We start from the raw sequence: 59097 nt of genomic DNA on the forward strand, positions 1-59097 counted from the left end.
GAAAAATGAGAGAGGGTGGAGTCAGTTTTTGGTTTTCTTTTATTTTGAAGGACACACACTTTTTCATGTGACAAACAAAGATACAAGTACATTACAGTGTGACTGAAACTAATGAAAAAGTAACTCCTCAGACAAACAAATCCACTTTTCTATGAAAAAGTGAAACGAATACTAGCACGTTAATAAACAAGTCATAAAATGTATGGTAGTCAACAGCGCAGTTTTGAATAGAAGCATGGAAACTGCAAGTGAAATTTGCAAAAAAGAAACCTTTCTTTGTGGTTGCGTCCTTTGGCACTGCTACAGTAGATGACACAGAATACTGCTCAGTATACATGACTGCCAACAGCAACCAAAGAAAAATCTAATGTTCCACTTTACAAAAGAGTCACTGCTAGGGATCCTTTTCTTGTCTCCAGCACCATAGTAAAAAGTGCAATTTTGTCATATAATATAGATAGATATTAGATATTATTTTGTCACATATATAGATATTATAGCCTGTATTATAACTTAATTATTGTGCATCATTTCAACGTTGAGAATTACTGCTTCTTCTTTGAGCCTAACAATTATGCTAACAGTTATTTTATTAACAGCAGTGTTTTATTTTTATTATTCAATCCAAACACGTCAATTAACAGTCCATTCTAGCAAAAGAATCTCTTTGAGTTCTATTTCAGTTCATATTTTTTCTCAATAAAGGCTCTGAATTTTGTGTGAGTTTTGTGAAAATAATACAAAATAAAAAAAAATCATATCTTGGGCCAAGTACTAATGCTGCCGGGCCAATTGTGATCCACAGGCCACCAGTTGCTGACCACTGATGTAGAGTTGTTATTGACTGGTATTGCTAACAATGTTTAACAATAGCTCGCCTGAAATGTGTTTGGGTTTCTGCTAGATCACTAGTAAAGTAGTGAACTCTAAGGATTATGCATCAGTCTATGTGGGTGGAGGCATCCTCTTGTGTACCCACCCCCACAATCCTTTTTTTATTCTTCTTCCATCAAGACGCAGATACAGGGCTATGGGGTGGAAGCGAGTATGCTTTGGGAAAAGCTTTGTGCCCTCTGCAATAGCAGTACTGAACAACAGGTCACAGCGATGATGGACCACTGGGCCGTCCTCATTCCCCTGTAATGCCAACTGGTGATGGGTTTCCCGTTCCTGTGTAATGTGTAATGTGATGTATGTGCTGTTAACATCCATGTGGATGGGGTAGGTGGGCACATGCGGGTGGGTGAAGAACCGTAACTGTGTGTATCTATGTATTTCATGTTTTTGAGGCTTGTATGGTATGGTCAGTGAAAACAAATTTCCTATTTAAGGACAAATAAAGTAACTAACTATGTGAAGTAAGGTCCCTGTTTAAATCATGAAACACGTGCTTTGGCTGGTATGAGGGCCCATGTAAAACTATGATGGCACTTTTCAATTACACATTACCGTTCTTTTACTTTTACTTTTTTAGTACCTGCTCTGCCGAGGTTCCAAGAGAGCTGAGCCGATACTAAAATGTGACGTCAACAGACTGCTGGTCACTGATTGGTCAGAGAGTTTCCTCACTAGAAGAGTCATGAGTTCAGCACGACGTCTGACAGGAATCAAAGCAAACAATGCTGAACTGTAGATCAGTTAAAAAAGACTTAAAAATCCTGAAGACATTCAAAATTGCTAAAATCTCAAAAAGAGGAGTCTGGTGTAGTTAGCGGCAGCACTGCTGAAAGCAACGATTGTGAATGGAGGGCCGCATCACAACCCCTTCCGCCGTATTTCAGTTCAGTGACTGTGTCAGATTGAGTCTGTGCACTGGTCATGCAGGAAGTACAGAATGATTCAAAAGTAGTTAGTCTGTGTCCATGTAAAACAAAGTCACGGCAGTTTCACGCAGCCATGCTACGATGACACCGTCACATTGTTTCTCTTTGGCTTATAATTCAGTTTGAGATGCTGGCTTTTACTATTTTAATTGTTTTATAGTCTTTTATTGTTTTTACTTTTGTATTTGCTTCACAAATAAAGTTGGATTGGATTGGATCCGTTAAGTGAAATAGTGCCATAAGGCTACAAAAACAAATAATTTTAAAGCCATCTTACACAAATATACTTGCATTGTGTATTAAAGCAGAACCATTTCTCTGTGGAGCTCCCCCTACAGTACATATTTTTATGACACCATTGTAAACATCCATCTCTCCCGCTGATGCTCCCCCCTCCCTTCCCCTCTCGTGGCCAAGTGCATTTGATTTCAACGGAGCCAATTAACACAATGCATGGAGCCATGTGATGATATCGCTGCCTTATAGTCAGTACCTGGCTTGGGGTGTGTGTGTGTAGTGAAGTGAAACAATCCACCTGATTTCTCCAGGTAAGGGGCCCTGAACTTGCAAGGCTGATTTTCTACTAACAGACAGTAAGGGGAGTGGAGACAACCCCCAATCTTCCCACAAGACATTACCATTACAATGACTCTGAAGCTGTTAATTAGGGTAAAAATCCTGCACAGTTCTGCTTTAATGGACTACTTCTGGTTCTGCATCAGTGACAATGAATCCTCGTAAGCACTCACTTTGGACCAATCAGTCAAAGGACACTGAAATTATTTTCTCTTCATGTTTAATTCATCTTTCCATCACTTACACAAGCAGCCACCCACAAGCACAATTGAGAAGCATATTTTAGTGTGAAGTCAAGCCATTAAGTTTAAGGGCCAATATGTAAACAGAAAAGACTGCACATGAAACACAAGCAGCTTCCCTAACGGACTCCGATACATCCAAAAACTCAATCGCTCACATAAATGTCTGTTGATATTACAATAGGTGAAGCAAAAAAAAACAAAAAACAAAAAACAAGAAATAAATGAGATATGATACGCAGGCAGTAATAATTTGATGAAAAACATTTGATAACTCAAAAGAGCATGTACAAAAAAAGGACATAAGGCATCACAACAGAGTAAATAAAGCTATGGACATATAAATGGAAACTTCATGAAACCCAGAATCCAAAATGAATTGTTATTTGTTTGTCAGGGCATTTCTTTGTGAGACATGTTTGGGCACAGTCTCACATTTCCCAGATAAATCCAGTTCCAGGAGCCTCATTCGGTTATTATATTCTTCCATAGAGGTTTTTTCACCTCTTATAAGCGTGTATAATCCACGATCTAAGGTAAACAAAGCAGTTTGAGTTTAGACTCATGAGAACTGCAGGGAGAACACACAGTCACACAAAACAAACATTTATAAATGAAGGTTTCAAAAACATGCAGTAACTAATGCCTTTGATAAGGAAAAAGATTTATGCACCTTTTTTTGAAACATTATTATTTATATAATTCCTTTAGATGTTATGTCATGGATGCACAGTTTTAGGAGCCAAAAAGATGGTGGGAACAGATATTTATAAGGAACAGAAGCAGGACTTTATCTCTCTTGAACAATTTCTGACAGTATCATAACAAACACCAAATACTTCATGATGACTTTATCTATTACAGTGGTCACCAACCCTGGCCATGCACAGATAGTTAATGCAGCTCTTAGCTCTTGATAATTGAGTGTATCCATCATTCAAGGTCTTGTGTGGCTGGAAACAGGGTCCATGACCACTGTGGTAGTGTAAGCCCGTAAAATGGTCAATCAGTTCTCGGCAGGTTTATCTAGCATGGATGTAAGGTGAGCGTGCAGGGGTTCACACACAGCATCGTAGCCCTTGGGGGTCAGATGAAGGTAGTCGTACATGTCCTGATGGGATATGTTGCCGTTGGAGTGGACGAAGCCAGGGTTCAAGTCAAGGAAAGAGGCGTGGGGGAGGGAGGACACGGCTTCCTGCACCAGCAGGTTCACCTTCTCATTTCGCTCTCGCAGAGGGTTTGGTGTTTTACCTCTCGGCAGTAATCCCTGGAATAAGAAAGAAAGAATGAAATTGAACAAAAAACTGAATATAACCTGGCCTTATTTTTTTTTTTTACAATAAAAATTGTTGATATAAAAGGAGTTTCCCGCTGCATCTAAGTGATGTTGACACAGATGTTTACTCTTGCAATAATCATACCACTTGTTAGCTGCTTACTACAGCTCAATAAACTTGGGCGACCAGAACAAGTATGGCGGGAACAACTTGAGTGTCTCTATGAATTTTTACTTCACACACTACTTAACAGGTTGTAAACCAACAAAGCGTATAGGTTCTGATGATCAATTACAGCTAAAATAGAGGAATGGTGACAAAGCTAGTATATAAGTATAAGTATATAATACATTTAAGCATACTGTATAATAATATTCGATTATATACAATTTGTTTATAGAACCAACTTAATATTAGTTTGATCATTTATATTTCAAATTCCTTAAAGGGTTCATTGTTTTAAGTGTGCTTGTATGAAGTACAGACACAAAACCAGCCTGAGACAAGGACACTCACAAAACATGACTGCTGGTAGGCACACAAGAAAAAGAGATATTTCCCACTTAAGGCTCACCTAATAAAATATGCCTGCCAAATTCTAAGCTTCTAAATATATTTGCAGCTCTATCTCACAGTTACACAGTTTTTCCCAACTGGAAACCAACGTTTGTGTCTCTCTGAAAAGCACAGGAGTTATTGACCCACAGCCACAGTGTGTTTAAAAAGTGTTAATTTGGTGTTTGAATCCTGTCAGATTGATCTCAGTGCACAAACATATCAGACGCCCTTGTAATCTGCTTAGTCGACTAATGGTTTCAATAATCGATGACTAGTCGACGATCAAAATAGTAGTTAGCTGCAGCCCTAGTCAAGATAAAGTGGTAAACACATTCCAAAGCAGGTGTAGATTTAATTAGATGAGTCTTTTTTTCATGGCTAAAATCTGTTTAAGACAGACATGAATAAAATTGAGTGATGTCATGTGAATGATCATCTGTCAGTTTTCACCAGACATGCAGATGTCTGTTCCCATTTTTTCTATTCACACCGTTGCAGATGCTGCACACCTTTAAGTCTGTGAGCTGTTGGGTTTTCTCTCCTCTCTCTAATATCGTAAGGTTTCTGCCTCAAGGATAATGCATGTTGGGCTTCGGTGCTATACAAATAAAATTTGATTTGATGTAGAGTGACACTTCCATGAAGGAATGTAGGGGAGAACCTACGAGTACAAGCGTGCGAGCATGTGGGAGCTTGTTCTTGACGACTTGTACAATGGCCATGATGCCTCCACAGATCTGCTCAGGTGTGTGCCCATGATTGTTGGTGCCAACCCACAGCACGACGACCTGTAACAACAACAGCAGATCATGGACTTGTATTGGGGTCAGCGTACCTGAAATTAGAATCTCAAGCACAAAGCTGAGCACAACAAGTCTTTTGTGTGAATGAACATGCATGATCATGTTTGCCATTTTGGGCGGTGTTTGGACCTTTGGGCTGATGTTATCCAGTTCACCGTTGGTCAGTCGCCAGAGCACGTGTTGTGTTGCATCACCTCCCACCCCAAAGTTAAGGGCATGAAGGGGAGAGAACAGCTGCCTCCATATCTGCAGACAAACCACAACAATATGTCGACTTATCGAGATCACACAATTTGGGATTGACAGTAACGGCGCTTTTCCATTATACAGTTCGAGCACTATTCGGCTCTACTCGACTTGACTCTTTGGTGCCGTGACGTAATTTTATACGAGACAAAAACACACAAACAATGGAGGACATTAAGGCAATGGTGCTCAGTCTGTGGATGCACCACAGTGCATTTTTACAGCAGCCATTGCTTGGAATCTCACCAGAGAAGGTACCAAAAAAAGCACCAGGTGCCATTCCGAATGGAAAGCAAAACAAACCAGTAGAGTTGAGTCGAGCTGAGTAGTGCTAGAACTGTATAATGGAAAAGGTGTCAAAACAAACACAAGAGACATGTTTAGGAAAGTGATGTTTTACCCCAAACTCGTGCATGAGCTGAACAAGAGAATCGCCGACAAACAGTACATCCGGTTCTTTGTCTTTGCTGTCAGACACAAAGCGGTCGTGCTGCAAACAGAAACAATAAAATAAAAATATCAAACAATTTACTGGATTAAAGAAAGGCTGGTTAACCAAAGGCTACTGTCAAAGGTAAAGCATGTCAGCTAAGCAGAGGCAAATGTTACAACATCACAGGTCAAATAATCAACTAACCAAATGACAACTATTCTGATAATAAAATAAAGAGTGTGTCAGGCCATGATACAAAACAAAGGGTTTACAATGCTGAAAGAATCTGTTATCTGTTAACAAAGGTTATATCTATTTGAATACTAGACACACATTTAATCACTGGAATAATAATGTCAATCTGGCGACAAAATAAAAAGATATTTTACAGATTAAGGCCCAGTCCCATTTCTCCCCCTTAAAATTTCCACTTGTTTTTGAGTGCCCTCAACCCTAAATTCCCCTCGTTGAGGGAAGTGGCTTCCCTATGGAATTGGGACACCACTATATGCATATAATATATATATATATATTATAATATAATATATATATATGCACACAATTAGCATAGTGATCGTAACGAAAATTGTTCCTTGACAGATGTGACCGCCATCTTTGATGAAAATATAAGCCGGCTCGCTGAATTCGCAAAGCATCATCATCAGTAATTTAATCTTCCACTTCGTTTTAAGCCTGCATCAGAGCTCACTACATTTTGAGGGTTGATAAGGGCAAAATTGCAAATGTTGAAAGAGAGTAGGTTAAGGAATTAACCCCAGTTCTCTAAAACATGGGTGAGGTAGTGAGATACTGAGACAAATGTTTAAAGATAACAGTTGGAATATGGACCAAGAGTCGTGGGTAGTGACACTAGAAGTGTTTTTGCTGACAGAAGTTACACAATGGAGCTTTAATTTATTAATTACAAAATTGTTAAAAATGAATTAAATTGCCTGCTGTTGAACTCAAAGCTCCCATGTTTTGCATTGCATTTACTTTTAAATAGTTGCTGTTTGTGTTTGTAATTGCATTTTTAAGTCTGAAGTGAGTGGGTAGGCAGGTGTGGAAAGAAATCCTGTACTGCTTTCACAAAACCCAATTATGATTGTTTTGATATGTTTTAAAGGCAGAGTGAGCCAAAAGAAGAAAAATCCAAATCACATCAATATTTGGTGTGACCACTCTTCAAATCAGCATCAATTCTTAAAAGGTACAGGGTGTAGGGTTATCGTCAGGTGTATAATTATACCAAACAGGTGGTAATTATCATAATTTTCAAATACAGGTTGAAAGGGTGTCGTTAACTAAAACAGAACAGCCAGACTCAGCTACCGAGATGAGGCTGTGGAAGACAGTTTCATGTCACAGGTCATACACCAAGACAAAACTGAGCAACAGCACAGCAACAAGACACAAGGTAGTTCAACTACAACAGCAAGGTCCCTCCCAGTTTAAAGTTTCAAATTAGACTGAGGTTTCAAGATGTGCTGTTCAAGCTCTTCACAGAGAAACAGACACCATTGAGACGCAGTGGTCAGCCAAGGAAACTTAATTTGGCAGATGAAAGGCACACCCATCATCAGAAAAAGTAGGAGGAAGATGGCATGAACTGATGCTGTTTTGGTCGCACATGTTGATTTGCTCACAAAAACAAACAATGATGACTTACACTTGCGAATGCAGTGTTACTTTCAACACATGCCTAAAACTTCTTGACAGTATTGTAAATATAATGAAAGACAAATGAAAACTATTGACTATTAAATCTGCATGGTTTTAAAGCAATAAAACATGATTGCTGTTGCTGTCACATTTGTAATATGCGTCAGGCGTACAATATGGACCATTTTCAACGGTGACACCGCCTAAGACACGCCATAAATTCATATTAGCGTCAGTGCATAGTTAAATGGCTTTTGTGCTGTAAATGTGTAGAAACTCATGGAACATGTGACACAATTAAACGGGTTATATTATAACACACCAGAGAAATCCATCGTCCATCTCCCTGGATGTCCGTACAGGGAGTGGGTGTGGCGGCAGGATTCGGCTCCTCAGCACTCATGACTCCACTTCTTTGGTGAACAGTCACGTTTAGGTTACGCTAATTTGTGAGACGGAAACAAACCGAAAAGTCAGTATTGCGTAGCAGTAATTCCGGGCTAAATCAATGGAGGGTGGTAGCTACGGTAGCTAGCCTAGTCGCAGAAACACAGGATGATGTTTAAGAGAAATGAGGGTTGAACCCTGGTCATCAATGACGTTAATTATGTCAGATTGTTTTGTGTAAGAACGAGGAAGGAAAACCTTTATACAGCGGTTACTGTTATTTAGCGATATTAATGAAAAAAATGCTACCGTAAAACCAAAATCGTCAACCCCATCAGTTTCAGGAAGTATTTTTTTACTACAGTGGCTTGTACCATTACCTCCGTGGGTAACAACATATGTGCTTTCATGTATCTTTGAATGACATGACACTGTTTGTTGTTACTGTACATTTTAAATGAATTTATACTCAATTATACACCAGTGAATGATACGTAAACGAATTACACGAGTGTAAAGAAACATAAAACCCAGTCCGGATTTTGTTCCTCGCCTGCGTCAGTGGGTTTGCCCTGCTCCTTGGTGTTCATGGGAAATGGTGTTGCGCAAGAAATATGCGCCCATTGTTTCCAGACAGAGAGGTGTAATGTGTAATTCTCAATGGCATGTCATATGCTTCTTTTTAGTACTTTTTTTTAATCCTTAATTTTCAAAAATAACATTTACACAAAGCTGTGGGCACTCGTCTTAAACTCACTCAAGGAGGAAGTCATTGAACTTACCATGACATTAAACTTCCTGTTTGGTATAAAAATAAGGTAAGGAAAATAACCAGTCAACCAACTATGTCCATGTTTATGCAGGTTTTCCGTTGTGTTTTCCACGGTTTGACGGGCGGTATGTGATTATGCTATCTAACGGAAAAGTAACTTAACAGCTAAGTTACAGCTAATGCGGACTATTTCGGTAAGCGGTGATATTAATTAATAATGTTAAGTTTACGTCATGCTTATTAATGAGTGTAACGTGTGTGAAGTATCATCATTAACACGAATAAGCTCGTCTGCTGTTTTCCTCCATACACGGTGCACCTGGTGCTGGACATTAACGCCACCTGTTGACTAACTAGTCACATGAATATAATATCAGTTATATGGACGTTAGCTGGAATTGGCTTAACGTTAACAGATTTATTCCTCAAAAACGGTAAGAAAAAGCATGTTCGCATGCTGTGCTTTTGTTTATTGGTATTTTAGTTCTCCTCAACGTTTTGTAAGTGTTCAGTGTATAGTTTTAATTCATGAAACAGTTGAACAGGTTTCAGCACGATTTATTTGTGATATTAGACACTGTACAATCAAAATTGCTAGACATGTTCTAGATCACTGAGAAATGTGATCCCAATATTCAGAAGAGTCGTATGTTTTCTAAGACTTGTTCCATATGTTGGTAGTTAACAGGTCTTGTTTGCAGTTAAATTGACTTGACAGTTAAATGTGCATTTAGTAGCTGTTTCTTGTAGAGCACCAGCAGCAACATGTGCAAATAATTTAACAGTTTGAGCTTCACAACAATTTTCAATTGTCTTTGTACCTTTTATAACAAGGACACAATAATGAAGATGAAGCTGAGAAGTAAAACTGGTGATTTTCTGTATGGACTGGTGCAGCAGAGTGAGCAGGTTACACACTGACACAAACTGCACATTTTAGTTGGAAATAGTCTGTCTCTTGGTGAGCTAAAGCTGCATTATCATAAAATTGGGCACAGATTTTATTAGATGAGCCTTTTGCAAAGTGGCTTGAATCAGTGTTTCCTTGTGTCCTCTCTGGCAGCCATATTTTTTAAAAATGACTGTGTCTCAAGCACACGGGACGCAGTCAGCACCATCAACACTGACTTTGTTTGTACCTTAAACTAGCACAAATAACCCAAACTTTCCCTTTAGCTGTGTGTGATTACAGAGGTATAGAGGTATGGAAGAGGTTTAAAGGTTTTTGCTGCAACATGATCTTGTAAACATGGCTTGCTATCTGTTTCCTACCTGCATTATATTTTTCTTACACTTTACTAATTGCAGTTATGGTTGTTGTTTTTTTGGGCAGAATCAAGTAAACATGAGCCACACATTCGGCAAGGATCCATCTACTAATGGAAAACAGCCTTCAGAAACAACAGATCAAACCTGCTGCAAATGTTTAAATCATCCTAAGACAGATGGGCAGCACAGAATGAAGCGACTGAAAGAGAGACGGATAAGAAGTGGAGGGAAAAAGACAGAAAAGACAACATTACATCACCATCGCTGCTGTCGCCAAACCAGTAAAGACACAGCACATTTCTATAACTGCTGCCACAGTAGCTGCAATACAAGAAGAGATCCACTATTTGCAAAGGTGGTTCCTGCTACTCAGGAACCCAGCATCATCACAGACCACCGTCTGATAGGACACCATGGCCTGTTCAACCATGAGGTGAAGTCTATTGACATTAAGCGCTTGTTAGGTGAGCAGAGGAAGCTGGACAAGGCTGAAGAGAAAACACACAAAGAGAATCATAATCTTTCACATCCGTTTCCAGCATCTTGCATTAATGATTTGGTGGGCGATGAAACTGTAGAGAATTTGCCATCTGAGGAAAAAAAAGAACCTTTTACTGACACTAGTGCTAACTGTCAGGAAAAAGAGGAGAAAATCAGCCATGGATCAGATCTCACACCCGGACAGAGACCCAATCAGCAACATTATCTTTCACCTGAAAGCTACAAAAGCATCTTCTCATCCAAACACAGCTTTCTTGATGTAGTTATCAGCACGGAGAAGAAGGTCAACTCAGTCACACATGAAAAGGACAAAGAGTCTCATTTGACTCTCCCTCTCGACAATGTGGAGACACAAGTAACTCCAAAGAACAAGGCTCCAGCTGCTCAACAAACACACACTTGTGGTGTCAGCCCAAGCTCACCTCCACTCTTGAACTTTAGCACGCAGCACAGAGGAGAAGATCCTGTGTGTGTGTCTTTCATCACAGCGATGGCATCATGTCTGTGCGACAGTCTCCAGTTCCCACGTCTGAGGAGGAGAGACCTGCTGGCAGAGAGCAGAGAGAGGCTGTTGATGGTTCTGAGGGCGAGGCAAGGACCCCTGCTTCAGGAGAACCGCCTCAGGGAGCAGCAACCCTTCGGTTTTGGTGCTGATCTCACAATGGCAGTGCAGGATCATAGTCTGGAGTCAACCATGACAGATGGAGATAAAGTCTTGTCTGCAGGTAGGACGTGATTTGGGATTCTTCTGCTGATGAAATGCCAACTGAATCTCCCAAGAGATTGTTCTACATTTTATGAAGTTTGGTTGTATGAGGTACCAGCATGTCATCACCTAACTGTAGACATGGGACCATATAAACATTTTCCATCAGAATCCTGACCAAAATAATAGTATTGAAATGACTGCCAAAAATATGTTTCAGATTCTTAAACTTCTGTCTGCACCTACAGTGGTCGCAGATAGGATGAACATTTTTTTTGTGAAAAATAATTTAACCTTGGGCTGACTGTAGCCTAGTGGTAGAGCGAGCCGTCTTACATGCCAATGTGTCCTGGGAAGACACTTAAAGTGGAAATAAGTAGTTTATAGTGCCATCTAGAGGAGAGGCTGAAATTTACAACAAAGACCTGCTGCTCTGCTCACCCCCTCCCTTCCCTGAGCGCTACGGTATCCGCAGCTGGTCAAATGTCGTCCTCGTCGTCTTTCTCCGTGTCAGCAGATGAGGTTCGTGAGGTGAGGGAGAGGGCGAGCTACCGCGGCCGTAGGAGACAAAGCGGAGAGAGAGGAGGCGGGACTTCCGCTACAAGTAAAGAGAAGCTTGCTTTGTTCTCTCGCGTTTGTCCTTACAGGTTCCGGTATAAACATGGCGTCTTGCTGCTAACAGTGGCTATGCAACCGCGGTCCGCGACCATGTTATTTTACATGACTTTTTGAAACACTACGAAACTGAAACAAAAACTATTATACAGCGACTAGACAATGCAGGAGCACATAATAGGTATAAAAAAGTGGATTTTGGGTTATATAAACCCATAAATACTACATATTGTACCTTTAACAAAATGTTGCTCCTGTGTGTGAATGAATTTAAACCAAATAAAAGATGTGTCATAGAAAATGTGCTGCACACAGATGTGTTGTATGAATGGGTGAATGGCAAAACCGCTATTAAAATAAAAGTGCTACATAAATACTGACCATTTACTTTCACATTGCAGAATTTACTCTTGCAGGTAGTGGCTGTCTTAGTCATATCGTAAAAACATATTTGTTACTTTATCTCACGGTTTGTCGTAGATTAAAATTAGCTAAGCCTACTGTGTTGGTTCATGTCAGGGTTAGGGTTATGCTGGTTCTTGGTGTGAGGGGCCAGCAGGGGGCGCACATAGCTGCCATAGCAGGCACTACCTCATACAACTGCACTTAAACGGACACTGTGTAGTATTTATGGGTTTATATGACCCAAAATCCACTTTTGTATATATATTATGTGCTCCTGCATTGTCTAGTCGCTGTATAATATTCTTTGTTTCATTTTCGTAGTGTTTCAAAAAGTTTTCAACAATGGCCATTTTTTGTGTGCATCTCCTCAATTATAGATGCTTTTGTAGATTTTCCTAATGTGGGACTAATAAAGAACTTGTCTTGTTTTGTCTTCAGCATGCCATGTCGACACTGTGGATCAGCCTGGTTTTGACACCCAGAAAACCACAAAAAGCAACCCGAAGCCACAACAGAGCCTGAAATGGGTAAGTTATTGACTATAAAGCTCCCATAGAGTGGTCCTATCACACATATATGTTAGTTATGGAGGTCTACTTACATACATTAACTTGTTTTTATGGTCAAAAACCTCCTAGTTGCTGTAAATGAGCCAATGCTCCTCACTGAAGCTCTTGTCAGTCGCGCTGTTTCAGACTGAAATCTCACCCCCAGAAGACAGACTAGACTGTGTTGTGATTGGCCAGCCAGCGATTGGCCTGGAAGTAACGAAATTAGCACACCTACTCTCAGAAGCACAGCTGCCCCTCTGGAACGGTGGCTGCACTGCTACTCATTATCAAAACATTGTTTTAACAATGTTTAAAAATAGCTTTGTCACAACTTCCCCGCCGCAGTCCCTTTTACGCCTTCGGAGTCGGACACAGAGTCAGAAGACACTGTCGCTCATGAAACACCTCCACAACAGGCCTTCTTCTTCTTCTTCTGCGGTTCAATGTACGCAACTGGATCTGCCCAGACTAGTGCCCGGAGCATGAGGATCTGCTGTTTACGTAAGCGGACCACGTTTTTTCAGAGATCTCGCTGAGCCCAAGATTACAATACAACACAGCGTTCTCAGCAGTGGCTGAACTGTTTGTTTCGAACCTTCAGGGCTTCATAAACGAGGTAATGGCGCAGATACACACTTAGCTTTAAACTGGAACTCTCTTATTTAAAGTTTAAAGTTATCTGTTTTTTTCCCCAGTGTGGTTGTATGAAGTACTGATTATTGTATGATCTTCCTCCCTACAATTACTTTTTTTTTTCAACAACATTCAGGATAAAACTCTTTATACTGTTCATACTGCACATACACGTGTTTTTCCTACTCTTAAAATGTTACTGTTACTACACTGCACATATCTGATCCATATTTATTCTGCTATTATAATGTTACTGTTAATGTCACTGCACATAACCTTACTGTACACCATACCACTTAATTAACTGTATACTCCTGTCTACACTACTGCGCTAGTAAATGTAATTGGGTGTATATTTTGTTATGTGGACCACCTTAAACACATTAGGTGAGTCATTTGTGGCTTGTGTAGGCACTGGCAGCCATGTTTTCAGTGAGATCAAGCATCCGTGTCCTTTTCTGGTTTCAGGGGCTGTGGTTAGTCAACAGCTCATAGAATCACAACATACTCTTAGTAAATTTCACATCTATCCTAGCTGTTATCACTCCTTTGATACTGATGAGTTCATTTTTGGTGTTTCTTTTGCAGACTGCTGATTGGTCGACAAGCCCTATGGATACTTCCACCAGTTTTTTGGATGATGTCCTCAGGCCCAGGTCCTCTCCTCAGTTCTACATGGACGTTGAACCCAGTGGAGCTTCAGCATGTGAGCATGTGTCGACTCCATCTCTCACATCATGCAGGGCCAGAAAAGCCTCAGCATCTCAGCACTGGGACAAAAGTCTGTTCAAGCCAAAGTGCAGAGAGCAGCCTGGTTTTGATTTCTTTGAAAACAGCTTCATGAACCACAGCAGAACAGTTAGAGAGAGATGTGAGCCTTGGTTAAAAGACAGCAACACTCAGCCCTCTTTTTCTTATCAAACACAGCCAGTGCATTTTTCCCTGGACTCAGACCCGTTCAGAACTGATAGACATTATTTTCCTCCTCCATTCTCCACCCAAATGCCCAATCCTAATCCAAGCAGCCAACTCCAGACTCACAGACGATCCAGTCACACTTCCGCCGGACCATTCCTCAGCTCGCACCACTCAGACATGATTCATTACCCTCCGTCTCACATGCTTGACAGAGGCCCAGCACCTTCCCTTTTTTCTTTAACAAGCCCTGAGCACTGGTCCTTTCCTCCAATGAAACTGTACTAGCTAAAAATGTAGCCTTAATTCACAACATTTAGCCTGTTTTTGTTCATAGTAATGCTGTTTCTTTTCTAGTCTGAACTCAGCCACCCATTTTCACCCCCACTCTGGACCTCAGATTTTTGACTTGGAAACTTGGAGCAGCCTCAAATACCCTGACTCAGGATTCCAAAATGGCTGCCACAATGCAAACACTGCTACTTCTACCTTTCATAGCACTTCTCTTGTATTTGTTTCACAGTTAATCAACCGTACACATAATACTGTTTCATTTTTAACTACAGACACATTCCTTTGCTATTTGTGTGTTTTAAATAGAGTGTTGTTATCACCTGGTATTGCTATCAATGGCGACCCAGGATATGTTTCCGACTTCTCAATTGGTACGTGGCTCACTCCTAATTTCTGATGTAAATGGAACGCAGCATAGGAGAATATGTGTCATATGCTCATATTTTATCAAAGCAAATACTTAATTTTAATAGCTAATATGTGTGATCTTTTATTCCTTTTTGTCATTTATTAGTAAAATTATTTCACAATTATTTATTGTTTGCACATTTGTAACACTTTTAGATGCTGTGATTTGAGGAACAGTTTTTGCTAAGGATGGGCTAATGTGGAATTTATACATTAAATATCATCATATTTATAAAATTCATAAATCATAAAATTGTAACATGGAGTAATGCCATCAGTAAAAATAAAGCTTATGTGATCACAAGAAAACTGACATGTAAATGTATTCACACCAGACTGTCCGTCACTCTCTTCTCAAAGCAGGATTGGATTTTATCATTTAACATACTGAAGACAAAGTTCTCAATCGTGTTCAAGGCAGTAAGTTTTATCCAATCTCTTATCTCCTTTCAGCAGAATCACAATCATCAAATGTGTAATTTTCTTCTGTTTGGAGTCTGCTCCCCACTCTCATGGCCCGACGGAGCTGTTCCCAGAACAGCTCCTGGGCCTGCACCGGGTTAATGCAGTCTGAGCTTGGCCACTGCAGATAAGTCTTTTTTAGCATGACTTTCCTCATTCGGTGATACGATGACAGATGTCGCTCAGAGATCGGCTCCAGAAACACGAGCAGAAGAACATCTCGGTGCTCATCAAAGAGTCTGTAGCTGGCAAGCTGGATCTCCAAAGAGCACCACTCGCTTTGTAGAAAGTTCCTGCTAACCACACAAATGGTTTTACGGCTGTTGTATACAGCAGAGACGATGTTGTCCACAATGAAGCGTCCCAGTTCAAAGTCCCTGTGATGGAGGCAAAGTTTAAAACCACATTCATTTCCCTCCAGGTTTGGCACCAGATGGTCCATGACCCACTTCTCATCACAGGAATTATAGGAAATGAATGCATCAAATTTGCAGTTTTCCTCCTCCTCTCTCATTCTGCGCCACTGCTCACTAAACCATGAGCGGAACACATAGTAGCTGTACTTAAACTTCCAATAGAGTTTGACATAAAGTATGGGGGAAACTGTGAACAGGAAGATAACAGCAGCCGTGCTAATAAACAAATATTCTCCCAAATCTATAAAACAAACTTTGGTATCAAAATTGTAGAATTTGACTTTAGCATTGTGTGGACACAGCTGATTGTAGAGATAAACTATCTGGACGTTTGGGTTATATCTTGTCCAGTTTTGCAGCAAGCTGTTCTGGCAGGTGCAGCTTAAAGGAATATTACGTATGTCAAGGTAGTGCAGTTGTTTTAGGCTTAGCAGTACGTTTACATCGATGCTCTGCATCACGTTGTGGTTCAGCTGCAGCATACGCAACTGTGTCAGATTCCCAAAAACCTCTGCTGAGAAGTCCTCAATGCCCATATTTTCTGCAATGAGTTTGGTCAATTTTTGTAGCTTTTTAAAGACTCCTGCTTCAAGTTTGGCTACCCCTACACAGCAGCTATCCAATGAGAGGAAACGCAATTCTGTCAGGTCATTGAATGCATCAGGGGCAAGTTGTGATAGGTAATTGTTGGTGAGATACAGATTTTTCAAAGAATGAAGGCCACTGAAAAAAGCGGGGGGTAAAACCCCGAGGCCATGAGGCCTCTGTCCATCCAGTTTCAGATCGGTGAGTTTGCGTAGTTTCGTAAATGGTGGCTTGACCTTTTCATTAAGGAAGGAAATCTGATTACTTTTTAGATCCAACACTGTGAGTGCATCATGAAACACATGATGTAAGGAAGTGTCGATCTGCTGGAGGTTGTTTCCATCTAGATAGAGTTTGGACAGACTTTTGAGTCCTTTAAGACCTGATGGCTGAAAATGAGTGATCTTGTTACCTCCCAGGTCCAGTGTGGTCAGATTCCTGAGCTTGAGGAACGTCCCATTGAAAATGACAGCAATCCGATTGTTTCGTAGGTTAAGATATTGCAAATAAGAATTATCTTGAAAGGTGTCGTTGAACAAATCAGTTAAGAGGTTGTTGTCCAAGCGGAGTGTGTGGAGCATCTGTAGCCCACTGAAAGCTTGGTGGTGGAGAAATGCAATAATGTTTATGTTGAGCTGGAGCAACTTGACATTTGGTGTATTGAAGAAAGCCATGGAATCCACTGAGAGGATGTGGTTGTAGCGAAAGGTCAGCTCTTCCAGGAAATTATTCTTGTTTTGAGTATGACAGGATTGAAGGGTGGTGAGGTGGTTATGCTCTGCATTGAAGCTTTTTATATGCATGTGTGGACTGAGGAAGAGAAGACAACGTGTACTTTTCAGTTCATTGTGGGACAGATCCAGAGTCTCTATATTTTTAGGACAAACGGAAAATGTGTCATTTGTTATATTCTCAATCCCATTGTTACTGAGATGCAAGTTTTTAATAAATGTTGCCTTTCTTTTTAGCAAACTACACAGTTCATTGAGCTGGCTGTAATTTTTCAGACCGGTGCCTGAAAAATCGACCACGTCTGTTCTGATGTTACTGATTTTAAAAAGCTCCATTACCTCAACTTTTGTTGAACGCAAGCGCAAATAGTTCACATGTTTCAAATCCACTCCGTGAAAGGCTGCCGTAGGGAGCCGGGAGTTGTAGGACAAATCTAGCACCTCAATTAAGCCCAGAAATGACTGTTTACATCCTAACGTGGACAGATTATTTCTACATAAATATAAAGCAGTGAGCGATGTGGGCAGTGACACATTGTGGCTGAGTGAGGTCAAATGGTTAAAGCAGAGGTCCAGTTTCATCAGATTTGCAAGACATGACACAGACTTGACAATCCCAGAGAAATCCATCAGAAGGTTTTGCCTCATGATCAAAGTCTTCAGAGAGAGAGTGGTCAAGAAAATCTCCCCAGGAAGCTGCTTCAGTTTATTATTTGTCAGTGAGAGAAACGTGAGGTTGTGGAGGTCCTTAAACACATAAGGGCTGAGCTTGGAAATGTTGTTACAAGACAAATTTAAAAACTGAAGTTGGTGCAAGTTTTGGAAAGCAAATGCTCTAATTATCCTCAAGTGGTTGTGATCTATTCGGAGGAACTTTAGATTTGGTAGGTGAGCAAAGTTGTCGTTGGGAATGAGCCACACTGGATTAATGACAATGGTCAGATTGGTGACAGATGACGGCAGGTCGTCGACAATGGCAGATATGTTCTTCTCCTTTCGACGGATGCAGCTGAAATGTGTTGCATTCGAGTACGGCTCTGCGATGCAGTTGTTAAAGCTATAACCAGTGATGAGTTGAACAGCGCCAAGAACAAGAGCGGCCGACAAATACTTTTGAGAAAGGGCAGACATTTTTCCCATTGCAGTCCAGACGAAGCAATTTTCATCAGCGTCTTTGTTGGTTTTGTTTTATTTGAATATGTTTGAAAACTCTTTGGATTCATTCGCTGAACGTGGTACAGGAATCTGAGGATAGAGAGAAGGAAATGATGTCACATATCACAACATATTGTTAAGTTTGTAACAGAAGAGGACACAAGGGGTAGGGCCAGCTGGAGGCACAGGAGCCGCAGTGGCGACCCTGATGGGAGAAGCCGTAAGATGAAGAAGAATATTTTCTAAACTGGGTAACAAGGGGGCGCTATGCCCTCTTACCAAAATGCATATTTAGCTATTCATCACGCTGCTTTACACAGCATGCAGTCTTGCTTAAAACTATCCCTTTCCCATAAAAATATTAATATTAAATGTATGCCAGTGAACAATATTCCTGTTTGCTTGATATTGCACAATGATTTAAAAAATACCAACAATTGCGGTAAATAGAAGGACAGATGGCTACACAGGTTTCCTCCAGGAGTTCTCATGCACAATACATTCTCTTGCAAAATTTCATTTAAAAAGTGTCTTGATTAAACAAGTAAGCCAACGGCTTTGATTTTTAAAACTTGTGAAAATGGGAAAAACAGATGTGAAAATGTGCACTAAAAGAGCAAATCGTGATTATTCATTGATTACTAATTAAAACAAGTTTTCTGATTCAGCTTCTTAATTGGGAATATTTTCTGATTTGTTTGTGCCATATAACAAAGAAATCATTAAAACTGAATCATTTTGACATTTGAGAACATCATTTCCATGCTTGGTAAACACAGACCAAACAAGGACTTGTCAAGAAAACAGAAGACTGAAGAGATTAAATGATTATGAAAATAACCGTTAGTTGCAGCCCTATATTTGATATTCTTATGTATCTATAGATTTCTTTAATGTAAAAATGTTTTTTTCTACACACACTAAACAGCCGCTCTGCATATCTGCTACTGTTTACAACTGAGTTGTTTTTTTCCCATTTGTGTTGTCTGGAGCGGCTCCCGCTTGACCAGAGTAGACGCTCATTGGCCCCCAGGTCATTTGAGTTTGACACCCCTGCTTTACTCCAAGTTAGTTACACTTTAAACAAGGAACCTATTTTATTGTCTAAGAAATTTGAACCCTGATAACAGGGAGTACTCAGTTCCCTTTCATGCTTTCACATCCTGTTTCACTCTGCTCTTGTGGCATGTGTGACACTTTAAGAGAATTAAGTTAGAAAGTGTAATTCTATTAAAACATGCAATTAAAAGGTTGATAGTTAAATAAGTATATACATGTAGTGTTAACTTCTACAGGCATTTAATTTGTATTTGTGATGGTGGTATTAACACATTCATGTATAATACTACATGAATCCTTGTAAATCCCCCGTCAAAGACACTCCTCCATTCTTTTAACTTATTATCAGAAAACAATATTTCCAAACAAAATCTGGCTTTAGGCGCTGTTGTTGCAGTTAAACATTAGTGTCATCATGAAAGTCAAGAACAAAACAAGTTTATGGCAGTCATTTCTAAATGTAAAGTACATATTTCAAAATGTTCTCCAATTTCTAAGTTAAACTTGAAAATGTATGTTGCTCTGACAACCTTACCTGTTCACTATGAACGTTGCTCAACTGACCTGCCTTCATCAGAGAGTCCAGCTCTTATCATCTGAAAGAGGAAGGTGGGTACAACCCAGGCTTCTCTTTCCTTATTCAGTCAAAGCTCATCGCATGCAAAAAACAAGAAAAAAAAAAGCATGACGTCAAGGGCTAGAAGTAAGTGTTTTTAGTCTGTGGCAGAGGATGTGGAGGCTTGTTGCTGTCCATATGTGGATGGGGAGCTCGTTCCACCATTTGGGAGCCAGGACAGCGAACAGTTGTGGGTTGAACTAGGAGACACCTGATTCAAATGGTCAGCTCGTCATCAAGCTCAAGCTCTGCAGAAGCCTGATAACGAGCTGTTCTTCTGAATCATGTGTGTTGGAGCAGGGCAACATCTACAACATGCAGGGCAGTGTTCCCTGAGGACCAGGGTTTGGAAACACTGCCCTAGCGGGCAGTACCAGGTTGCAGGCATCAACAAACATGCCGACCATGGCTGCACATCTTTGAGTCTCTGCCAGAGATTTCTTTTTCTGTTAAAAGGGAGGGTTTTTATCTCTCCACTGATGCCAAGTGTTTGCTCATTGTATGAATTGTTGGATTTCTATGCTCTGCATGATGTTGTCTATGTACAATGCCTTGAGATAACGTGTGTTATGATTTGGCGCTTGAATTGAATTGAATTAAATTGAATTAAATTGAATTAAATTAAAACACAGACTGTTTGTGGTCTGACGTTCGGTCACTCACGTCAGATAGTCAAACCAAATATGGTGAAGCTGCACATGAGTGGAACAACAATGGAACTGAAATCAGTACCAAATGTGATTTTTTTAAATCCAGGTTAAAAACATTTATTTTCTCATATGCTTATCAGTGGCCTCTTTTTTTATAAGTACTTTAATATATTTCTGCACTGTATATTGGTTTGATAACTTTAAAGTAAATTGGTTTTTTTAGGCTGCACTGTCATACTTTATGCTCCATTTTAGTCTAACTTTTTGTTTTCTCTCTTTTTATTAGTTTGTACTCCATTTTATTCATGTTATAATTGGGTTTGTGTTCAAATTGTTAATTTAAATGTTTCAGAATGTTAAAGGCGCCATCTGTAACAATTTGGCCAAAAACAGTTACTACACTCAAAATCCAAACACTGCGGTGAGTCGTATCCGCCTCCCACTCCCCCCCTCCCTTCCAGAGTCAAGGTTGCCAGAGCGGTTGACATGTAACTCCGTCAGCAACGAGCGAGGAGTGAGCGTTTTATTATAAATGAGTGGCTCTAAGACACACAATTCTGTTCTCTCAGTAAAGATCAAGATGTATAGTAAATTATGGTAACATTAGCTGTTGACTAGGGATGGATATATCAGATGGAATAACTTTATGCATGATATTTGACAGAACTGTCCTTCATTTTTGCCTCCCCTTTTACAATATATAGCAGGGCTGTCAACTTCTGACAAAACCTTAGAGTGAGTGAGACATCGTGGCAAATTACCACCACACACCGAATATATTTATTTATGGTAATATTTAATGCATCGCAAGCTTATTAATGCGTTATACAATAATAAGGTAAATAATGTTGACACTGTCCGGAATCAATCCTACAACCTTCCCAACACAAGCCCACCTATTTAATCACTCAGCTACCACTATTATTCTCTTTACATGTCAGAAGAAGACTATTAGGTAAGATTAGAAAGAGACTAAAAGACACATCTCTGTGTCATCTGAACTGCCACTGCAGCCTGCGCCGAGCAGAACAAGCCACAGCCGCTGACAGAACAGAACTGCCGGTGGTCGGTGCGGCATGTTGTGTCTCAGGTTCTGCCCGGAGCCACAACCCCTGCCATACGCCGCCCGCTTCGGTATGGCAGCCCCAAAGCCGAGCGAGCAATTCAAAACACAGAACTCGACAGTCGAGCTATGATGCTAACTTAACTTAGTTAGCCAAGCTGAACTTACCTGTTTAGGAGAAGAGTAGCCCATTCTGCAGCCGTTTTGAAATTCCTCTCAGCTTTTTTGGCGTTTTTGACATTCATACCGAGGTCTTTTAGGTTTCCTTTCGTTTCATTTCAATTGTAGCTACTTAAGCCTTAAACGCGCCTTTAAAAAAATCACGTTAACACACCCAGAGCACCAAATGGTGCACATGAAAGTACACAGCTATAAAAATAGTATACATCTGTATTTTTGCCTTTTTCTTTTTTTTAGGTTTTAGACCAACATCTCCTCTTTCCATCCATATCAAATATTAATATATATTTTTTTAGGTTTTAGACCAACATCTCCTCTTTCCATCCATATCAAATATTAATATATATTTCTTATTTTTAACCCTTAAATTTCCAGGTTTATTCGTGATGCACCTTGATTTTATGATCTAAAAAACACAAAAAATTAATTATTTTCAATATACTTCATGGAAACTGGAATTTTTTTGTTTGGATTATTGCAGCCTGGTATATGTGAAAGATTAGCAGAAACAATTTTTTTTTTGCATTATTATTTTTTTTGTAATGTCAGATGGCCTAAAACACTCACGTTAACACACCTAGCACACCAAAAGGTGCTCATAAAGTACACAGCTATATAAATAGTATACATCTGTATTTTTGCCTTTTTTTTTTTTTTTAGATTTTAGACCAACATCTCTTCTTTCCATTCATATCAAATATTAAGATATATTTTTTATTTTTAACCCTCAAATTGCCAGGTTTAGTCATGATGCACCTTATTTTAAGATCTAAAAAACACAAAAAATTAATTATTTTCAATAAAATTCATGCAAACTGGATTTTTTTTGTTTGGATAATTGCAGCCTGGTATATGTGAAAGATTAGCAGAAAAAAAAAATGTTGCATTATTATTTTCTTTGTAATGTCAGATTGTCTCATAAAATCACGTTAACACACCCAGAGCACCAAATGGTGCTCATAAAGTACACAGCTTTAAAAAAATTATACATTTATATATTTTTTTTTTTAGGTTTTAGACCAACATCTGTTCTTTCCATACATATCAAATATTAATATATTTCTTATACTTTTAACCCTTAAATTGCCAGGTTTAGTCATGATGCACCTCATTTTATGATCTAAAAAAGACAAAAAATGAAATATTTTCAATATAATTCATGCAAACTGGATTTTTTTTCTTTGGGATTATTGCAGCCTAGTATATGTGAAAGATTAGCAGAAAAAATTGCATTATTATTATTTTATAATGTTAGATTTCATAAAATATTCAGTTAACACACCTATAGCACCAACGTGTGCTCATATAAATACAAGCTATACAAATTGTGTACATATGTATTTTTGTTTTTTTATTTTCTTATTTCTTAGACCAACATTAGACCTCATTATAGATACCAAATAAAATAAAAAAATAAAAAAATGTTGTGCTGTAATGAAGAACTTCCACTCTTGGTATCCTCTCCTTTGCAGAGGTTATAATCAGAATGATTTTGGGCTTCTGGGCCTCTTTTTTTTTCCCGTTGCTGATCTCCGGCTCCCGGTGTTTGTTGCTGAGCAGGAGGACATTTTTGTCCTGCTTTGGAGTGTAGGACAGCAGGGTGTGAGTAAATGAAGAAATGGAGAAGCCTCGGGAGCTGAGGGGGAAGCTCTGGTCAGTTTTTACGCATTGTGCCAAAGATGGTGATCTTTCATCACAGCAGCTCCTCTGCCAGCCCAAATGAGGAAAATAAATGATCAATAGTCACAGTCACCCTCCCAGCCCCTCCGTCATGTCCAACACGACCCTCTCTGTCCTTGGTTTTGTTTCTGCAGCGCACCAGCTGCCCAATAGACGCCAACAGAAGGAGTCCAAACTAAGCCAGCACGGTGGTGACATCGAGGTCCTTCCACTCGGGCACTGTCCTTCTCCCATGCAGTTTGGTTCATTCCATAATAAGTTTTGTGATCTCCGTGGTGAAAAATAAATAAAAAGTGTCAATCAGCTCACTAACAATGGCCACGGCATAGCGGGGACGTTCTGGAGTTAGTCCTGAGTCTGGAGGCTTGAACTGGAGCATCAGGGTGTTTGTGGGTGCCCAGATCGCTCCGTTTTTGGATTTCCATAAAAGGTCCGCTAGTGTCACCTCTTCCCCAAAGTCAGAAGAGTCAGTGGAGTTGGTGGGACACGGGAAAGCCCCCGGGAAGTACTCTTCATCGGCTGTGTCGGTGTCCAAAGCTGATGGAATGCATTGCGCTGCGTGCGCTCGTCTTCAATGACCATGTTTAGCGCCTCCGTGGTGCCGCTGTGATGCTTCATTGTGTGTGGTTTGACATGCAAAGTCCTTAGCTCTGCACAGACACCTCATCACCTGTATACCTGTGATCATTGCAGCGCGGCGCACAGGTGCACAGATCGGGGTTTGTTTTGGCTCTAATTTTTGCTGTACATTTCATGTGCTGGAAAATCGCCTGCATTATGGATATTTCAAAAGCTGTGGGGACCCCACAATTTAGATGTCGGGGTGCTTTGGAGACTGTACTTTGAAGTTTTGGTGCTTTGAAAGTTTGAAAAAAATGTTTTACATGAAAGGAGGGCATGGAAAAGGTGCCACTTGAAAGCCACCTGCGCTTTTACGCGTTGTGTCACACTGTAAATGCACTGTGCACGTTAAAGGCACGTGCACGCGCGCACGTGCATGTGTACACGCGCACACTCACATGCCCACACACATGTACTCACACACCCACACAAAATTTCTACCTCAGACCTTATGTGGAGAGAGGGGGGGCGGGGTTTAGTGGGAGTGCCCTCGATTAGAAAAAGCAGTTTTTTTTCTCCATGTGCCAAAAAAAGAAAAATGACGTAATCTTGATGGAAATGTGTCAGAGCACACATTTAAAGCCTTTTGCTTCAAATGATGTGAAAAAATTAGATGATTCATGTTTTTTACTTTACATTTGAGCAGGATCAAAAATAGTGATTTGAATGGGTTTCAATGAGCACACTTTGGTGCAAAGGTGTGTTAACGTGAGTAAATTTGTCACAGTTGTTTAGAATGGACTAAAAAAAAAATTCACATGACATTTTTTTAAAGCACCCAAAAATACACAACTGAGCAAATTTTGAACAATATGCATGAAAAAATGAAAAAGATATGCTAAAAAGAAAAAGTCAAAAACACAAAAAGGTGTCTAGGTGTGTTTAAGGGTTAAATGGCAACCCATGGTTGCTTAGCAGCGGAGACCCTACTGACTGCTATGATTGGTAGACAGCGATAGATGGTGCACCATGCCAAAACATCATTTTGAAACATAAACAAACTTTGAGGTGCGAAAAATATTTTTTTTCAATGCAAATATTTTTGTTGTACTATTTTTGTTGGTGAGTTCAGTTTGTTATATGAACATTATTCCTGGTCCTCTGTGACATATTAGGAGGATTTTATGGCCAGTTGCTTCAAATTTATTACATAATGCACCTTTAAACTTTGTTTTATGTAAAGCACATTGAGTTGCCCTTGTGTGTGAAGTAAGCTGTACAAATAAAGCGGCCATGCCTTCTTACGACATTCTTATAAACTCTTATCTGCACGTCTTTCTAAAGTGTGTGCCAAGAGATTTGTGTTAAAAAAAATATTTTAAAAAAGAGTAAAATTCTGCAACACATACAGACACATTATTCTTGTATGTATTTATTATCTCTTTAGGACATTTTCTGGCATAAACACTAGACCAGTAATCGTCATGGAGACAGAAAAAAACTGTCCGTAATGAGACTGAACCTCAGTTCTGAGGGACTGATTAAATTTAGGTCTAAGATTTGAATTGTTGTCAAGCTGTGTTTAGGTTTATACATAGTTAATGTTAGGGATAATGCTAAGATAGATATGAGTAAGATATGAATATGAATGTAGTTTATGTAGAGATTCTCTGTTTTTTCTAACATAGAGAATCTCTACATACAGTACATTCATATTTGTTTTCATGTCCTCTCTATTACTGTTTTTTGTAAAGTACAAGCGGCTCATTTATTTGTTGCACTTCTCAGTATTTCTATGGTGGTATTATAGTCAGTTACTGTTCCTACAATATATGTTTTTCTCAATTGTTATTACTAGTGTGCAGTGCCCATAGGAAGTATGTGCACACCGCAAATCAAATACGCCTTGTAAAGAGATTCCAGCGGGGCTGAGTCACAAAACAGCCAGCTACGCTAATGCTAATTGTAGCCTCAACATTTGTTGAACGCAAGCGCAAATAATTCACATGTTTCAAATCCACTCCGTGAAAGGCTGCCGTAGGGAGCCGGGAGTTGTAGGACAAATCTAGCACCTCAATTAAGCCCAGAAATGACTGTTTACATCCTAACGTGGACAGATTATTTCTGCATAAATATAAAGCAGTGAGCGATGTGGGCAGTGACACATTGTGGCTGAGTGAGGTCAAATGGTTAAAGCAGAGGTCCAGTTTCATCAGATTTGCAAGACATGACACAGACTTGACAATCCCAGAGAAATCCATCAGAAGGTTTTGCCTCATGATCAAAGTCTTCAGAGAGAGAGTGGTCAAGAAAATCTCCCCAGGAAGCTGCTTCAGTTTATTATTTGTCAGTGAGAGAAACGTGAGGTTGTGGAGGTCCTTAAACACATAAGGGCTGAGCTTGGAAATGTTGTTACAAGACAAATTTAAAAACTGAAGTTGGTGCAAGTTTTGGAAAACAAATGCTCTAATTATCCTCAAGTGGTTGTGATCTATTCGGAGGAACTTTAGATTTGGTAGGTGAGCAAAGTTGTAGTTGGGAATGAGCCACACTGGATTAATGACAATGGTCAGATTGGTGACAGGTGACGGTTTACCTTACCTTACCTTTGGAAAAAAGTTTGCCAATTTAGCTGCAAAATAGTAGCATGCTAATGCTAAATAAATATGTGCTTGCATATTGGTGAATGGACACCGACCTCGTCGTTTCAGTATAACACCATATTCTACGTTGAAGGATGCACATCGGGCCATGCTCAACCCATATACAAAATCTTAGGTCGATCTGACTAACGGTCAGCGAGATATTCCCATCACAGACACACAGACACAACTTGCTAGATAGATAGATAGATAGATAGATAGATAGATAGATAGATAGATAGATAGATAGATAGATAGATAGATAGATAGATAGATAGATAGATAGATAGATAGATAGATAGATAGATGTTTGGATCAAACCTGCTACCTGCTGAATTTACAGAATTAACAGATTGTCGATCTGACTAACGGTCAGCGAGATATTCCCATCACAGACACACAGACACAACTTGCTAGATAGATAGATAGATAGATAGATAGATAGATAGATAGATAGATAGATAGATAGATAGATAGATAGATAGATAGATAGATAGATAGATAGATAGATAGATAGATAGATAGATAGATAGATAGATAGATAGATAGATAGATAGATAGATAGATAGATAGATAGATAGATGTTTGGATCAAACCTGCTACCTGCTGAATTTATTGTTTGCCTACATTCTCAAAATGATCTTTTTTAAGTTTTAAAATGGAGTCTGTTAATCATGTCATTCTTTAATTGTACATTTTGTTCTAAGGTACAAACACCAATCCTATTTGAACTGAAAAACAGACAAACGTTAGTTATTCAGTCCAGGAAATAAAATAAATACATTTCCTCCAAGTGTTCTGGGGCTTGTTATATATACTGTATTTTTTTTATCTTCTTATCTTATTGTCTTATCTTCTGTTCCCGGGCCATTTGACACAGTCCACAGAGAGGCAGGCAGGCCATGACAACCCAGTCATCACACACTGAGCCCTGTGAGAAAAGCAAAGAAAAGGCAGCGTAAAGAGTATTGTATTTAAGTGAGGGACTTTTTTCAGTAAAGAATCAATTTCATTAGTTCATAACGCACTTACCTCAATTTGGTATCTGCTCCGGATGCTTGTCCTCAGAGCAATCATAGCACCGGGGAGGCATGGCACGCAGCAGCTGTCCCCATTGTCCTGAGCAACCTTACATCCCAGGATACATGGAACGAATGTTGCACAAAGACCTGGAGGTGAACGCCATAATGGTCACAATGGGAATCAAAGCACTAGGTTTCATTTAATGGCATAGTTCCAGTTTGTTTTAAAATGTGGTTGACATAATAGTCAGTGCTGACTGCACTCTATGAGCAGGGAAAAAAAAAACTCTACCAGCGACCTTAAGAAACAAACATATCCAGACTGAAGCAGGTTTAGACTTTATCAGGTGACCCTTATGTGTTAAGTGGTTAAAATCTGTTTTCCCTTTTGTTCTCAGTGAAACTGCGTCCATGTTTTGGCCTCGTTTTGCGATAAAAGGGGCACACCCAGCACAATCAGTGTTGACAATGTGTCAACAGCTCTTACAACCACACTTCAGAAAAAACCTGAATTGTCACTACTTCAATTTCTGAAAATCACGTACATATTCCACAGTCGTCACAACAGTCGCACACGTTTGAGGTCCACTCTGATGATCCTGGAGACACGGTGTACTGTGTGACCGCAACCTGAGGCTGCGAGCTGATCACATTTGACTGGAATGCCATCGCTGTATGTGGAAGAGAAACAATATCAGGAAGTCACAAATTCAAAAAGGTCAAAAAATATCCCCTTAGTAAGACGACAGTAAGCTTACAGTAAATGACTGTGTCCTAGTTACAGTAATAATAATAATAATAGTAGTCGTAAAACCTTCATTCATATAGCACTTTTCAAAGCAAATTTACAGTACTTAAGTGCTTCACAAACATGTGTAAAAACACTAAACTAAAGGAATATGGAAAAAAATGATCAAAGCCATAAAAGTGAAACAGCAATTTCAAAATTAGGTAAAATCAGAAAAGCAGTAAAGTCAATTTCAAGCGTTGATTTAAAGGAAGTTACTGACTTCCTTGACTGACTGCTGAATTTCCTTGGACAAGGAGTTCCAGATTCTCTGTGCTCTAATTTTAAAAGCTTGGTCACCTTTAGTAAATGACTGTGACTTCATCAATTCATAGTAAATGACCTTAACCTGAACCTTATGTTGACAGCTATGTAAATAAATGTCACCGCTCTGAATGACATTTTTCCTCTGAAAATCTCACCTGATCTCTCCTGGTAATGTTAAAATGGTCCAACTGAGTAGACAGTCCAGGGGTAAATCCACAAACAGGTGGACATGAGCTAGACCACAGCTTTTATATCCATGTGACACATCAGTTATGTTTTCTGAGCCCAGTTTCTATGCTGATATGGCAAAACAAACAGTGACCATTGAGGCTGCTACAAACACCCTGGGAAAACAAAACTACACTGTTTAGTTTTGGGGTGTATAAGATTTCAAAAGATGCAGGTTTTTTCTTTTCTTATCAGCATACAGTAATGGGAGAACAAAAGCATGTTTGTATTGTAGTCACTTATAGGGTTTGCCTTTAGTGCAGGTGTGGAGCTGTGACTTCACTGTGAATAAGTTTGCAACACAATACGTCTTTATGTCAGTGGCTTTGTTTGCGTGTGCAAAAACATGTGCAGCGTTGTCTAATTCTGTGGAAGTAGAAGCAGAAGAAGAAGAAGCTTCACTTCCACTTCCGTAGTGAACAAACGCTGTACTTGTCTGCTCGACCCCTCACTGTTCAATATCCGTCTCATTTTCCTCCTCTTCCGCACCTGTCACTTTCATGTCTGTTCATTATTCTTTTTTGGAATGGAAATAAACGTGGACTTGTTTGGACAACTTGGTGTTCCTGGCCGTTCGACCATCAAGAAGTCCTCCAAACAGAATTTCGCCTCCTGACCACTTTTTTGCTCCCGCCATTTTTTGCCCCATCCTTTCAGTAACAAAACCGAAAAATGTCACGTTTACATCAGTCACGTGACAGTACCAAACCAGGAAGTGATGACTGTTAATATGATCGGCATGTACCATCCCTCTCATTCAAAATGAAATTGGTTTCCAAATGGGCTGTATCGCATCAGAGTTGTCTGATTGTCATGTTTATGTCAATAGACAGAGTAATCGGAATAAAACATGCCAATCCGATTAATCCAAACCAATTAAGACATCCTGGTTTGGTCTGATCCATGTAAACATGATATATTTCTGGTTTGTTACTGCTGGATTTCTATTCCAAAAAAAAATAATGAACACACATGGAAGAGGGGGAAAATGAGACGGATAGTGATGAGTGCTATTAACGGTAAAATAATCTAGGAATGCTAACTTGGGTTGCGTGAGTTTTCTCCAACTTCTGAGTTCTTGTTGAAGGAAAACCCCAAGACTTTAGAAATTCTGAGTTCAGTTCAATTCAGCTTTATTTGTATAGCATGAAATCACAACATAAAGGATCACAGGAAAGAGAGCCACACATTTGGGAGAGAAAGAACAAGGTCAATGGCATGTATTAAATTCATATTCATACCCTATAGTGTGAGAGGTGAGTGTGAGGGAGTGAGTGTGACTAACTTATGTTAACACTTTAATAGAGTGAGAGTGTAGTTCTGATTTCAAATGAAACACTGCCTTAACAAAAGACTCAGACCAGTCCTGTTCACGCTTCTCACTGCTGGTTTTTATTTGACCTTTATTTTGAGATCAAGATCTCTTTCAAGGGTGACCTGGCCAAGAAAGGCAGCAGCACACGTCATAGTTAATTAAGAGACAGGGAGATAACACTTACAAAACAAACATTGAAATATAATGTGCAACTAGATAGACAAATATAGGTCAGGAGTTGTGGTCGCAGTAACAATTTAAGAACACAGGCAGACTTTTCAAGATGGAGCAGAAAGCTCAGTGAAATAAAAGTTGGCAATTTAAGTTCAGTTTGGAGAGTATTCCAAGCAGAGGGGGCAGAGAAACTGAAAGCTTCAAAATGGAAGCTTCAAAGTGCAAATTGTCATTAGAACGTAAGGAATAATGGCTTTTGGTTCTCTGGAGAAAAGTGCTTAAATAAGGAGGAACCAAGCCAAGAAGAGCCTTATAGACCAAAGTCATCCAGTGTGTGGCGTCTTACAGTCAGGAAGGGCATGGAAGATTAAGTAAACAGTTCGCAGTGGTGGGTGAGGCAGCTACAACCAGTGATAGACCTCAGTACACACTCAGAGCACAGTAGAGCAGAATTAAAGACTGTAGGCAGCTGTTAGAAGCACACATACTGTATATACACAACATCACCACAATCAAGTAGAGGTAAGAAGCTGATATTCGAAGCTTCCTAGCTCTGAGGGAGAAACATGACTTGTTACTGTAAAAGAAAACAAGCTTCACCCTTCACTTAGAAACCAAAATGTCTAACATGCACTTTGAATGACAGCTCCCCATCCATAATGAATCCCAGGTACTTATAGCTGGTAACCAGATCAAGAGCTCTGCCATGGGTAGTTCTAATTGAGGGGATTTCATTTGAATTTGAGAGATGAATTTGAAAAAAAGCGTTACTTTGGATTTCAATTTCTCCATATGAGTCTGCACTGCATTAAAGGCAGACTGCAAAAATGTGAATGCTTGCGAAATCTAATGTGCTTCATATGCTGGGGGCCCAGGTCCAGAACAGGGTCAGCACGCGTCCCACTGGGTCAGAACAACATCACCTCAGTTTTTACTGTCATTAAAATTGAAGATGTTAAAAGCAATACATGTTTCAATGCACCATAGAATAAATTACCAGAAGAAATGCTAATGTGTTCGTCCGATAAACCCTGACACCTGAGATGATGTCAGTGTTTGCCCCCTAAATATAACCACATGGATTTCCTGTCATGTTCTCTCTGAGTATATCAACATAAATGTGTCCTGCACAACCAGTACCTTACTTTGCTCCCTGTCATCTTTACAAGATTTCTCAGGGTGTCCTTTCCACTATACAATATATCTTTTGTGTGTAGATTCTGCCTTGAAATGTTTCTTTTTTTTGAAGGTGTAAAATTGGGAAACAAATCTTGACAAAAACACAAAGCGTGGGTTTATGATGCATCTACTATATGAAAAACAAAGTTGATGTACAAAAGAACAAAGTGTGAAATTCTTGCTAGTCAAGCACTTTCACTTCTCCTCTGTCATGGTAGAATGTTTGTTTTTTAAGAAATCCTGCTTCTTCCTGGGTTTAATTCCCACCAACCTTGTTCCCTTTACATGTTTTGACTCTTCGTGTTACATGGGATCTGCACGTAGCTCTACACGCTAGATAATAGATTTTTTCTTCTTTTTTTTTTTACCACATTGAGCACACCAGTCGTGCTCCGTCTGTCTGAAGCACACACGCACATGTTTTTAAAATATGTCCTAATTTTCCTGAGACAGTCATCCATTCCTACTATGAATACACATCTGTCTCAAGTGTGCGAGGATTCAGTTCCTAAAACTGTGACTTCTCCTTTCTGAGACAAACGTATTGAAAGACTGGAGAAAAAATATGTTTTTTTGCAAAGGTGTTTGACTCTTGTACCGTCTTCCATGGTTTCAGAGGTTCTGCTGCAAATATGGATCCGATCACACCAAACACCACAGACTATCTGGTGAGTGACCTTTTTCTGTCAAATAGTATGTGCATCACATGATCTGGATATAATGTAACCTGCACACATACACATATATGCATATCATGTTTGTTCCATTCTTATTTTTATATACAATATTTAAGCATTATGTTATATTTAATAACAATATTAAATATATTGTTATTAATATACAATATTTGATTTGTTTCCTAATTGAATCTGCTTTAATATTTATTGATCTACAGTACCATTTAAATGTCTTTAGTTTAAGCGTCTGTTGTTTTAGCAATGCTATACGAACTATAAAGTGTGATTATTTCTCTATAACTTTAATGGAATGCATCCAGAAATGGAGGAAACATGTATGCAGTTTTTAAATATTAAAATTTTAGGGGAAAAAAAGCTTCTATAGGTTAAAACGTGAAGTATTTTGTGTGACAATTTGACTTTTCTCAGTTAACCAGAAAAATAAATAATAAATAAATCTACTATATAAATCTTGCAAAAATGTACTTATGTTGCTGTGCTTGTTCTACATTAAAACACCACAGCAACTTCTTAAATGTCAACTTCTACTCTGCAATTAAACTGCTTTTTATTGTCATTCTGAATCATTTCCATGGATCCTGCTCATAATTCCAATTCCTCTAGTGTACACATGGCAGTGAGCATATGCTTTATCAGTAAGAATCCATTATGTTTTGAAACCCAAAAAACATATGCATGGGACAAATAGGTACAATTACTGTATATATATATATTTATATATTTGTAACACTTCCTTGTATTTGTAATTTTGTAAACATACTTTTCTAGTACTTTTTGTATTTGTGAATTTCCCCAGTGTGGGATCAATAGTCTCACACTCACACTTAATTTAAGATAAGTTGTGGATGAAAAGGCAGAATGTAGGACAACTGAACACTCAACACACTCTATTATAAATATACATAAGTATATATATATATATATATATATACATATATATATATATATATATACATATATACAACAATGTAGATCAGTTCAATTCAATCCATGAATACAATATTTACCATAATGGAGACTATTAATGAAACAATTTGACTTTTCTCAGTTAACCAGAAAAATAAATAATAAATAAATAATAAATAAATCTACTATATAAATCTTGCAAAAATATACCTTGTTTCTAAACACAGACATTTAAAATCACCACTTTAAATCTTGCTTTAGGTTAGTGATTCAGCTTTTGGGGGGGGGGGGGGGGCTCCACTGTTTCTGCCTGCCACTGCTGTTCAGCTGCACAGTCTCCAACAGACATGAAGGCATTTAGAGGTCTGAATATTTATTAAGTGTCATTTTATAATTGATTGAATCTTTTATTTTTATTTTTTTCTCTGACCCCCAAGGTTCCCCCCGAACTTTGTTGTAGTGAGCATTTTCTTCCACCATATTCTGAAATGATAAGTAATAGAAAGCAACCATGCATCCAGCATAGATAACATTCTGTTCAGCTTCCTAAATAAAGGGAACCAATTACAACCCCCTGGCTTGTCCAACACCAATTTGGCTGTCCTTTTTAAGCAACATGCTCCACGGAGTTTCCCCGGAAAAAAAGTTGTTAGACTCCGACGAATCATAACTCTAAGAAAATACAACAAGCATGTTGTTGATGTGTTTTCCGTCACTCTGCATATGACATCCTGATCATTGGTCAGACTGGTTTTAGGTCTATCCGTCTGTGTATAGAGGCATTTCATCTATGTCCATTGGTCATGCCTCTTGGAAGTGGGAGGTGACTGCGCGCTTTCCAGACTCAATCATTTTGTCATACGCCCATTTTGACTGTAAATGCCAGCTGTGCATGCTGCCTATAGTGCAATGTTTTCCATTCCAGTCCAGTGGTGCACTCTTGTTCTGGTTTATAGAGACAATGAAGAAGAGCTTGCAGTAGACTGTCAGTGCTCACATACAGACTGTACCAGTCAGCACTTATAGCACCACACTAGCACTCTTACCATTTGCAGCAAGAACTAGAGCAGAACAAGGGCCTTTGTGCATGGAGTTTGCATGTTGTCCCAGTGTGTGCATGGGTTTTCTCCGGGTTCTCTGGTTTACTTCCGCAGTCCAAAAACATGTAGATGTGGGGATTCGGTAAATTGGAAACTCTAAATTGACTGTAGGTGTCAAGTGGATGGTTGTTTGTTTCTATATGTTCCTGTGATGGACTGGCCAGACCAAAGCAGAAATGTACTGAGCCCCGGACATGACATGGTGAACAAAAAAAAAAAAGTTAATTTTGTTGAGCAAATTCAGCGCACCTTACCGGACACAGTTATGGGACATCTCCGTGTGGCTGCTAAAGGGAAAGCAGCTTGAATTGTAAACCGTGTCTGGTTTAGCCTTTTCCCCACTCGTAATGGTCACAGCTGTGTGGACAGCGATCAAAATGCAGAAATGTTTTAGTTTTGGCCTGATTGACAGTGAGTGATGCGTTGTCACTTTTTAGCACCTGTGTGGTGAACTTTACGCACGGGAGAAGCTCTCTTCTGCTTTCCAACCAGGCTTGTTTTCTTGGCTTGTGATGTTTTTGCCAACTCAAAAGAAGTAGTAGTAAAAAGAAGTAAAAAAGTTATGTTAAGTACTAAGTTTAAATACTATTTTGTTTTGTAAAATATTATTTTTACAGTTTTATGTCCGGTGCTCCGTACCTGTGTAAGTATCCACCATGTAATACCAACACCACACTGTCTTTAAGCCTCCGAAGTTGTACGTAATATGTCTTCAGGCGATACAGAGTGGAAAATGTTCTCTCTGATGATTACCGGGAACGAGTCGCTGAAGATGGTTTCAGTTAACTTTTAGCATTTTCTTTTTTTTACCACTTTATTGTTTTCATTTTATTTCATGTATTTGTTTTGGGGTAAATACATTTTGGGGTCATCAGCAGGGGGTGCATCAGAACCGATGGGGTCCATTAAAGAGAGGAGGATCCCCACGTCTTCTTTCCTGATAGAAATGCCGTGTTATTTACACTTTGTATACATCCACCGGTAACTGTGTTCCCTTCCAGGGCCTTGCAGTTGGTCAACAATGAAATCTATCCCGGCGTCTAAGTCGTACCTCTGCCTGTAAAGCAACCTGGCTCTGTTTAAATGTATCTCGGTAAAAATGCAATGCTTGCAATGCCAGGTTTTTCAGAATATCTCTGTCGCTCATTCTCAGACTAAAATAAAATTCAATCATTTTAATGTTTTCCCTTTCCATCGCGAAGCTGTCTCTGCCTCTACCTGAGACCTTCGAGAAGGTGCGCTCAATTTGCTTACCCAGCTGTCCAGGAATTATATTATTATTACTATGTTCGCACCTTATACCTACTTCGTGGCCACAAAATATTATTTCATGGCCTCAAAATAGTAAATTGTGGCCACAATTTAAAAAAAATTTCAACCATGTCATGTCCGGGGCTCCGTAGAATGCGATGCGCTATGGCTCTGGAAGGATGGCCCTGATTGTGAGACAGCCCTTTTTTAAACAAACAGAGGTTTCCTTCACTCGTCCCTCCCTTTCCCAAGTGTGTCAGGGAACTACGGTGGCCTTCGCACACCAGAAAGAATTTGGTATTTCTTCATTTGTGTAGTGAACCTCAGCTTTAAAATGTGAAAAACACACTCTTGCTGCTGGCTTGTCTGTTCCTGTTGAAGACAACATGAAGATGACATGATGAAAGTCCAACTAAACCCTTAAACCACTTTTTTCAGGAATAAATCTAGTAATGTTATTTACTGATCCAGGTGCAAATCTTCAGAGTTTAGTGTAAAGTATTGAAATTATTGTGATGAATCAGTGTATCTACTGCCAAACACCAGCTACTATTTTCAAAATTTGTCATTGGCTACATTCACTTTTCTGTCACTCTCTCAAATCAGCGTGACATTCGTTGTCCCAGACTCCTCCCCCTTTTTTAAAACACTGCAACTCACTACCAGACCACGCCCGCTCAGTGACCCCATCCATACTCACACTCTCACCCACTTCTTGGTATTTTATGAAGTGAGTCTTTGGGGGAAGTTAGCTGCAGAAGGGATTCAGTTACACTTTATCCAAAAACTATTTTATTTTTATTTTTTTTATTTTAAGCTTCTTTATATAAAGGGAGAATTTATTGAAGTACTGCACTGACTGCTTGTCCTCCTTGTTTGCAGGACACTGACTATGAGTATGATTACACCGAATCATCCAAGTCCCTGGCAGCACCGTGCATACAGGAGGATATCTATGTGTTTGCACAGAGATATTCCCCTGTTGTTTACACCTTAGTGTTCATACTAGCAGTGGTGGGAAACGTGCTAGTTTTGTGCGTCATCCGCCGCTACCGCAACTCACAGAGTGGTGGCGCCTGTGCTTTCTCTCTCACCGACACCTTCCTCCTTCACTTGGCCATCTCTGACCTGCTGCTGGCCTTCACCCTGCCCCTGTTTGCAATACAGTGGGCTCACCAATGGGTATTTGGTTTGGCAGTTTGCAAGATCTCCGGCGCCCTCTTCTCTCTGAACCGCTACAGTGGAATACTCTTCCTTGCCTGCATCAGCTTTGACCGCTACCTGGCCATCGTACATGCCGTCAGCTCTGGCTGGAAGCGTAACACCTGCCACGCACAAATCGCCTGCGCCCTCATCTGGATGTGCTGCCTGGTCCTGAGTGGGGTGGACATTGCTTTCAAACAGGTGGTGGAAGTGAACACTGTTGGCCAGCAGAGTGCGCTGCTGTGTGAGGTGTGGTTCACTGAGAACCCCACACAGTGGCAGGTGGGGCTTCAGCTGATCAGTGTGGTCCTCGGCTTCGGGCTGCCTCTGTTGATCATGCTCTACTGCTACATTCGCATCTTCAAGTCTCTGTGCAACGCCACCCGCAGGCAAAAGCGCAAGTCTCTCCGCCTCATCATCTCTCTGGTGTCGGTGTTTGTCATCTGCTGGGCACCGTACAACTGCTTCCAGCTGGTGGATAGTCTGCACAAGCTGGGGGCTGTGAGTGGGGAGTGCCAGTTTGGCCGAGTGGTGGACATTGGGACTCTGGTCACTGAAAGTGTGGGGCTGTCTCACTGCGCCCTGAACCCTCTGCTGTATGGCTTTGTGGGGGTGAAGTTCAGGAGGGAGCTGGCCAGAATGTGCAAGGGGCTGCTTGGGCAGAGAGGCTTGCTGGGGATGGAGGGATGGAAGCAGAGGAGGCTCAGAAAAACCACAGGCTCTTTCAGTTCCGCAGAGAGCGAAAACACCTCTTTCTCTGTCATGGTGTGAAGAGAAGAGGGGGATGGTGTGTGATAGAGGGGGTGCTGGTGTGACTAAAATGAAAAAGAAAAGTAAAACCTCTGCCAAGTTTCCAGTTAAAACAGGATCAGGATTGAGATCACAACCAAACTGTAATAATTCCTTCCTTCCTTTAGGTTATAATCTACACACAATCACAGAAAATGTATTCAAAAAACGTTTGCGTTAGGGTTAAGGTAAGGTTACTACAGCGATTATATATATAAGAGGGACTGAATTATACATATACAACTATAAAATTTAGTTGAATTTAAACTGTTCTCAACAATGTTTTCAGAAGGAAAAGTTCTCTGCCCTTTCCGTAATTGATTTTTAAACTTTCATTTGGCCACAGTGCACTGCTGAACTACTGAAGTGAGGAAATCAAAGTGACAGCTTCTACTCACTGATGCTGCAATGTTTCAACAATGTAATCTGTCTGTGAGAACGTGACCATTTCAGTGTCTTCACACTCTCAGAAATGCTTCGAACGCATCGCACTCTTAATCTCACTCAGCAGACTGTTTCTAATCAGATCACACTCTCAAGTAGTTAAACTGTGAAAATCAATTCATTGTTCACCATTTGAGATTCTTGTTTTTGTTTTCAACCTTCCTTTAATTTCCTTTTGACGGCTGTTTTCTCTGTTGTGTTGTTATTATTAGGAAATTACCTGTTTTGAATTTCCATTGTTGGGCTATTTCTTTTTTTTATATATAAATATTTTGGAATAAAAACAAACTGTCTTGTCAGCATTAATTCTTTGTAGGTTTACATGGGAGAAATAACATGTATCTGAAAGGTATGCTAATAGCAATGAGAGAGCAATTGTTAGAAGAGCAGAAGAGACAGTCTCGTGGAGTGAGTTTATTGGCAAATTATCAGCTAAAGGGAGAAGCCACATTTGTGTCCTGGATGACAATAACAGGACACCAAAGAAAATGGACTGTGTGCTTGAAGTTTAAATCATTGTTGGACATTTGAATGATAATATAAATCTACAAGTTGGCAACATGTGAAACATAAGTCCAGTTTTAACGGATTTTAATATGGAGGAAATATTTAAACAAACTATAAACATGGCTAACATCTTCTGGTATCTTTCATTTACTGAAGATTTTAATAATTTTGTGTTTGATTATTCAGTAATACAGACATGCACACTTCATATGGATAAGGGGAAACTGCCAATTATTGTTTCCCACTTCAAGCACTGGTCTCGGCACATGTATCTCATTATCACGAGCACACGACATTATTATCTTGTGATAACTCACCAAATATAATATTTTTTCCTTGGGAGCCTCTTGCAGCCTCACTTTTTGGTCACTTTAGAAACACAAGCACGGAGCGGTTTTCTTTTTTTTTTTTTAGCGAGACGCATTGTTCCAGGATTCTGAGCGGGTATGGCTGCAGCCCGGAGCCTCCAGTTGCGAGCCCTCCCGTTGCTAGCCCTCCAGTCTCAGGCCTGGGCGTGTACAACCCAGAGTGTACAGCAAGCACACGCAGTCCAAAATACAATTCGCGGATTAGATCTCAGGGAGATGTGCCGTTAGGTGGCGGTATTCCACTAACCTAAGCAATAGTGACAACCAAAAGAAAAGGAAGAAGAACTTAATCTTTCGTGATGACAGGGAGGATGACGGAGTCACAGGTAAGTTTGTGAGCTTGTTTTCTGCAGTTCATTTCAAAACATGTTAACCCTTCAAGTAACGTTTTTTATGTCCATATAGTTTGCAGATTTCTGGACTATATAGTTACATATATATTTGTTTATTTGAGGAAACATGCGATTCCTTAGCCATTCGAAACGGCATCAGCGTTTGTCAGTGAATATCAGCTAAAGTTAGTTTAATGGTCGCATAACTTGATGGTTTGTTTGTATGATTTTCCTTAAGCTACACACCAGTGTGTTTAAGAGGAACAGCCCACCGCAGGTGACGAGGTGCACAGTGTGCTGTTCGCAAGTATGCTTTTGTGTGTCCTGACTAGGCAGTCTAGTACTATGTGTCTGCACTGATTTGGAGTCTTTAGGTCACATGACCTGGAAGCTATTGAGCTAAAATGCTAATATTGACATTAAAAAAAAATTATAAAAAATATAAAAAGGACTAAAATGGAATAAAAAAAGGTGTGTCCTGACTAGGCAGTCTAGTACTATTGATCTGTACTGATTTGGAGTCTTTAGGTCACATGACCTGGAAGCTATTGAGCTAAAATGCTAATAATTACATTAAAAAAATTATAAAAAATATAAAAAGGACTAAAATGGAAAAAAAAGGTGTGTCCTGACTAGGCAGTCTAGTACTATGTTTCTGCACTGATTTGGAGTTTTTAAGTCACATGACCTGGAAGCTATTGAGCTAAAATGCTAATATTTACATTAAAAAAATTATAAAAAATATAAAAAGGACTAAAATGGAAAAAAAAAAGGTGTGTCCTGACTAGGCAGTCTAGAACTATGTTTCTGCACTGATTTTGAGTTTTTAAGTCACATGACCTGGAAGCTATTAAGCTAATGGTTCTTACACACCTTTTTTTTTCCATTTTAGTCCTTTTTATATTTTTTATAATTTTTTTAATGTAAATATTAGCATTTTAGCTCAATAACTTCCAGGTCATGTGACTTAAAAACTCCAAATGAGTGCAGACACATAGTACTCGACTGCCTAGTCAGGACACACCTTTTTTATTCCATTTTAATACTTCTTATAATTTTTATAATTTTTTTAATGTAAATATTAGCATTTTAGCTCAATAGCTTCCAGGTCATGTGACCTAGGGGGTCAAAATCAGTGTAGGACAGTTTAGCTACACTTGCTGTATGAGACACACCTTTTTTTTATAACATTTCAACACTTTTCATATTTTTAATACATTTTTTAAAATACATTTCATACAGTAAAATATGAGCATTGTAGCTTCCAGGTTATTTCACCTGCTGGCTCAAAATCAGTTAATGATCACACTTGTTTAATGAGACACACCTCTTAATGTATTTGTTTATTATTTAGAAATACAAAACAAATCTCAACACTCATATTTTAAAAATAAAGTTTTGGCACATTTAATACTCACTTTTATTTTGAAAACCGGAAGTTTCCACACGCTGCAGTCAGCTCGCAAACGTATTTGACATAAAGTCGGCAGTAAGTGCGCACTTGAAATGTCGGAGCGGCTGGCTTGACCACGGGAAAACGAAAGACGGCTGGCGTGACCGCGGTATTCTGCAGCCAGTTCTGCCGGAATGAACTCATTGGCTGCCGTTCAAAATGGCTGGCAGTATAAAAACACAAAACAAATAAAACAATTTAATCCAACTCTAATATTATGTGATTTTTTTAATGATATTTTACGCACAAACGGTATTCTGTATTATGTTTAAGAATGACTTCCCACGACTCTTATGTTACTTCCAATGATGTGGTTATCTGATATAGATCCATCCATCCATCCATCCATTTTCCACCGCTTATCCGGGGCCGGGTCGCGGGGGCAGCAGTCTGAGAAGGGACGCCCAGACTTCCCTCTCGCAGGACACTTCCTCCAGCTCTTCCGGGGGGACCCCAAGGCGTTCCCAGGCCAGCCGGGTGACGTAGTCATTCCAGCGTGTCCTGGGTCTGGTGGACTGGTTGAGCAAACTCCCATGAGTTGACCATAGAGCTGGTCCAGTGTTCCACGGCCAGGACGAAAGCCGCATTGTTCCTCTTGAATCCGAGGTTCGACTATCGGCCGAACTCTCCTCTCCAGTACCCTGGAATAGACTTTCCCCGGGAGGCTGAGGAGTGTGATCCCCCGATAGTCGGAACACACCCTCCGATCCCCCTTTTTAAAAACATCTGATATAGATGTTGAACAATACTTTTTTTTTTGTTGCAGTATTTACTATTCATTTTATGTTCTGTATATTTTTTCAATTCAATTTTTCGTCTGGTATTTTTATAAGTATTGGTACGTATACCAATACTTATAAAAATACCAGACGAAAAATTGAATGGAAAAATAAGAATATAATACTTATATACTAATAAGTATTAGCATGATTACTTTTACCCTTTGTTTAAAACACAATTTTTAACAATACCGGACGCGAGCTTTTATTTTGAAATTATAAAATAAGCTGCAGCTCGTTGGCACGAGACGAGAGGCTCAAGACTGCAGCCACACTTTGGCCTTTACTGAGGCATATCCAGGCAGGTTAAAGTGTGGAGCATACATCTCATGTTGAACAATACATTTTATACAATTTACCAGTGTCATTTTATGTTTATGGCAACAGACGAGCGGTTCCCGACGCGAGCTTTTATTTTGAAAATTATTTTCCTTGGGGGCGTGGATTCATGGCTCAAATCGGGAGGGCTCGCAACGGGACAGGGAGGGCTCGAAACGAGGGGCTCCGGTCTGCAGCCATACACTCTTGAGGATTCTCTGTGTTACGTCAAGTCAGGCAAAGTGGACAGGCGGAAGTGGAGTTATTTGTCCTTCGAAATAAACCATTTGTTCCACGGAGCATTACAACTTCCGCTATACTACAAAGCCAGCTTCTTAACTTCCAGTCAGTTGTCACATGTTAGTGTGACTTTGTTAGGTAACTTTTGAAATCGCTTATAAAAGACAGCGGCAACTGACCGGAAGTTGTATTTTAGCGGATGTTGTGACGCCCCGTGCATAATATAGTTCAATATGACGGACGTCGAGCAAAAGGAAATTGTTTGCAAAGTTTCTCGCGCTGTCGTGTCTTTCTTCCCAAGGCAACACGACCAACTTATTCAATCACTTGAATTTCGCATGAAATGTTGTGTAAATTCGTTTTAGACTTTTATGTTGAAAATCAAATCACGGAAACTGGGGTTTTCGTGTAAGCTGTGGAGACTTTGCAGGAGGGGCAGCATGGTGACCTGGCTGGGCAGGGCGACAGTAAACAAGTCCGGCAAGGAAGCAACCAAAGTGTGTGGAGGACGCTCTCTCTAGGATAAATATAGGAATGAGTTGAGGTCTATCTGCGTGCGAACTTCCAGCTGGTGCGAGCGCAGCCTTTCATGCCGTCTGCTTTTTTCCCTTTTTTGTATGGTTCTCTTGCATTGTTTTTTTTATTTCTTTCCTCTGCTTTTGTTTAAAGATGGATCCCCATATCTTTCTACACCCACGAGATACAGCTTCAAAATAAGTTTGCTGCTTCCGAAAATTGTGTCCGTAAACGCCGGGACAGCTTCAGTTAGTAAACGAAAAGCACCGCGGCGGGAGCTGTCGCTCCACAGCGCACTGACCGTCTTTGTCCTTCCTCTGTCATCTGTTCACCGCAGCTGCCGCTGTATTTCTCAAGGTTAGTGTTGTTTGTTGTTTGTTTGTTCATTAGAATATAGAATATAGATCGATTCTTTTAGTTGTTTTACGCATTTTTCCTCACTCACTTTGCCACAGACTGTCTACACTGTCTGTTCAACGTCCAAATCATCAGTTATTAGTCACTTGTCAACATTATGGTCACAGTTTCTACCATCTATCCTCCTGATTCTCTTTTGAAGTGTCTTGGCTCCAGTTGTGAAATATTTGTGAGTCATCACACGTCAAATGGTTGAACTTGTCATAATATTCTGTGCATGATGGAAATCATCTGCATTGGTTCAGCATCCTACACATTTTAGGGCTTGCAACTAAGTGTTATTTTCATCACTGTCTAATCTGTTGATTCATATCTCAATGTGTTTTGTCCACAACGATGTAAATGTTGAAAAATGTCCCAAAACCAAAATGTTTCCAGTTTTGATGTTATTTTTATGATACAGGCCTGGGCAACAGATCTTTTAACTTTTCCTGGTTTTAAAGGCTGTTGCATTGATACTCATCATATTTATTATTGAAAACATTTGGGAAATACACACTGTATTCTAGATTAAATATTACATATATTGATTACAAAATACATGGACAAAATTATATAAGTCACATAACACAGATCATAATCAGTAGATATTTTATTTTAGAGTGTATTTACAGTGAATTGTAACTGTCCTTTGAGAAGCACAAACCTCTCAAAAGAAAACTTTTCATGAGTCCAAAAAAACAACCTGTGTTCATCTACCTCATATATCAAGATATAGCTTAAATATTTTCAGATATTATTTATAAGACATATCGCCCTGCCTTAATGGAGCTAGGAAAGCGGAACATAATATTCTGAAAATTCTCTAGCTCTAATGCATGTTGAATCTTTGGGCCACACAGTGGCAATCATTGTTGCCTCACAGCTATTAAGGTATTAACATTATGGTGATTCTATTCTATTCCACACTCTCACACATACTGTCAATTTAGAGTGACCAATTCACCTAATCCCCATATCGTATGTTTTTGGACTGTGGGTAGAAGCTGGAGAACCCAGAGAAAACACATGAACACACCATATTATTTCTATAGTATTCATCGAGTAATAGCTTGAGAATAAGAATTAAAAATCTGGGGGGGACATGAGGAGGAGGAATTTCAACTTATCAATTTTGATTTACAAACATTGTCATGTGAAGTTATTACACTGATGGTAGACTGCTGTAATTTTCATAACTAAGCTAATGCTCGGATATTACTTTACAATGACCATTCATTTTAACCAACTTGGAAATCGCATTAAAAATAAGATGTTATTATCATATGTTACCTGAGCAAGAGGAAATCAGCAATTTAATGTCACAGTGCACTGGAGATGCTGATCCACTGCTGCCTCCATCAGTGAGCACAAATGTTTTATTTTGTAAGTTAAGCACATATTTTTCATTTGAGTAATGAACCAATGCAACTGAGAAAAACTGTGGCATAGACCTGCATTACTCTGGTGGCTTCTCATCTCTGCTTTAAAATGACTTTCTCTATATGTATCTGTCCAAGTACAGGCTGAGATCAACATACAAGATTCAGTCTATAGGTGAAACTGTCCTTTATTAATGTAATTAATGCGTGCGTGCGTGTGTGCGTGCGTGTGCAGCAGAGTTCATTCAAGCTGGTGATACAGAGAGTTCAGATACAGGAAGCAGCTAATTTTTCTCACCCCTGGCCCTTTTTTCACCTTTCTGCTCCCACAGTAAGAGAACATGGACGTGGATCTGGGAGGATTTCTCAGCCAGAACTCCACATACGATTATGACGATGACTATGAGTACAAAGAGGAGAGTGAATCGGACAGCAGTCAGGTGGTGTTGATCCCGCTTCTGTACTCCATAGTATTGATCGTAGGTCTGTTGGGGAATGTGCTGCTCCTGGTTGTTCTGGGACTGAAGAGGCGGCGATCATGGCGCATGTCAGACACCTTCATACTCCACCTGGGTGTCGCAGACATCCTGCTGCTGGTGACTCTGCCCCTCTGGGCCACACAGGCCGCTCAGCCTTACGGATGGTGCTTTGGCTATGTTCTCTGTAAGATCAGTGGAGCCGTTTTTCATGTAAGTACCAGATGGTGATAAATGGACTAAAAGTGAAAGGAAACCCTTTCCCTTGAGGTTGTTTTTCTCCCAGTTTGTGCAAGAATCTTGGCAGTTATACCTCGTTGAACTCAAGTCCTGTTATTGAGCAAGTGTATTCTCCTAATTCTCTACACATTCGTCCAGGCCTGTCTGCATTTCTGGAAAATGTAGGGAGGAGAGAAGTGAAAGTGTGATAAACGCAAGGCAGATTTACTGCACAGTAAGATAACAGCGAGGTCACTCAAAGTGCTTTATGAAAGGTATGATGCCGACATAAAAAGAAGAAAGTGCCATTGAGAGAATTTTTTTTTTTTAAAGTTGTTGAATAAATGCAGAAAGTACAGAGATTAAGATGACTGGAGGTTTCTGTGTTATGTGAGACCAAGTTTAAAGGGATAGTTGGAGGTGTTTTGAACTTTTGTTGTTGTACCGTGCCCTAAAGTCGAAAACCATCTTGAGACGTGAACATTCGCTATGAGACAAAACATGGCTGCCAGCAGGGACTCCAATTTCTACCATGTAACAAAAGGCACACCTAATAAAATGTATGACTGCTCTAGTCTAAATTGCAAAGATTCACTACCGTTCAAAAGTTTTCCATTAAAACTCACACTTTTATTCATCGAAAGAGTTGCAAAATAAATAGAAAATATAAAAAAGACATTAGATTGATTAGAAGATAGTGAAATAATGATTTTTATTTAAAATAATAATTTTGCCCTTCAAACTTTGCTTTTGTCAAAGAACCAGCAAAACATTTTTCAGCTGTGCTAACATCATTGCACAAGGGTTTTCTAATCATCCAATAGCCTTCTAATGCCATTAACAAACACAATGTTCCATTAGAACACTGGAAATGGGCCTCTATACACCTATGTACAATAGGTGTATTAAGACTTTTGCAGCTAGAATAGTTGTTTACCCCATTAATAATGTATAGAGTGTATTTCTGATTAATTTAATGTTATATTCATTGGAATATAGTGCTTTTCCTTCAAAATAAGTAAGTGCTCTATCTCTTTAGACAGCCCTTTTTCAGCTCAACAAGTTCACTGAAGTCCATAAAGAGAAGCAGCATTTTTAGCTCACATGGAGACAGGAGCTGCTGGTCTATTGCTGCCTTGTTTGTGGTTAGTGTCTGTGTCACTAAGGTCAATCAGAATTGAAGCAGAATGAAGGTCTTCAAAGACTAAAGTCACAAAAGTAACACATGTGAACTAACTGCAATGGATCAACAACTCCTGTGCACTCTAATGTAAAATCACAGATTTTCTATGGACTTTGGTGTGGGAGAGTGCCCGGTTTTAAAATAGGCACAAACTTCAGTTACCTGTCAGAAAACACGGTGTAACTGTGAGATTTAAAAGCTGCAAACAACTTTCCTCGTGTCTCTGCTGGCAGCAATGTTTCCACTGAGAGTGACCATCACAGTTAAAATAAGTTTCCCTCGTCTTTTTTTCTTAGATTAACTTCTACTGTGGGATCTTTCTGCTGACTGGCATCAGTGTGGATCGGTGCCTGTCCATCGTCCACTCTACCCAGCTGCACTTGGTCAAGAAACCTCTGTTAGTTCATATCAGCTGCGTGTGTGTCTGGTGCATCTCTCTGCTCCTCACCGTCCCTGACTGGGTTTTTCTAATGGCTGAAGCAGGTGCTTCACAAGAGAAAACACTGTGTGATTACAACTACTCTCAGTCGGGGACAAACTGGCAGCTGTTGTCACGTGCGTTTCACCTGTCACTGGGCTTCCTGCTGCCTGCGACCGTCCTGACCGTCTGCTGCTCTTGTATCCTGCTAAGGCTGCAGCAAAGCTCTAAAGGTCTCCTGAAGCAGAGTGCCATCGTGGTCTTCCTGCCTCTGGTGGCGGTCTTCTTTCTCTGCTGGATGCCCTACAACATCACGCTCATCGTAGACATGTTGAGCGTGAGCAACAGCAACACATCGAAAGAGCCTCACAGTGCAAAAACTGAGAATAGCTCCCTGAAAAAAGCCCTGATGGTCACATCCGGTCTGGGCTGCGTCCACGCCTGCATCAGGCCTCTGCTCTACCTCGGCCTGTGTGCAAACTTCAGGAAGCAAACGCTGGCCCTGCTGAGATGTGCTCCAGTTGAATTTAGGGGTTCGCTGTGGGATTTGGGTGTGGGTGAGGAAGTCCTGCCTGAGCAGAGTCATGAGGAGGAAAAGCTGAATCAGATGACAAGTGTGGAGTTTTCACTGAGTGCTGATGAACAGAGTCCAAAAAGTCCAGCTATGATTCAGACACAAGTGATCTGACTGATGTTCCACGCCTGGAGGAGCAGCGTGAGACAAAATGTCATGGGTTCAAGTGATGTAATATATTCAGTGTCACTATGAGGAATAGGTACATATTCACATTGCACTTTTTTAGGGCTGCAACTAAGATCCATTTAAGTTTTATGGTTCACAAAATGGAGAAAAATATTGATCAGTGTTTGCCAAATCTCAAAATGGCATCATCTTCAAATATCTGTTATTCTTATTATCGTGTTATCTTCCTATATTTACACTTAAAAAGCTAAAAAAAAAAACACTCAAAGCCATCAACTGATATTAAAAACACTTGATCGAGGAATTGTTGCAGCCCTATACTATCTTAGGAAAGTTTCATGTTTATTGAGCTTGTCACCCTAAGTCATTTGTTTCTTATTCAAATGTAGAAATATATATATTTTTTACTGTGTATAGTTATTTTTATTGAACAGGCTTTTATATTTTGTGTCATTGAAACAATCATCACAAAGCTAACACCATTCAAATTCTAAGGAATATAAGCTCTTATCCTTGTGTAGTGTTATTGTTCCTCCTTACATCAAACAACCCGGCACTCGGTTTAATTCTTTATTTCTGGTAACAAATCATCAAGTGTTCATTTCACGTTATCTGCTGCTCACCTCACATCAGTAAACTATGTGTGGATTCCACAATTGCAACACGAGTGTGTGGATTCCTGTTTACAGCTGTGACACAGCTCAGGGAATTTCCCTCAACAAATCCCACGGCCTTTTCAAACTCACTGTTGCTGCATTTTTATTTTTATTGCATTTTCTTAACTTTATTTCTAATAGTCTGCCAGCATTGGCAAAGGCTGAAAATTACTTACAAAGGAAGAGGGGATAATGAAAGGAAATGCATAAAGTGGAAGAAGAGACAAAATAAACAACAGCATATAATTGTAATAAAACGCTAAATACGTAAAATAATAAGTAAGAGATTACTGAAAAACATGTCATGTCAAGACTTTTGAATATTGTGCTCATATCAATAGTTTTATCTGCTTTTTTGTTTTTGTTAAAAATGTGCTCCTCCATTTCTGTCTTGAGCAGCAAGAAATGTGGCTTCTTGTCAGAGAATTTGCATTTATGGATAGGCAAATATAACATTTCTGTTCTACAGAGTAAAGTCAGAGTAAATATTTGCCACTGTAACTAAAGGAGTTAATGCCTCTCCAAAATGTATGTGTGAATTCACAAGACCAAAATAAATATGAGACAGTTCCACACTTCAAATTAAAAGTGCTTTGGAGTACTCACTGTTGTAACATGGTTCCTTGTTACAGAGTGGTGGTGATGTCATCAGTCAGGTGACAGGTGGGAAGACAGAGGAGGAGGACAATGACACAGAAAGCTGCAGTGTTTTCACAGCTACTCTGTTTACTCTCTTTTATAGTCTTGTCTGACGGGTGGGAAGAGAACAGTGGCTTGCTTTGTGTCTGTGAAGGCAGCGAAGTGGAAACAGAATGTGTGAATAACTGGGAAAAAAACAAGTTGAAGAAGACCCTTGTTAAAGTTCCATCAAAGTCAGGTAGACTGGTCAGATTTCAGGGCTCAGGGCAACATAATCATTTTGACCCAATGCTGTAAATGTGACTTGAAATAAATTGAGCGTACACTCTCATGCTGTTTCCCTTTCTGCCTGTGTGCTTCCCCTTTCAGTTTGAATGGTATTGAAGTTCACCCTCTGAGAAATGCAGTCTGTTACGAGAAATGCTGGTTTGGCTCAAACAGCAGCAACATGTCACATTCATGGCCTCCAGTGTTGCATCAGATCGATGTGTTATTTCCTGTGTCGGTTAGAGCTCGTCTATCTACGAGCAGCTGATTAGGACTTTTCTTGAAAGGCCGTGTTAAGCTTGGATATCAAACTCAAATGTCCTAGGACTCCTATGGGCATCTAGTCTGTTCAGCAGCAGGTGGGCAATATGAGCTTAAAATTATATTCATGATTTTTATTTTTTTTTAATGTGGAATGACGTATACTTCACAAGAAAAATGTCTTAATGATGCATAATAAATCTAGTAATATTAATCAATATCTAAAGTTAAGTCAAGTCCCTATTAACTAAATCTATAAAATTGTATGCATTATTAAGCATTTATTTAAAATATCTAAAGATGTGATAATGAAGTAGAGCGAGGCTGCAGTACCACTGACGAGGGAAAGATGGAGACGGAGAGCAGGACAGTAGCTAAACCTGTTCTCTGTTTGTGTACGGTATGTCCTTAAACTGTGACCATATTTATGAAAATGTCAGATGCTGTTAAACAAGTGGTTAGATTTGTTCTATGAATAGCAACATTCAGCTGCTTTGGTCCACACTAATTAAAATGTTTTTTTTATTTCATTTTTTCATTTCATCATTCAAAACACTGTTCCCTGTGAGCTGTCAAAATCAGAAGAGCTACCAGTTTCCACCACAGACTTCTCAGTGGTGTCTTTTGTAATGTCAGCATCATGTTTTGTAACATCAGTGACGTGTCTTTTGTAATCATGTAATCAATTTTGCAACATGAATTTGTCGTATTATTTTCTGACATTTTAATATAAGTGAGTTGTTTTCCTTTGTTCATCTGTTACCTAGGTGTCTGTAGGTTTTCAGAAGATGTGGACATAAACCATTGTTTTTCTTCTTATATATTCTATAAAGTGATTTTAAATGTGTTTTAGAGATATTTTAAGATTGTAAAGCAGGTTGTTAATTACTTTTTGACATGATAATTGTGATACCACATGTGTAGTTTGATGAAACACTATATAAAATGGTTGAGTGCATTTGAAGCCAAGATCTTTTTATGGCACAATGACTGTTGCAGTCTTGTTTCAGCTCCATGGCTGAACTCCAACACCTGCTATAATCAGTAGATTTGCCTCCCATGCAAAATTGGTTTTGTTGAAATTGGAGACATCTACAAGTCACAACCTGTTTGCTCTTGTGTGTTTCCTGTCCCTTAAAGCACATGTGTCGAGGATGTGTGGCTGCTTTGTCACACAGTTTTGATTTCCTGTCAGTGTGAGATAAGATTTCCATTGAAATTGCTTTATGTGGGTTCATAGTTTTCTCAGTTGTTTATGTGTGTTTTCTATGACCTCCAATCCTATATCACAAACAGAAACTATCAGAAATCTCAACTTAATATAGTATTCAATAGTAGTTTATCAATATGGTACTGAAAATAGAAACAGCTGTTTGGGTGAAAAGTTTAGGTGTGTCCAAACCTTATGATCATTCTTCTGCATTCCCAGATGTAAAGTTCTGGGTGGATGAACAATAACATTCTCTAAATTAATTCCATATGTGTGTTGATTACTAGATGGTCACATTCCTCTGGCAGTGAGTTACATTACAACATCCAACTTTTTTCATTCAACCGCACATGTTCATCTCCATCAATATTTCCCCCATAAATGCAGACTGGTTGGAATCAAACTGCCATTAGTTTTCTTTCAATTTTCACACACTGTCAATATACTCTCTTGTCTCACAAGGGACCCCCACGGGGTGAAGAAATGAATATGAATGTAATTACAATATCCTAAAAAGAAAGGTTATGTGATTTTCCAGATCCTGTTCCAAAGCCTCCTAATATCTTGATATTTGGTTTAAAAAAAAACCATCAAAATCAGTGTCAATTAGGCTAATGTGTGATATGTGTGAATTTGCAGAATTATCAACTCTCTGACTGCAGTGACTGTGGCGCTACAGTGCCACCAGCTGGAGTCGTATCTCCACATGAGAAAATAAGACCATTCTTTGCATGATCAATACATTTCCATTTTGTATTTAGCGTGCTAGGAAGTCTGATATTGTCTTGATCTGAGAAAAACAAATGTGTTTTTAATTCAGAAAATAAAATTTTATTCCATATTTGAATATTCCTCAAACAACAGCAATGAACAATGAAATATGCAGTAAAAACTTTAATTGAGTATAAAGCATACGTGAATTAAATGTTTATAAGTAAAGCTTTGATATTCATAGTAGCCTATGTTGAGCTGACTTGTTTGTTACATGACAACGGGAAAGAGGAAGTGTGTAAGCACAGATGTATGACCACAGTTTGAGATGGAGATCATGTGGTCATAATAATGTCACAGTTTCAATGCACAAACAAATCCAATGAAAACACTATACAACATGTGACCGGTATAAAACACATGTATGCTCAGCTGTTCATGTCTATGTTATTATGTACACATTATCAGGTTTATCAAAGGCACAATAGGCAGGATTTGTTTTTGGGTCCTCAAGTCAAGTCTTGTGTTATTCCCAAAATGTATGAGTTGCTCATTTGTCGGCTAAGGGTCAGCGCCCACTACCAGATATTACACGGAACAACGCGGACCTTTGTAGACACACAGAAAGTATTACACGGCCTTGCAACTAAAATGCGTCCCAGGAAGCTTTGGCCAATCACAGAGCAGTTCAGACTGAAAGAGGCTGCTCCTTTTGGCCGTTTTACTACACCTGCTTTGTATACAGGTTCTTTTTGATGAAATGATTGTTACTCCAGCACTGTACTCACTTCAAGCCAATGCACACTTAGTAGCATTGAAAGAGTTCCAAGTGGACATGGACTTGAAGTGAGAAAACCACTCTGGGTCATCTGTCACTTATAAAACAAGTGTATATGTCTGCACTAATCAGATGAGAAGGGCTCAGGTCAGAGAGCATTGATCCTAAAACAGGTCAAGCTAAACAATCAACTATTTTTTCAGCCTATTGCAGCTTTAGCGTGTCCTTATGTTTAACCTCTATTTCTCAGATAGCAATGGAGTTGGAGGTGTCAGCAGACTCAGACCATAAGGAGCTCCTCCTGCTGCTGACTACAGATTTGAATGTGGCACTTGTTTTTATCTTGCAGCCCAGAGACCTGAGGATGTCGAGGAGCTGACGCCGGAACTTCACTCCCACAAATGCATACAGGATGGGGTTGAGGCTGCAGTGGAGGTACCCTATGGTGGAGGTGATAGTTATGGCTTTATCCAGAGTTGTCCTGACAGCACAGCTGTCGGTGTTGTTGCTGGTGTGAAGAGTGTCCACCAAGAGAGTGATGTTGTATGGCATCCAGCAGAGGAAGAAAACCAACACCACTGTCAAAATGACCCTGAATGCTTTCTGCTTTTGGAGTCCTTGGCTGCCACAGCGCAGCCGGCGCAGGATGCAGGAGTAACAGAAGATCAGGATAGCTGAAGGGAGCAGGAAGCCCATAATGTGGTAGAGCATGCGTGAGGCCAGTCGCCACTGACCAACCGACTGAGAAAACTTGAAGTAGTTGCGAACGCACTGGGTTTTTACTCGTCTCTCATCTTTCTCGTCTTCCAGGAAGATCCAGTCAGGGATGGAGAGGATCAGAGAGAAGAGCCACACTGAGAAGCAGCTGGCCTGGACAACCCAAGGGTTTCTACGTGAGTACATTTGCGTGGCATGGACAATGGACAGGTAGCGGTCCAGACTGATGCAAGCCAGCAGAAAAATACCACAGTAGAAGTTGATCTGAGGATGCAAAAAAGAGAAGTTAAAAAAAATTAATTTACAACAAAAGCTTAAGGTATTCATAAAGCTGTTTTTTGTTGTTGGTTTTTTTACCGTAAAAAGAGCCCCAGTGATCTTGCACAGAGGCGTACCAAAAGTCCAGCCTTCCCGTTGAGCGGCCTCTGCAGCCCAGAGGGGCAGGGTCACCAGCAGCAGGATATCAGCCACACCCAGGTGGAGGATAAAAGTGTCCGTCACACTCCAACACTTCCTGCTCTGAGCCAGAACTCCCAGCAGCACTCCATTTCCCAGGATGCCCACCACAAACGCCACAGAGTACAGAACTGGGATGAACACCGCCTCAAATTTCATGCCCTCCTCCTGGTCACACACATCACCACCCTCACAGCAGCTTTCATTATTATAGTTGTCATTGTATAAGTCATTGTATATGTCATCATAGCCCAAGAACAATGGTTGATCTCCGTCCACTGTGATCTTGACACCTGTCTTCACCACCGTGCTCTGCAGAGAAAGAGGTCTGTAGTCATTCATTTTGGTTTCCGACCACATGGTGGTGCTATCTATCTATCTATCTATCTATCTATCTATCTATCTATCTATCTATCTATCTATCTATCTATCTATCTATCTATCTATCTATCTATCTATCTATCTATCTATCTCCATTATAATATTCAGTCTAATATTTTAAGTGTATGTTTTAAGATGACACATGAGATTTATCCAAATACGGTAACATTGAAATGAGCAGTTTTTCAGTAAGTACTGCAGATTCTTCCAAAGAAACCGCATCACACAGTGTATAAAATGCAAAATGTATATCTAATGATATAGTCAAAATGCATGTTAATAACAGTGAGCATTTGTGATATAAACTATGGCTGATGTGTTGATGGCAGTGAAAAAAAATGTACATGGTATATGCATTAAAAAAGTTATTGCTTTGTGCCTCTAGATCAGGAAGAGAGATTAATGCACATGTTCAAGAAGAGGAAACAAGTAATTTCCTATTTAGCAGAAAGAAAAGGTGCTTAGGGAACTGAAATAAAAATGGCAACATTCAAATTTTAGTATTTTATCAATATGATATACACTACTACACTACACTTTTGAATAAGAAATTTCAATTAAATCATAGGAGACAAGCACAGTGATATTTGAGAAGTGAAACAAAGTTCATATGATTTACAGAAAGTGTGCAAGAATTATTTAAACACAATTAGGCATATGCATAAATTTAGGCACCACAAAAGAAAGAGAATTTTGTGCATCCTCCTTTTGCAGAAATAACAGACTCTAAACGCTTCCTATAGCTTCCAATTAGAGTCTGGCCGAAGGTATTTTGGACCATTCTTCTTTACAAAACATCTCCAGTTCAGTCAGGTTTGATGGTTTCCGAGCATGGACAGTCCGCTTTAAATCACACCACAACTTTTCAATAATATTCAGGTCTGGGGACTGAGATGGTCATTCCAGAATGTTGTATTTGATCCTCTGCATGAATGCCTTAGTAGATTTTGAGCAGTGTTTAGGGTCGTTGTCTTTTTGAAAGATCCAGCCCCGGCACAACTTCAACTTTGCCACTGATTCCTGGACATTGTTCAACAGAATCTGCTGATATTGAGTGGAATCCATGCAACCCTCAACTTTAACTGGTAGTTTTTCCTTACCCTGGTCGAAGGTCTAAGGACAGAGGATGTTACCAACCCTGTGAAGTCCCGTGAGACAAACTATGTTTTGTAAACTGTGGGCTATATAAATAAAGATTGATTGATTGATTGATTGATTGATTGATTAACAAGATTCCCAGTCCCTGCACTGGCCTCACAGTCCCACAGCATGATGGAACCACCATGCAAATAACAAGAACAATACATACATATAGATTTCAAACCTTTCCAAGACTGTTTTGCACATAATCTAATAAATAACAAAAATGAAATGCAGTGACTTACCCAGTTGTAATTCTGTGCCATTATATTGTCTTCAGAGAGCAGGTTCATAGGACTACACTTGATTCTATACTAGGATTCTGTGGTTCCAGTAACAATGTCAATGCCTCGGTCAACACAAGCCGCGCCCCCCACCAAGTGATTTCAGTGACATATTGAAGTACCACATAACCATGCAAAGTGTTTGATGATAACTATTGCTTTAAGTATTGCAGCAATTTCTATTCTTTGAAAAAAAAAAAGTCATGTTCTTTTTATGTAAATATACACCGAAGAACTGGCCACTTAAACAGTTGTGATCTCTGTGCCAGTCTGTCTGCGGAAATAACTTTATCAAGCCACTAAATGAACAGAACTTCAATGTTACAAGCACTTTTGGGTTTGGTTAACCACGACCTTAGATCAGTACTATTTTAAACTTAAATAATAATTTCCTTAATTTGGTTTCACTTTCTGAGAAAACTGATGAGTGTCATTTCTTTGAACTCATACATTTATTCATGTATGTTTCTGATCCAGTAGAACAGAAATACAGGTTCCTCACACTTAAAGAAAAGTGCTATTGTCAAAAAAAGAGAGATGCCATCTGCAGATATCATTTTAATAACTGTTATCACCATAGTTACACTGGACATGCAAAAGTGCACATAGTAGTTGTTGAGTGTTAGAGCCTGATGAGCAACTAAAGTACAAGCCAGTGTACATTTAAACAATGTGGACTTAAAAAGAAGACCAGGATTACCTGTTTTAGAAAATTGAAATTAAATTATATTATGTATATATATATATATATATATATATATATATATATATATATATATATATATATAAAAATCATGATATCATTCTGATTATGAAAACATTTTATATAAAATTTTCCTCTGCTATTTTTATGTGACCTTTTCACCAGTTGAAGTTGAATGGAGATGAGGACTACGTGTGTTCTATCTTGCCCATGCAGACTGATGAAATTCCTCACGGTCGCCATGGCAATTCAGATCAAAAGCAAAGAAAGACTTGGAGATATATTTACCCTTCCTGACACTACTTTCACATTTGGGTAGGGTTAGGACAGGCACTAGGAATACACTGAATGTGGCCCTCACATGGCTGGGATATGGTTAGTTTATTATTTGTATTATTATTGTTATTATTAACATATAATATAATAAAAGTAACAATAATTGCATTTTTCCATTTGCCTGAACAAGAAAACAGTGGAGACTATATGACTGACTGAGAGAGGAAAGTCTAACCAGAATGAAAGACAAATTGGAGGCAGAACTTGTGAATGAACCTTCTCCTGCCGCTTAATCAGTTTGATTCTAATCTAATCTAAACTATTGCCCCACGTGATGCTATATAGATACTGTATATCAGTGTAAAATCTCTTGTTAAATCATTTTCATGATTGCAGTCGTCTTCTCTGAAACCTCACCTTTTTTTCTGAGCACTGCTCATGTGTTTGCACATGTACAGGAACACCGTTATGCAAACAAAACACCTGCCTCACAGTCTCATCTTGAGTGTGGAGAATAACACCTTTTTTTTTCTTTCCCCGCTTGTGTTTTGCAGACTTTGTTCAGTTTTTCCATCATGATATAGTGCGAAACTATACTGACTTATGATTTACACAGAACAGAAACATTGATCATGTCTGACCTTTTGATTTTTAATTTGTTTTCAGAAGAATTGGTCCTGCATTGAGTGATTTTCAGACAAGGTATATGTTCATAAAGCCAGATGCAGTTGGTTTCACTTTAACCACAAGAATCTTCACATTTTAGTCAGCTACAAAGCAGCTCTTTCATACACATCTCCTTTTTTTCCAGCCAGCCACAATCGTTATGCAATAATAATTGAAATAAGAAGAAGGAGATGAGATTTAAAAGGTGCTGTGTGTTAAGAGTATGAGTTTTCCCCTAAATTTAGATTTTGCTTAAAAGCAAATTTGTGAAACCATGGCTATATATCACTTGGGGAAATGAAAGAAGAAACACACATCTATGTGCTTGTTTTGTTTTGATTCAGAAATCATGGTTGTCACATTGTAAAGTTTACATAGCAACCATTGTTTTCCCCAGAGCCGGACAGTAACTGAGTACATTTACTTGAGTAAGCCCTGGGAGAAGGACGCTACACTTGGCACCACAACCAGGTGCTGAAGGCAATAGCAGAAGCCATCTCCCCCAGCATCACTCAGAACAAGTCTCTCCGACCAGACATCGTTCTGTTCTCAGATGTAGCAAAACAGTAGGTTCTTCTAGAGCTGACAGTCCCCTTGGAGGAGCGAATGGAAGAGGCAAATGAAAGGAAGCATGCCAAGTACGCCAAATTAGTGGAGGAGTGCCGCAGGGGGGTGACATGCCCGGTGTGTGCCAATCGAGGTGGGCTGTAGAGGCTTCGCAGAGCAATCTCTGTGCAAAGCATACAGCCTTCTTGGTATCACAGGGACACGCCAGAGAAAGGCCATCAAGTCAACAACAGAGGCAGCTGAGAAGGCCTCGAGATGGCTGTGGATCAAGAGGGGTGATCCGTGGGTACATGCTACCTAGACACAAGTCGGGACTTGATCAATCTCGGCTGGGTCGCCTGGGTGAGGGTGTATGATGTTGAAAGACTCGAAACACCCAATGACCCCAGGTTCCATCACTGATGATGTGTCTAGGTGCATCTGTAGATATATATTTAACTAACTTAAGTACATTTTTGAGGGCTCTGTACTTTACTCGAGTATCATTTTTGAGGAGTACTCATGACTTTACTCAAGTACATTTGAGAGGCAAATGTTGTACTCTTTACTCCAATACATTTCTATCCATAACCGTGTAACCAAGTACCCGTTAATTCTTCTTCTAAAAAAAAAAAAATGTAACTCCATGGTCAGATTTAGTTGGACATCCATGGACAATCAATGGAAGAAGACGCAGCAGGTCCAACCCGGAATGGTGCCAACCTACGGCCCCACCTCGCCGGTCTATTTCAATTTTCTGAAGTTAATGATAGTGTTCGATTCAAGTGTATTGTTTTCATTTGTTTTTATGTTCTTGAGTATGCTGTGTGTTTAATACAGTCAGGTTCAAATGTGGATGCAAAAAATCAATGAAAACTCCAGCAGAGGTTTGTCAGAGCGTTGCCATTGTGCTATTATTGACTTGTAGGCAAGTGAGAAATGTTAAATAAAGCAACTTGGTAAAAAGATGAAAATGACTTGATTTTACTTTCAATTCCTTTTACATTCTTCAAGGTATTAACATGAACAATTTTCATAACAACAAAAGATTTTGGCCACTTCATGATAGGCTCACATAATAGAAAATAAAATCTGTTTAAGTCTATGATATCTGAAGAATATGTTTTTTTACTGGAAACTGAAGACTGTAACCTGCACACCAACGTCCACAGAGAAAATTTGCCATTCTACTGCTGCATCGCTTGGTAAATTTACATCATTGAGGTTAATCCACAATAAAAGTTTCTAAGCCCAGAGTTACACAGTTACACATTTGAACTTACTGATGGAGGCAGCAGTCGATCATTTGGGGCGGGAGTGAAAAATTTACAAATCTGGTTCCCGGGATGTGCTGCACTGACTACAGGTGTTTTTTCATCAGCTTGTCTTTAGAATTTTCATTGTGCATATTTGCTCACAACAGGCAAACACACAAGATTAGAAAAACACTTGAAATGTCACATAACTGCTTTTATACTTGGACATGGTGGAAAAGTTTGCACATTGATGAAAGGTAAATGCTGCAGTGCAATGGAAACAGATTCAGTGAATAAATAACAGTGTTTTGACATAAACACTGTCCTGTGGAGACAGAAACCTGGTTCAAATGAGGCTTAAGTTTAGGGCTACGATCTGAATTGTAGTTAGGTTACTTAGGAATGAATTTGCTATGGTTAAGGTTAGGGATAATGATATATTCCTCGACTTGGTGCAAAAATACGGTGGCCGACAGGGGCAAACGCACTGCAAACCCCAAAACACCGGCAAACAAGAAAACACCGGCAAATAACAAAAACCAGCAAGTAACAAAACGCCAGCAAATAACAAAACACCGGCAAGTAAGAAAACACCAGCAAGTAAGAAAACACCAGCAAGTA

The 59097-nt window shown here is 39.5% G+C and overlaps 6 protein-coding genes across 6 annotated transcripts; 2 read left to right on the top strand and 4 right to left on the bottom strand.

Annotated features, from left to right (window-relative positions):
• Window positions 1-2642: 2642 nt before the first annotated feature.
• Window positions 2643-8328, bottom strand: pafah1b3 (platelet-activating factor acetylhydrolase, isoform Ib, gamma subunit). The gene is made up of 5 exons (XM_083910860.1): window positions 7943-8328; window positions 5926-6015; window positions 5409-5525; window positions 5142-5264; window positions 2643-3908 (listed from the first exon to the last, which is right to left on the bottom strand). Exons 1-5 carry the CDS (start codon window positions 8021-8023, stop codon window positions 3648-3650), a joined length of 672 nt encoding a protein of 223 aa, XP_083766986.1. The 5' UTR covers window positions 8024-8328; the 3' UTR covers window positions 2643-3647.
• Window positions 8329-15515: 7187 nt separating this feature from the next.
• On the bottom strand, window positions 15516-18401 carry tlr21 (toll-like receptor 21; the record flags this gene model as incomplete). Its single annotated transcript, XM_083895667.1, has 1 exon — window positions 15516-18401. The coding sequence occupies one exon, from the start codon at window positions 18399-18401 to the stop codon at window positions 15516-15518; it is 2886 nt and encodes a 961-aa protein (XP_083751793.1).
• Window positions 18402-27717: 9316 nt separating this feature from the next.
• On the bottom strand, window positions 27718-28567 carry cnfn (cornifelin; the record flags this gene model as incomplete). Its single annotated transcript, XM_083895782.1, has 3 exons — window positions 27718-27807; window positions 27909-28045; window positions 28444-28567. The coding sequence occupies 3 exons, from the start codon at window positions 28565-28567 to the stop codon at window positions 27718-27720; spliced, it is 351 nt and encodes a 116-aa protein (XP_083751908.1).
• A 3913-nt stretch (window positions 28568-32480) lies between these two features.
• On the top strand, window positions 32481-37786 carry cxcr3.2 (chemokine (C-X-C motif) receptor 3, tandem duplicate 2; the record flags this gene model as incomplete). The annotated part of the gene is made up of 2 exons (XM_083895893.1): window positions 32481-32516; window positions 36686-37786. The coding sequence occupies 2 exons, from the start codon at window positions 32481-32483 to the stop codon at window positions 37775-37777; spliced, it is 1128 nt and encodes a 375-aa protein (XP_083752019.1). The 3' UTR covers window positions 37778-37786.
• A 5147-nt stretch (window positions 37787-42933) lies between these two features.
• LOC310931852 (C-X-C chemokine receptor type 3-like) lies at window positions 42934-47670 on the top strand. Its single transcript, XM_083895088.1, has 3 exons — window positions 42934-43109; window positions 44863-45219; window positions 46705-47670. Exons 2-3 carry the CDS (start codon window positions 44872-44874, stop codon window positions 47512-47514), a joined length of 1158 nt encoding a protein of 385 aa, XP_083751214.1. The 5' UTR covers window positions 42934-43109; window positions 44863-44871; the 3' UTR covers window positions 47515-47670.
• A 4627-nt stretch (window positions 47671-52297) lies between these two features.
• cxcr3.1 (chemokine (C-X-C motif) receptor 3, tandem duplicate 1) lies at window positions 52298-55011 on the bottom strand (the record flags this gene model as incomplete). The annotated part of the gene is made up of 3 exons (XM_083896003.1): window positions 52298-53032; window positions 53126-53536; window positions 54991-55011. 3 exons carry the CDS (start codon window positions 55009-55011, stop codon window positions 52298-52300), a joined length of 1167 nt encoding a protein of 388 aa, XP_083752129.1.
• Between the last annotated feature and the right edge of the window lie 4086 nt (window positions 55012-59097).

Source organism: Microchirus variegatus, assembly GCF_963457635.1.
Source record: "Microchirus variegatus genome assembly, chromosome: 1".
In the NCBI taxonomy this organism is placed as follows: domain Eukaryota; kingdom Metazoa; phylum Chordata; class Actinopteri; order Pleuronectiformes; family Soleidae; genus Microchirus; species Microchirus variegatus.

What these genes read in the sequence shown, in the direction of transcription:
- pafah1b3 (XM_083910860.1), bottom strand. Translation starts at nt 8,023, where the DNA reads ATGAGTGCTGAGGAGCCGAATCCTGCCGCCACACCCACTCCCTGTACG. An exon ending in AGCTCATGCACGAGTTTGGG is followed by an intron (nt 5,526 to 5,925) that starts GTAAAACATCAC and finishes GTTTGTCTGCAG; the next exon opens with ATATGGAGGCAGCTGTTCTC. An exon ending in ATGCTCGCACGCTTGTACTC is followed by an intron (nt 3,909 to 5,141) that starts GTAGGTTCTCCC and finishes TTCTTATTCCAG; the next exon opens with GGATTACTGCCGAGAGGTAA.
- LOC310931852 (XM_083895088.1), top strand. Translation starts at nt 44,872, where the DNA reads ATGGACGTGGATCTGGGAGGATTTCTCAGCCAGAACTCCACATACGAT. An exon ending in TCAGTGGAGCCGTTTTTCAT is followed by an intron (nt 45,220 to 46,704) that starts GTAAGTACCAGA and finishes TTTTTTTCTTAG; the next exon opens with ATTAACTTCTACTGTGGGAT.